The following is a 68703-nucleotide window of genomic DNA, read 5'->3' on the forward strand; positions in this document are numbered from 1 at the left end:
CCCTGTAGAGTCCAGGACAGTCCCTATTTTTTTTTTTTTTACAATTGCTAATAGATACAGGGCTCCCAAATGGTCCGCTTTTCCCGCCTAGGTTCGTTTTTTAGGGTAAAGTTCGCTTTACTTTGCTTTTTAGCATTTTGGCCCGATTAGTCCACTTTTATACTGATTTTACTTAAACCAGATTTTTAAAAGTTTTCATTACGTTAAAAGATATTATGAACTCTGTTTTGCCCAAACACGTGGCCGCGGCACCTTTTTTCTATTGAATCTGACTTTCCTGTATTATTTCGCTTCAGATTGACATCGTTACTCTTCCTTCAACCTATGGAATCTATCAAACGGAGAGGTTTAAAGGAGGAGTCATGACGTCAAATCCAAGCAGGGTGATATCGATATTTCTCCAGGGTTCGTACGCCCTTGAAAAACCTTGAAAAGTGCTTGAAATTTTTTTTTCCTTTTCTAGTGCTTGACAACCTTGAAAAAGTTTTAAAACCTTGAAAAAAGCGTCAAAGTTTTTTTAGTGCTTGAAATTGGTAGAAAATCATTGGATTGTGCTTAAATATTTTTCAAGAATATTTCATCAGTGCAAGTTTCTTAACTTTTTTTCGATATACAGCATCGCGAAAAATTGCTTTCTGTGCTTCCGAGTTCAATCTTTTTGCATCTTGCTAATATTTTGATATTTTTGGCAATCGGAAGTTATTTTGACATACCCCACCATAGATACACACACGCCTACACACACATACATACCCAGACAAACACACACACATACCAAAACTCATGCCTGCACACACACACACACACACATACATACCCAGACAAACACACACACATACCAAAACAGTCATGCCTGCACACAGACACAAACACACATGCCTACACACACATACATACACAAACACGCCTACACACAGACACATACCTACACACACACATACATGCACACACACGCCTGCACACACATATACACACACACACTCGTGATTGCGAAAAACATAATTGGAATTCAAGATGTCAAAATTTAAATTATTATTTTTTTTTGTCACAATTTTGTATGCATGAGTATTTTATCTCAGAAAGAAGGTTTCACACTTAAAAACAACATGCACCATTTTCTTTTGACGCTTTATTTGTACTTGGGCACTCACTACATATAGTGCAATAGTCTTAAAAGTTGCTTTGGCTATTTTCATTTCATGAGTGCATATTAAAAAAATCGAATCATCAGTCTGTAAAAGAACATAAAAGCAGGGATGTCCTCGGGAGGCGCTGCTGCAAGCATCTTTTGGTTTTCTTTGTGCCTTGGAGTTCTTGTAGCTGTAAAAACGAATGGCCAACTATTAATGAATGTTTTAGACGAAAATGCATGACTATAAATTTATAAAATAAACTCATTTTCCGGTTTCACCGAACTGATATTTGCATCTATATATATATAAAGGTGACGGTGTTTCTTTGTTTGTACCCGATGGCCAGAAGATCCCTACAGCCCTACAGCCTAGCACCTACAGCCCTGAAACTTGGCACGAAAATTCGAACGTACCCCCGGGCCCGTGCTCCTATCGAAGCCGAAATTCTAAATTTCGAATTAGTTTTTTTCCACTTAACTAATTAAACTAAATTTTGGCTAGTTGAGGGTAAAAAATCCACCCCCCCCCCAAACATTATCTATCGTTGGAAAGGATTTTCCTTCCCTGAACAAGATGATGTTTGTTCCATTTTTCACACTTAATCAGAACAGGAGTATAAGCGATTCTAATTGAGCCAATTTTCAAGGCTTCTCTTTCGAGAAATGGCTATAACACTAGGACCCCTTTCCAGACAATTTTTCAATGACTTTCTTTTTAAACATTTTGGAGGAAGTTGCCTTTGTTGCTTATGCATATTTTACTGTTATTACTTTATTTTAAATTCATTGTGCGTATGTTAATTGATTTTCTTTTTAATTAGAAAGTCGCTTGGCGAATTTGGCGATGAATGATGGAGTTTTTTACATTTGAGAGCTACTGCAAATGTAATTTTAGTGTAATTTGTTTTTCTTTAATTTATCGGATTTTCTTTAAATTTTTAGCACAGGCATCTCTGTGCGGGTACTGCTAGTAATAAAATAAATTCCAAGCTTCGTAAAGTTTTTCCATTATAAGTACGTCACTTGGCACACTTTTAATCTTGGCGACTATTTTTCATTTATTTATTGCAGCCACGTTTGTGTTAAAGTCGCGTACCTATACTTGGGGCAAACCTACCCTCCGCAAAATCTTTGTGGTACGATTAGGATCTACGTAACCTTCACAATGCTGCTAGGTTAGATTTGCCCTAACTATAGAAACATTGTTTGGCGATAGCGTACGTTAGTTTGTTATTTTTTTTTTAATGGCACCTCGCATTTGCGATAGTGTACTGTCCACCTCTGGCAAGCCGCTGCCCGACTGATTCAACGATTCTATTACTTGAAATAGGGGTGAGAAAAAACGTCTTAAGAACTTGCGGATTTAGTTGGCAGTGTATTGCTCATTTGGCGAATAATATTACTATACCTAACTAACTATTAGCAAGCGGTACAGAATTTTCTCGCTAATAAAAGGGTTGCAATAGTAGCCTAACTACGCCTAACAATGCCTCTTCTCACAGATTGCTCTCCCTTAAAAGAAATGGATTTGCTCTAGGTCAAAGCTCAACTTGTCGGAGCTGAACAGTAAGTCGATCACTTCCCCGTCTTCGGATCCTTACGCATTCTACGTAGGCAATGAAGCGAGTTAGTAAAAAAGGATCAATAAAAAAGGATAATAGGGGAGATCAAACTGCTTTGGCTCGCCTGAGCACAGGTCATCTAAAAACCCTCAGATTTTCCCATGGTAATAGGACTTTCCCAATTTGCACCAATTGTCATACTGGCCGAAGTATGCGGATGTTGTGCAGTGGCCGAAGAGGCCACTGCACAACATCTGATTTTTTGTGTTGGTTTGGTACGCGAGGATCTACTGAAGAGACCTGCTTCTGTCTTGAAGTTGATTAAAGCGAACAACCTCAAGGATCTGATCTGATTCAGAACAGAGAGATAAGCAAGAAGAAGAAGGAGTGAAAAAGAAGCTTTTGTCTTACCTTTGTCCACAGAGAAGTTTCGAAGTCTGTCTGTGAACGACAGCACCTAGCCCCACATCCAGGGTGGCCGTGTGTGGACGTTACCCGGAAACTGATAGCCTTCCGAATAATCGCCATAGCCCCCGTTGCCTGCAGCACCACCAGCGTATTCACCATAACCGCCGGCACCACCAGGGCTTCCGCAATAAGCAGCACCATAGCCGCAAGCGCCGTAACCACCAGGATCATTCCAGTCACGGCGGACCCTGGAGTGCGAAGATGCACCAGCACTTTCACCACCAGCAGCTCCATAATCGCCAGCATCGCCATAGTTACGACGGACTCTGGAGTTTGAAGATGCAAGGTATGCACCATCGCCTCCAGCATAGTTACCATAGTCTCTATAATCGCCAGCGTGTCCACCGCCATAGTCACGACGAACTCTGGAGTTTGAAGATGCAAGGTATGCATCAGCATAGTTACCATAGTCCCTATAATCACCAGCTTGTTCACCGCCATAGTCACGACGAACTCTAAGGTTTGGAGGGGCGAGGTATGCACTATCGTCAATAGCATAGCCGCCATAGTCTCCATAATCGCCAGCATCGCCATAGTTACGACGGACTCTGGAGTTTGATGATGAGAGGTATGCACCATCACCACCATCATAGCCGCCATAGTCTCTATAATCGCCAGCGTCTCCACCGCCATAGGCACGACGAACTCTAGAGTTTGAAGATGCAAAGTATGCACCATCGCCACCAGCATAGTTACCATAGTCCCTATAATCGCCAGCGTGTCCACCGCCATAGTCACGACGGATTCCGGAGTTTAGAGGTGCGAGGTATGCACCATCGTCAATAGCATAGCCGCCATAGTCTCTATAATCGCCAGCGTCTCTACTGCCATAGTTACGACGGACTCTGGAGTTTGGAGGTGCAAGGTATGCCCCATCGGAATTAGCATAGCCGCCATAGTCTCTAAAATTGCCAGCGCCTCTACCTCCATAGTCACGACGGACTCTGGAGTTTGGAGGTGTGAGGGCTGCATCATCTCCACCAGCATAGCCGCCATAGTCTCTATAATCGCCAGCGCCTCCATAGTCACGACGGGCTCTGGAGTTAGGAGATGTGAGGTATGAAACAGTACCACCAGCATAGCCGCCATAGTTTTTATAATCGCCAGCACCTCCATAGTCACGACGGATTCTGGGGTGTGAAGATGTGAGGTGTAATAGAGCAGTACCGCCAGTTTTTCCGCCGCCTTCATCTGCATCTAGTCCTCTTGATGCTACCATCGGTGGGAACCTGGAAAACAAAGAAATTCATTGTCATCCGGAGTGGTGCACCTTAGCTTCACAAAATTTAGTATCCTTCATTTTTTCAACCCACTACTTTTTGGAATTGCAGTTGAATCCTGAGCTCAACAGCTCCTTTACCTTGTATCAATAAAATTTAACGTAGCAGATTTTTGGAAAACAAAACCTCGATATATAGCTATTATTTAATGGGCTCTTCTGGGCAGGAATTTCAATAATATTTCCAAATCCCTAGCTTTATAAAGATTCAGCCTCATGCGTTGAAATAGGTTCAACAGCCAAATTTCTGTGCTAAGTAGGATTGCGAATAGGGTCTCCAATCCCAAAATCCGGGATCCGAATCTTGCGGGATCCGACATGATATTTAGCGGGACTGAGGGCAAAATCCCGCAAAGATTTTTCATGCAAACGTTTGGCAACTTTTGTCCCTCATTAAACAAATATTTTTTCAAGCATCATCTGAAGTTGGAATCACCTTTCTCGTATATCTGCAAAAAGGGCAAAAAAAAAAAAAAAAAAAAAAAATCGCATGTAATGAACGGTGGATTTACCATTTAAGAACACAATAAAAAAAGAGTATACTTTTCTGAGAATGAATTGTGGTATTTTCATCCGCGGTTTCAGTTTTTATACGTTCAACAACTGAGAAAATTCGCACAAATTATAAACACTTTCGAACACCACCACTGACAATTCGAACACACAAAATTGCGCTCAAGAAAAAAATTGAAAAAAAAAAAATATATTAATTTGATTTTTTGGCGTCTTGTATTCAAATTATGTTTTTCGCAATCACGAGTGTGTGTGTATGTAGGCGTGTGTGTTTGTGTGTGTGGAAGAGTATGTGTGTTTGTGTACAGGGGGTATGTGTATGTCTGTAGGCATGTGTGTTTATGTCTGTGTGCAAGCATGAGTATGTGGGTAGTTGTGTGTATGAGTGTTTGTGTGTGTGTGGGGGGGGGGGTATGTGTATGTTTGTGCAGGCATATGTGTTTGTGTCTGTGTGCAGGCATGAGTGTGTGGGTAGTTGTGTGTATGTGTAGATCTCTGTATGTGTGTATGTGTTTGTGTGTGTAGGTGTATGTATGTGTATGTGTAGGTGCGTGTGAGTGTGTGTAAGTGCGCGTGTGTGTGTACGTGCGTGTATGTATGCGTGTAAGTGTAGGATATGGACGTAACCTGGAGACGGCTTTCGCTCTAGGAGCAGCATCGTGAGACCGGTCGACGCGACAGTGGTGCTATCAGACGGAGGTGGTGGGAAAATAAAATCGTAGGAATTCAAAATAGTCAAATAAAAGCAATAAGCAATCGTGATTGCTCAAAAAAAAAAATGGATTGGGAAAACCCGCTAAAGTAGCCTGAATACAATGTTAAAACTCTTCTATAAGCTTGAGGAATGCACTCACAACCTTTAGCATACTTAAAGTGCACAACAATTTTCTCCGAAAAAGAAAGCAATGAAAAACCTGACATTATTTTACGCTGTCTAACGTGAAGAAAGTACCTGCCGATTTTACCCAGAAGTAACATTATAAATGTGGGTGGTACGTTGAAAAAATTACGTTGGATAAACTAGCTGAGCGATATTTGGCGCGACTCTAAAACAGGCGGAAGAAGCTTGGGTGAAACACAGGATGAGTCGTATGACAGTGCAGTAAGTTAAGCTGCTCAACTTTTTGAATGTCTCTGGAAAGTGAGAGGTAAAATTAGCAAAGTTTTACAAAAATTTTGCATTAAACGCGACTAGGTGAAACCAATCAGCGTTCAACCCTGCTGTAACGAATCAAATGCATTGATACAATGACCAACGTTTATGCAGCAACAATGGTATTCGCAATGCAAGTTAAATTGAATACAGCAATATACAAATCAAACAGACATCATTTTGTCCGAAGTTTGCAGTTCTTGAGCAAAAATCAAGCATGACCAAACAATAAAGAAAACTGTATTTTAGAAAGTGAGGAAGTTTGAGGGAATCTTATGCTAAAATGCCCACCAATTATTCAATCTCAGTAAAACCAACTGCAGTGGAGCAACAGCACGCACTTTCAGCAAGTACAGTGGTGGTAAAAAAAAAATGCATCACCCGCGCCGCAAAGGAGAGGAATAATCATCCCGACTGCATTCAACACACCGTTGAGCATCCCGTATCCGAGATGATTTGGGGATGTATTTCTGATCAAGGTGGGCTTCCCTTTGTGCAAGGAACAGTAAATGCTCAAGTGTATATTGGCATTTTGGAGGACTTCCTACTGTCCGGGATCACTTTACTTCAGTTCCAAACGTCATTTTCCAGGATGATTCTGCCCGTGCCATAGGGCAAAACTGATAAGTAACAGTTTAAAAACCTTTATCCTGCCATTAGACTTAAATTGACATGGGGTTAAGTATTTTTATTTTTCTCTAAACTCACACGCAGGTTCAGAAATGAAAAATGAGCCTGGGGTCAGCCGTTTGCCTTGGTCCGGAAACAGCTCCGATCGTCGTAAACAATGATCGGATTCCTGCTGTTCAATGTTTATTTCATAAGTTTTGCAGAATTTCGCATACATTCATCGTTAATCGGACGACCAAAACTTCTCACATAATCCCATTGTTGTGAAAATGCGAGGGTGATGCACTTTTTTTTTACCCGCACTGTATATTATTTTTTGCTCAGAAATCTCTCATCCTATATGACCGATGCTTTGTTAAGAGGCATTGGACTTTTTACGAGCACACTTTTTCGTTTTAAATGATAGTTGCTAATTGAGATATGGCTTTGTTGTACGCTACAATTAGTGTACGGAATTCGACAGAACTACTAATTCAAGTAACAAAAGCAATCCTTCCTAACAACTTTTTCTACTTGGCAGTAAAATTTAAATTTTAGAAGAACAAAGTCAATCCCGCGGGATTGGCTCCTTACAATCCCAAAACCCCGTGGGATGGAGATCGGTGCGGAATTGGAAACCCTACTTGCGAAAATATTCAGAAACTCCCAGTTACGAATCTCGCTGATTTGGTAGGCATTTCTAAAATTGTTGAAAGTTAAAACTTCGTTTTTTGAGACAAGGTCATTGTTGCTAATCCAAGGACTGATCCAAAAAGTATTCAAGAAGGGGGCGATTGATTTCAGATTCTTATCCTTTTACAAAATTCTAAATCTCCACCTCCTAACATTTCGGTAGATCGTCTCAAATTAGGTTTATTTATTTTATTTATTTATTTATTTGTTTTTTTTTTTTTTTTTTTTTTTTTGAACTTCTATTTCTACAAAATTCCGGAGTAGTGAATCCTATCCTTTACCTTAGCGTCATCAGTGTCCTATAATTGCTTTTTTTTGAACTTCAATCTTAAAAACTTTCTAGAGAAGAGTCCCCCGAACCCCATCTAATGTCCTCTAAAAACGTCTAAAATTGGATGAATTTAATATTGAAATTAAACGATTATCTACTCTAGAATTTGATCTCTCGGCATCCTCTGCATTCAGAACTGCTGTTTGTTTGAATATTGAAAAAAAAAATAAATTAAAAAAAAAAACATATTGCAAAACTCACGTGATGCTGCAGATGACGAGGAAAATGAGAAAGAATTTCATGTTTGTTTAGTTTGGCTCTACCCTGTGTGTCCGTGTATCATTTCTCTCCCATTATATATACTTAAATTTTTGTGTATAGAAATACCCAAAGTAACTGGAAAAGGAGATCATGGCGCAATTAAGCTGAATTACCTATTTAACTGATGTTGCGAAAGCTGTGAAATCAACAGCAGACGAATCGAAGAAGTGTTGAATAAGCTGTGATTCAATGATTTGAAAAAAATAAATAGGCGAAGAAAAACCTTGAGGTGGATCTAATTTGTTGGAAATGGGATTCAGATGAATAGTTAAATAACACGATAACAAGCAGCATGATAAAAATATGCGCTGTCACGTAAGAAACGATTTTTTGGACCGCCGTTGTGAAAACAATAAGTAAATAAAAATTTGATCAAACTGAGAATTGAATAAATCTTTACTAGTAATAATAAAGCTGAAAGTCTGGATCTCTGTCTGGATATCCGTTACGCGCCTAGCACCTAGACCGTTCGGCCGATTTTCATGGAATTAGGTACAAAATGAATTCGTAGCATAGGGGTCAGCACCTCGAAGTGATTTTTCGAAAATCCAATTGAGTTCCTTTTCTATTTCAATTTTAAGAACAATTTCTCCTCCGAAATACTTCGGTGTTATATTATAAAGGAGAAGTATTAATAACGCGAAACATGCTCCTACCGTACTACAATTTTCTAGGTTACCAAATCTCGGGAAAAATGGGGGTACACAACTTTTTGAGTTCCTCAACTACATAATTGAGGTTTTAAGAACAGTATGCAACTTTTTACTTTCTTTTACAAAAAAAAGGAAGTATTGTATTCGCGAAGAAAATTTCACTCAAAAATCGACCTTAATTTTCATTTTACTCACCGCCGAATGAATATTGAGTTTTTTTTTTTGACTCGGACTTCTCATGACGTCTGTATACACGAATGTATGTGCGTATGTATGTCGTATAACTCAAGAACGGTAAGTCCTAGAAAGTTGAAATTTGGTACGTAGACTCCTAGTGGGGTCTAGTTGTGCGCCTCTCCTTTTGGTTGCATTCGGGTGTTTCTTTTGCCTCTTTTTTGGGGGGAATCATTGTTAATTTCGATGTAAACTCAAGTATTGTTATAATTTGGCGGACACTTGGCGATATATCGCTATTTTGATCGTCAAGTTTTGTCGCCAACTTGGCGACAAATTCGGCGATTTTGTTTTTTTAATCTGATTTCAATGTGGCCACTGTTGGTGATATTTAGAGAGTAAACTCTTGAATCACATTAAAATTGCCAGTAATGGGGAACTGACATTAAATTGGAGTAAAAGGAAGTCATGTGATGCACACATCAACTCGTTTTATTCCAATTCAACTTCAGGGAGCCATGTAGAAACAAAACTTACCGTAAACTAAGATCAGCTGGTTTTTGGCATAGCCCCTTCTGCAACAACTTTTGCTACACTGTCACACAGTTAGTTAAAAATGGCTTGTTGATAACGCTTTATCATCAGTTAGGCTTTCTGATGATGAAGAAAGAGGATCTAGGGAGTTTTGGCTATACTGTGTAAAAAAATGGAGGATTTCCTGCCTGGGCATTATTACGCGCACTCGCCTTGCATATACAAGGTGTTCCGTTTTAACCTGCGTGACCTTTATTTTCGCAACCGTTAGTCCTAGATGTATACTTTCAATTGCAAAAATGTTCAAAATTATATGTGGTGTTAAGATATTGAAAGTTTGAAGTAAAAATTAAAATAAGTCAAAAAATACAAAATTTAACTTTTTATACGGGCCCCAGGTTTTCTAACTTACATTTAGGGAAATAATCTCCATTGTAAAATAATTCCAACACAAAAAGTTCGAACTTAGTTCGACCAATATTCACCGAGATATGAAGCGCAGCGTTTTGTGACTTACACCACTTTTCACTCGACGTTTTGGGGGAAATATAGCGATTAACAAGTGTTTAAAATTATATGTGTGCATAGAGTGTGGTTTTCAATTTGATAGAGGTTTCGTCGTGTGTTTTTGCGTATCACGGCTAGGACTCGACCGATGCATCGGCGCCGATGGTTCAACAATTCAGCCATCGGCATCGGCATCGGCGGCCGATGCTAACTTGCAGGAAACATCGGCCCATCGGCCTTAAAAACATCGAAAAGCCGATGGAATTGGCCGATGTTTTTGAAAAAAAAAAGACCTTTGTTTTACTTTTTAATACAAAGTAAAGGGAGTTGTTGTTTTCAAACAAAATTGTTTACTTAAATTTCAGTATGAATTTATATTTTCGTCACCCCTGAAAGAGTTTTTAATACTGCATTCAGGTACCAAACACGTTAATTATTGCGTTGTTTCTTGCGGCTGGATGCACGTTTGTATCTCTCATAAGTCATAACTAAAAAATGGTAAGCTGTAGAAGGTTAAATTTTCGCCTGTGGGAAGTGCGCACGTTCCAGTTGTGACCTTCCCTTTTTGTTTTCGATGGGATGTTCTAAAAAGCCTATTAACTGATTTTTTATGGCTATTAATTACTTATTTCAATGCAAAACTAATATAGCGTCTCAGACTGACGATCATTTGGTGATATATTACCGAATTGGAGACCGTGGAAACAAATATGAGATGGCGAAACCGGTTTTGTGTCATTTTGTTCGATTCCCGTTGAACCGACGCGACGGTAATTTTTAATTTTTCGATGTTTGTAATATGAATCACAGTAATGCAGTCTTTTCTGTATCGCTTCGGCGGAGCTACAAGATTGGGGCCCGTCGAAATACATTTTGGGGCCGTATTTCTCTGTCACAGAAGTTGTAAAACATTTATCAAAAGCATTGTTGTAACTCCTACGGTGCCCCTATGGTTATGGGGACCTCGCGCAATTGCAACATTTGCTACATTTTAAATCCGCCACTGCACGTCAAAACAAACTCGGGTGCAAGTTTTAAAAGGGTTTTTCTGCTCAATGTTTATTATTATTTTGAACTCTATTTTTTGTATTTCCGAGAACACTTGCGTGCTCTTAATCCCACTCCCTCAATTTCTGAAATTAAACTAAAGTTGTACTTCTGAGTTGTTTAAAACTAACACCATTCATAAAATTAGATTTTTTTTTCAAGTTTTATCTATTGTTTAGGAAGAGTTTAGAGCATTAATTAGAAATTGATTAAAGACGTTTTGAATTGTGACATAATTCGGAAAACAAAGAGATTTTGAATTTTTCTTCAGAAGTACTGAAGTAGATTCAGAAACTCTTCCGAGGCGTTTGTGGTAGCGCTTCTGTACTTAAAAAATTAAGCCGAAGTTGGGGCCGAAGTTTAACATTGTGAGTTACTCCAAAATTAGAGGGTGACCCCCTAATCCGCCCTCGTCATTTCAAGCATTTCTTAAATATTTAGCGATTATTTATTTTGGTCAAGAAATGTCATTTTGCGTATTTTTTATACTTGTTTCACCTATATTTTGTAATGCGTCACCTTTTTTGCATCATTAATAGCGATCAATTTTTTTTTCTGTTGTAACTTTTTTTATGTATTTATATAAAATCAATGAATAAGTTATTTTTGTTTTCATTATATGTTTAATAATATGTTATAGAAAAGTTTCAAGGATTTTCTACTATGCAATTTTTTAAATTTCAGAAAATTATTGTTAAATTGAAAAATTTAATTTGAGCGTGTTTGTAGTGCTCCATAAAAGATTAATCAATCAAATTGTTCAATATTACGTGTGTATCAAGTAGTATGTATATGTATTCAGTTATTAATTTGGGGTAAATATTGAGTTTGTTTATTGGTAGCTGCGTTTTAAGAATCTCACTCATTTCGTGGCTATTTCTTTTTTCCGCAAAATTTACGCCACTGTTATACATTTTATGAAAAATGCTAACTTTCCTATTCATAAATTTTAAATAAGTATAAAAATATTCCTATTATGATTTAATATTGTAATTTATCTGTTACCTTTTTTTTTTTTTGTTTAACTTGATGACTAAAAAATGTCTACGTGCAATCTTTCCACTTTAATAGCGTAATTTGTTGACGGTTTCATAGTTTTTTTTTTTTTGAATGATTAAACAACATAATTTAATGATTTTTAACTATGTTTAGTTTACCTAAATCGAAACATTATTACGATATTACTGAAATCTTAGTTATATGTTCAATTTAAAAAAAAATCAATTGGTTATTAAACAGTCTCTTTGTTTTTCCTCCATTTTTTTTTTTTTTTTTTTTTTGCTGTTGTTCTTCGTCTTCCATTATACAGCAGTCAAAAAAGGAGAACATAACTACACCCTATACAGATTGTACGTAGTACGATCCAAAAGTTCGAGGGATAAGCTTTATAAAACCTTACCCAGAAAAGTTCACATTACCGAAGCACATCCACCTACAAAAGGTCATCTTGAGGGACTATGTACTTCTGCCAGTGTTCATATAACTTTTGGAAAAACTCCCGGAAGCCATTTTTCACTACCTTTTGTGATGCAGTTTTATCTTCTCCTGACGGAAGAAAGCGGCGTCCAAGCAAATGTTTTTTTTGCTGGGAACAAGTAAAAGTCACACGGAGCTAAGTCCGACGAAACGTGATGTTATTAGTTTGTCATATCAGAGTATTGACCAATCGAACCGTGCATCCTCAACATGAAAGTCGCCTTCTTCCCCACGATGAAGTCAAAGCAGCAGCGAAAGAGCCCTTACAGGAGGTTGCAATAAATGTCTTCCAGGAGTCCTTCTAAAAGCTATACGAACGGTGGCAGAAGTGCATAGTCGTTCAAGGTGACCATTTTGTAGATAGATTCACGGTAAATTTTTATACAACTTGTCCTCGAACTTTTAGATTATACTACCTACGTATGAGTTTTCAACTTACTATTTCATAACGTTTTTGAGTGACGTAAGTTTACGCGCATGAAAACATCACAAGAGAATTTGCGATAATTTTAAATAAGGAGGCTTTCAAAATGGATATTTCGGTCATCTATATGTTCTTAGGTACATATGCATGTACATATGCGCAGAAAAAGCTTGCGAAGTTTAAATTGGATGATCGTAAAATAAAAATTTAGGTCGAAATCTGATTTTTTTTTGGGGGGGGGGGGAGTATTACAATTCCTTATCCGTAGAAAGGAAGTAAAGTGAAATGAATCAATGATCCTTTAAATCCCTGACAATTTTATCAATTTATTTCTGTTAGATTTTTTTTTTTTGCCATCGGCCAACAGCATCGGCCATCGGCCATCGGCAATCGGTCATTTGGAGGAAAACAATCGGCCATCTTTGAATAATCGGCCAACAATCGGCATCGGTCCATCGGCCAAAAAATGCCATCGGTCGAGCCCTAATCACGGCATAACATTTAGATATATTTTTGAATAGTAATGAAAAATATAAATAACTTGCTTTTCTTACTTTGACGACCTGTCATTCTTCTGAAAGGGCGATAAGTTCCAATCTCATCTTCTGCATGGTCCCTTAAAACTTTAAACTATAATATCTCCTTGAGTTTGGGTCGCAGAAATGTCAAGTTTTTTGTGTCAGTAATAGTTTTTTCGGTACTTAAGGTACTTCCCTTCTTCAGTACTCGTTTAAAATTGTTCAACTGAACACTGGAAATGTCTGGAAAATGTTTTCTGAACTTTTTTTCAAGGATAGTTTGGGGAGAATGATCGGAGAATCGACCCATCGTATAGGTCTAGCCCCTGCTATGAGTGGTACCGCTTATATAACATGCAGCCAAGATAAGTCTAATTAATGAAGTATCACTGATTTTTTTTTTTAACGAGGAAGACTTTTAGCGTCAATTTTCTGCATCTGGCGACTATTTTGGAGGCTAATTTCCATATTGCAGGCTACTAAAGCAACTTTTTTTAGAAGCGGAACTCAGTAGCAGCCCTGTTTTTGAAATTAGACATTGAGAGTCATTTACATATTCTTTCTGCGTGTAATTGTCATTTCATGAGCTAATAAACAAATACATACTTCAGAAAATCAATTTATTGGTCTATAACAGAACATAATAGTGGGGGCTTCCTCGAGAAAAGCTCTGCTGGAAGAACCTGTTGGTTTTCCTGGCAGCCATGCAGTTCCTGAAAAGCTGTAAAAATGAATTACTAAGGAAAAGAAATAAAAGGTTTTAGTGAGCATAAATTTGACAGATGTGTGTAATGAATTGAAATTTTTGGTAGTTTGCTATTTTAGGAGCATTTTTATTCCTTAGAAATTATTTTTCAATTATTTTTTGCAAATTATGCATTTTGGTCATTTTACACTGGATTTAATTCCAGGTAAAGTGGTCTTATTTCAACTGTGTCGAAAAGTGACTAGTTTAAATCCAGAAGCGAAATCTTATTATTTTTAACCGACTTCAAAAAGGAGGCGGTTATCAATTCATACCGTATGTATGTTTTTTTTTGTTTGTCCACTCATAGCGTCTCACGTAGTGAACCGATTTTGATGATTTTTTCTTTAATGGATAGGGGATGGCTCAACTTAGGTCCCATTACTTTGTTTGACCATATTTGTTCTTTAGAAAAAAAGTTATGGGCAAAAAACAGTACATTTTATGCAATTTCCCTATTAAATGATTTTGTAGCGAAGTTCGCACTTTTCATCCGTGGATAACGGTGGCTCAGTGGTAGAATTCTCGCCTCCCACACGAGCGACCCGGGTTCAAATCCCGACTAGGACAAAGTGAATTTTACTAAAATTTCGTTTCTACTGTTTCCCGTATTTTCTCGAATCTTCTATTAATTTCTGTATCTTTCCAAGTCTGGAAAGTTCCAGCCCTTTCTCAAGTTGTATATAAGGAGATGTAACGTTCATTCGTGGTTCTGAATAAAGATCTCGAGTTGAGACTAACGAGTATTCGCTTCATTTGGCTTTCACATTGTCTTCGCTATCTTCATCTACGCGACAATATGAAACTCATTGTTATAAAACTTTGGTGCCCTATAACAGTAACATTAATAGTAATTGTAATGATAATTTTGAATGAAGGCTTCTCTGAAGCAAGCATCAAATTTCTTCAAGAAATATTTCGATAATGGGGAATCTGGCGCTGTCGTCTCATTTTTGGCGTAAATAATTTTATTTTAGTAACCCTGCTGATTTATTGTAACCTTATGTGAATTATCAAAATCTTCCGTTCTTCAGTGCTATTGCTCCATAGTTTAGGGGTAAACCTAACCTGGAAGCGAGGTGATGCAGTGATTAGGATCTGCTTAGCCTTCACAATGCTACCATTAGGTTTGACTCAACTACTCTGTAGTATTTTTATCGTTATCATCTATGCCGATAACAGATGATCCGGGCTAAGTAAGAAAATACAGGATTGCGTCATGAGCAACTTAGATGCTGTGGAATGTAAATTAGTTAGGAAAAACGTAATACTTAAATGGTTATAATTAAGTTAACTACGCATGATTTCCAGAGAGGAACAAAGATAAGTTTTTAGTGCCAATCGCCCAAAGTTTAATACGTGTCAATAGTTTTTTTTTTAGTATGGAGCATTTTTAAGAAAAAAAATGTGAAGTTTCGTGATGGTAACTTCTTATTATTTCTGAAATACCTACATTTACACTAAAAAGAATGAAATAAAAAAATTTTGAAAAAAAAATAGAACCGACTTCAAAATTGCTCTAAAAAGTGAAAAATAATTTTATTCTTTAAACACCATCGATAATGCTTTTAAACATAATTTTTGAAGTTGGCGCAAAAACGATAGATAAAATCATTCACAGCCATATCTCAACTGCAAGTATAAATTTAACCAGGTCCAGTTTCTTCACTATCACATACATTATGCATTGATGACAGCATATTTGAATAGCAATATAAATGTTTCGTTCGTAACTTAGGATGCTTTTTCTGAAAAAAAATATGAACGAAGCATGGTTACACTGGATTTTACGTTTTGTTTTTGCGCCAACTTCAAAAATTATGTTTAAAAGCATTATCGATGGTGTTTAAAGAATAAAATTATTTTTCACTTTTTAGAGCAATTTTGTTAGAGTTAACCTTTTTTTTTTTTTGTTACTGCATTGCAGCATGAGCCTATTGAATGCATTCCCCTCCTTCTTTACTAATAATTAAGCTGAAAGTCCTTCTGGATCTCTGTCTGTTTGGATCTTTGTGACGCGAACAGCGCCTAGGGCATTCGGTCGAATTTCATGAAATTTGGCACAAAGTTAGTTTGTAGTATGGGGTTGTGCACCTCGAAGCAGTTTTTCGAAAATTCGAATTCGTTCTTCTCCTATTCCAATTTTAAGAACATTATACCCAGCAAATTATCATAACGTGGAATAGTAAGTTACGGAATTATCATGACGTGGAACCGTAACACGGGCGGGCAAATTAACAAAGCCAATTGGCGAGAAATTCATCATCTATTATTTGTAAATACACAGGCGAACCAAATGACCTTTTCATTTTCTACTACGGGCAAAGCCGTGCGGGTACCACTAGTATAAAATAAATCCTTGCTCTCCTATGTTGTACCGAAAAATGACGCCTAATGTGTTGGGAGAGCAAATAATGTGCCCAAACTTTAAATTCCAATAAAGCGTCATAGCGTATTTGGAGTCAAACAAGTTACTTTAGATCCCCATTGCTACCAAACCGGAGACAAAAGTACTTTATCCTGGTCTCGTATCTAGTGTGAATAAACCTAAATTCAGAATTTTCGTCCATATTCTACCAGACCAGCTATACCGATGCTATTTCTCCAGTTATTTTGTAGTAAGTTACCACCCTAAGCCAGGGCTGAAGCAGAAATACTTAAAATACACCACCAGCTCAGTTATTCCATCCGAGGACTGCAGTTTCGTGCTTTTTAGCACTCATCAGCCCGGAATAGGAAATTTTTGCCATCAATCTTTGAGTTGAACCGCACCATTGCTGCGGTCACTCATCTGGTGTGCTAATTCTTACATTAGCTACCAGTTTGTTTGGCTCTCTTGGCTCCCTTAAGAGGTTTTTCGCCTCCAGCTCATGTGATTCCTATTCCGGGCTGATGAGTGCTAAAAAGCACGAAACTGCAGTCCTCGGATGGAATTACTGATCTGGTGGTGTATTTTAAGTATTCCTCCAGTTGTCTGCTATTCCGACTCAATGTGTGGAGTTGATCTAGAAATATTTTCCCATACCACACTCAGCGTGAGAACAACACATTGCGCTGGTGTTTTATACCTATCATCAGAATGGAAGCTTTATAAGTCTAGAGTTACGTGAATCCCGGGCCACAGCCTCTCTTTTCTACGAAAAACCAGCCATGTGGGTTTCACAATAGCCAGGGCCTAATTACCGCACAGGACAACTAGGCCTGGGCCTGGGGCCCCATCTTCCTCAGGGGTCCCGATTTTTTAAAAACTTATACATAGCATTAAAAAATCATGCATTTTTGCGAAAATAATGAAAACTAATGATTTATTAATTAAAAACATACCTCCAAAATATTGTTAAACATTTTTTTGCATTGACCTTATGTGACATAATAGAGAGGGGGAACTCCAAAGCATTGCGGGCCTTGGGCCTCACATTTAGTTAGTCGGGCCTTGGCAATAGCCGAATTCTATCGAAAATTGGATTTTTTGTGTACATAGTCTTTCTCTGTTTGGTGCGAGGTGATGTCGGTGACTCTATAGTGAAGATTTTAAAGGTTATCGCGGTTCCAAATCCCAGACAGCAGGGAAAAGCATAACTTGCGAAGAGTGTCGTCACACCGGAGTCTGGTTTAAGTAAGGCCCCTATATATATACGAGCCGACGCATCAGCGTAAGATCAGCCTTTTTGGATCGGAGCGCGTGTTTGAGGGGTTGTCTTTTCTGGCAAGTTATCGCGTTTGGTGATTGTTCACTGTGATCAATTATTAGCGGCACGTGAATTGTTTATTAAATAAAATTTTATTTTCTGCAAATTTGGCGAAATCCGAAACTTTGCTGTGGTAACCCTAGCAGTGCAACAATGCGAAATCCGATCCAAAATGGCTTAACTTAAGCTGATGCGTCGGTCTGTCTATATAGCGGCTCTAGGTTTAAGCAAAGTCAAGCTCCTCCATCAAAGAAATCCCGATTTTAAAGGAAATTACTGTTTGACCACGGATTTTATGTAATCTGGCAATCTGCCAAGTAAAGACGATTCCATCTGAATGAATCTAGGGGGGGAGAAGGGAAAGTAACGATGGGATTTTTATGCCCGCGTTTTATAATGTCACTAGTGCCTTATTCATTTATTGCATTCTCGAAAATAAAATGAGGGGCAACATAAATAGTTACCATGGAAACAATAGAAAGAAAAGAAAATATTTTCATTTCGTTCCGGAACGTAAAAGCAAAATGGTAAGCTCAAAACTTTGTTGTGAATAAATAAATTAATTACTTTTTGTAGTGAGAATATAATAGATCGAATATACTTTAGATTAAAAAAATGTTGCTGTGAGCAAATTTTCATTTTTACAAAATTAAGGCTAAATAATAGAGAGGCAAAAGTGCACATGTGAAACAAACCAACTGACACCCCTGTGAACTAATAGATACGTCCATTTCCGCCGATAAACCGGATATTAGTCTTTCCATGCAATCGATGGTCAGACAGTAAGTTGGTCAAAGAGGAGAGATATTACTGAGCGAAGAGTTGAGAGCCACAGACGATGCGCTCTCGAAGTTTTAAAAATCTTGTACGATGAATTGTTGTAAATATAGCTGTAAATATTAGATATACTGGTGGTACCCGCAAGGCTTTGCCCGTAGTAGAAAATTGAAAGGTCTTTTGGTTCGCCTGTATATTAACAGATAATGTATGGTGAATTTCTCGCCAATTGCCTTGCCCATGTTACGGTTCCACGTTGCGATAACTTGGTCATTTTCTCGTCCGTCTTATGATAATTTTGTTGGGTAAAATGTTCTTAAAAGTGGAATAGAAAAAGAAAAAGAACAAAATCGAATTTTCGAAACATCGCTTCGAGGTGCTCAACCCCATGCTACAAACTAACTTTATGCCAAATTTCATGAAAATCGGCCGAACGGTCTAGGTGCTATGCGCGTCACAGAGATCCGGACAGAGAGAGATATCCTGACAGAATTTCAGCTTTATTATTAACTAGTGATACCCGCACGGCTTTGCCCGTAATAGAAAAATCGAAAGATCTTTTGGTTCGCCTGTATATTTACAAATAATGTACGGTGAATTTTGTCGCCAGTTGGCTTGTACCCATGTTACGGTTCCACGTTAAGATAATTTCGTATACTCGTCCATCTTATGATATTTTTTTTCTCAAAATTGGAATAGAAAAAAAAAAACACATGGAATTTTCGAAAAATCGCTTCGAGGTGCACACCCCCATGCTACATACTAACTTTGTGCCAAATTTCATGAAAATCGGCCGAACGGTTTAGGCGCTATGCGCGTCACAGACATCCAGACATCCAGACATCCTCCGGACAGAGAGACTTTCAGCTTTATTATTAGTAAAGAAGATTAAACGTCTCTTAAAGACTGCTTTATATTGTTGTCTTTACACGCGAGGTGGAAACTTTACACCTCACGCAATCGATGTAGACAATGAAGCGAGTTTGAGCAGTAATTTACTGCCCTTAAGACAGAGCTAAGGCAGAACTACAAGCAAAAAATCGACAGTCCAGTTATGCAATCCAGAGAATGCAATTTCGCTCTTATTAGAACTCATCAGTCTGTATTAGTGAATAACCGAGCTGATGTCATCTCATTGAAGCTGAGAGTGCCAACAAACTGGTAGCTAAAGTAAATTTAGCACACCGGAGAGTGTCCGCAGCAATGGCACGTTTCAACTTGTCAATTGAAGGCGAAGTTTGGATATTAAGCAGCTAGTTGTCGCATTTAGGCCAGTTGTAAGGCAGCATTCTCTATTCCACACTGATGAGTCTACGGCAACGACGAAACTGCAGTCTCTGGGGAGCATAATAGAGCTCTCGGTATATCGCTTGTGAAACGAGATTGCTCAAGAAAAAAAAAAAATAAAATAAAAAATAAATAAATAAATAAAAATAAAAAATTAATTTGAATTTTGACCTCTTGAATTCATTATGTTTTTCGCAATCAAGAGTGTGTGTGTGTTATGTAGGCATGTGTGTTTATGTGTGTGGGGGGTGTGTGTTTGTGTGTAGGGGGTATGTGTATGTGTGTATAGGGGGTATGTGTATGTGTGTGTAGGCATATGTGTTTGTGTCTGTGTGTAGGCATGAGTGTGATGAGTGTGTGTGTAGTTGTGTGTATGTGTATCTGTCTGTATGTATGCGTGTGTGTGCATGTATGTTTTTAAGTGTGTGTATGTGTTTGTGTATGAGTGTGTAGGTGTATGTATGTATGCGTGTCTGTCTATGTATGTGTTTTAGTGTGTGTGTAGTTGTGTGTATGTGTATCTATCTGTCTGTATGTATGCGTGTGTGTGTATGTATGTGTTTAAGTGTGTGTATGTGTTTGTGTATGTGTATGTAGGTGTATGTATTTGTATGTGAGTGTGTGTGTGTGTGCTTGCGTGTGTGTGTAGTTGTGTGTGTGTATGCGCGTGTGTGTAGGACATTGACGAAACCTGGAGAAGGTTTTCGCTATAGGAGCAGCATCGTGAGGAGCCGGTCGACGGTGATGGTGCGGAGGGCGGCGGTGGGAAAATAAAATCATAGGAACGCCTAAAACAGTCAAGTGAGAACAATAAGCAATCGTGATTGCTCAAGAAATGGAAAGCTTTTGACTTACCTTTGTCTAGCAAAAAAGTTGCTCCGATGTCTGCACGAAAACATTCTCTTAGCCAAACATCCAGACCCGCATTGGGACCTTACCGCGACGAAATCCAGAGGGAATTAGTCCAGGGCCCCAGGCGGCATAACCGCCAGCTCCATGGCCTCCATAACCTCCTGCGCCATAGTCACCATTGCCCCCGTAACTTCCAGGACCAACATAGTGACGTCGGACCCTCAATTGTGAAGATGTGAGATCGCCTCCAACTTCTCCACCTGCGTCGATTCCCTCTGATGGCAGCAAACTGGAAAACAAACAGATTGGAGTAAGTGGAACCTTTATTAGAACAGAAGAAGTACAAAAGTTTTGAAACAAAAAATTTGAACCTTTTCACTTCCTTTTACAAAAAAGGAAGTATTGTAATCGCGAAAACATTTTAACCCAAAAATCGGCTTTAATTTCCATTTTGCTCACACCCGAATGAATGCTGAGTTTTTTTTTCAAACCGACAACACGTGGATATGTGGCTAGGAACCAGGGCTGCGGAGTCGGAAGGAAAATGGCCGACTCCGACCCCGACTCCGACTCCTGGATTTTGAAACGCCCGACTCCGACTCCGACTCCGGATTTATTTTATTTTTTTAATTGTATTTTTTCAACTCCCTCTCTCCCTTCAGGGGAAGGGGAGAAACCTCTAAACAGAGATTGAAATATTAATTCCTTTTTATGAAAATTTCGCATTTTGTTTTTTATTGTAAACCTAAGACGCATACAACGTTCGAAATTCAATTTAAAAATCAAATTTCCCAATAGTTACGAGTTAAAAAGTGAGATGACTTATTAATCTCTTTTAAAAAATTTGAAAAGGATTATCTGTAATTTGGCCCCCTTTAATGTTTAACAAATTGATATTGATCAAATCGTGTGCTTTCAATTTTTGAAAGCTGTAACTTGTGAGAAAAAAAGCTTTTTTTTCTAAATCCAAGTTCTTGAGAGGGGGTGGTTGTCCCGGGTGACACAGATCTGGTAGATGACACCAAAAGTTAATTTCAGAGTTTATAAAAAAATATAAATATTTTAATTCTGAAAATTTTCGCGAATATATTTTAAATTATATTTTATCAATAAAATTTCAACAAAAATAGGGCACATATACGTCAGGAGCTAATTTTACACAAAATGCTGCGGTATACAAATTTGTACGAATATTTTTTACTATACCTATATTTCTACTTCGCTAAATTTTTAATTTAAATTTTATTGGCTGCTTTAGAATTAACCTTAATATGAAGATTTTAAGATGAACTGCAATTATTGAGTGTTGTAATCAATTATTTACACTTATTTTGTTTCATACTTTTTAGTTGAGAACCAAGCTTATAGAAACAGTCTTAATAAAGAAAAAAACATTAGATTATTTCATCGAATCTTTTAGATTCGTGCTTTCGCGCCAGAACTTCTTTGAATTTGCGGATCACCCTTAAACGTTTCAACCTTAGCTACGGGCCTCGACTTACTAATTATATTTCATCAATAAAATTTCAGCGAAAATAGGGCACATATACGTGAGGAGCTAATTTTACACAAAATGCGGAGGTATACAAATTTATACGAATAGCTTTTACTATACCTATATTCAGGGGCGGACTGACTGACTTTGGCTCAGTCGGCAAAAGAGTATTTTGGCCCACCTCTGTAAATTAAAAAAGTTATATTAACCAGTACCAGATCTCGATTCTTCCGAGCCGATCAAAGACATTAAACTACCGCTTTAGTTCCTATTTCCCTTTAAGTTTCTAAATCAAGTTTTAAAGTTCTAAAAAAAGAAAATTGTGAAAGGTAAAATAAAGCTAACATTTTTAATGTGACTTGAAAGAAGGATACTAATGGTTACAAGTCTTAAAAGGCATATTTTTAGACTTCTATACTGATAACATAGGAAGGATACAAGGAAAGAGTAGAATCAGGTAAATTCCTCCGGAAATTTTTCAAAATTGGTTGATCTGTATAGGCATAAGGAGAAAAGAATCGGGAGACGGGGTTCTAGTTCCCTTCCAAACGATATTTTCAAAGTTGATGTCAAAAAGCGCAATTTTACCATTTTCGGTAACGTTGAACAAAGGAAAAAGAAAAGGTTCCCCCACGTTTTTGTTTTCTTAACTTCTTTTTTTTTTCAAAATTTAAGTCTATTTTTGGCTATTTTTGTTTACAATAGAATGTCGAGGGCTCTTCCTAAAAATTCTCCAAAATGAGAAGTTTTAGAAATACAATTTTAGGTTTACCCTTGGTAAAATTAATGGAACAAGGAAGCATCGGGAGCTCTCTACGAAAACGTTTCAATTTTGAACTATTAAAAAACTAAAAACTATCATTGGTCAAGCTTGAGAGAGAAGGAGGCTCAGTGATCTCATTTGGAAACATTTAAAAACTGAAGTATACTCTACCCAATTTTAAACTACATTTAGTTACTATAAGGAAAACGGCGACTCTCTTTCTTAATTTTTTAACATTGGAATTTTAAAAACATAATCTTATAATGTGTTTGAAAACATTAAAAGGACACTGGACCGGTTTCTCGAGTGTTTCCTCCCAGATTTTTTAGGAGGACGCTGTGCCCTTCCGCTTTTAAGCTAACTTTTGAGCCTTAACTTGATCATCCCTCCTTGCCCCTTAAAAGTTTAGACAAAACTGCACAAAAGCTAAATTTTTTTCAAAAGGCAAAGATTCACATAAGCCTGTCCTTTCGTTTCAATCACTTATCCACAAGAATCTGATTAGAATATACATAAAAAGAAGTCGAAAACTTTGTACTGCATAGTGAATAAAATATGACAACGTATATAAAGTACAAATTGAGAATGGAAAAAGGTTAAAAAACCAGCAAACAGCTGTTTCGGCACTCTAAAATACAAGTGCCATCATCAGTGCAATTAAAAACGAAGACAGGTTCACCCGACTAAAACACAGTCGAGGCGAACAATGGAATGAGAGACGAGTTGTAAATGTGATGTCCCTGCTCTCATATCTTTTACAACTCGTCTCTCATTCCATTGTTCGCCTCGACTGTGTTTTAGTCGGGTGAACCTGTCTTCGTTTTTAATTGCACTGATGATGGCACTTGTATTTTAGAGTGCCGAAACAGCTGTTTGCTGGTTTTTTAACCTTTTTCCATTCTCAATTTGTACTTTATATACGTTGTCATATTTTATTCACTGATTAGAATATATCTGATTATTTTTGCATTACCTTTGAAACTAAACATCGAAAAACTTTTCAATATTTTAAAAATGATTACTATGGAAAACACTTGAACATTGTATGTACCTAGAAAACCAAAAAGTAAAAGAAGCACCTTTTGTGTTTTACAAAACTTCTCTAAACAGTACCCTTTTATCTGAAAGCGCACTGCCCTTTTATTGGTCTGGGGGAAACACTGGTTTCCTCAGGGCATTTTTTCTGAAACTGAAATCAATTTTTGGCTATAGTGCTTATAAAAGGGTTACGGAGCTCTCCCACGAAAATTTCAAAATGTTAAATTTTACGCTATCTTTAGTGATTTTAAAGGAACGGCGGAGGTTCGATGACTTTGTCTTGAAATTTTTCGATATTTAAATCTGAAAAATACAATTGAGGGCCTTGATGCAAGAACCAAGAACTAAGTAAGTCCACGCTCACTCATTTTTGGTAAGACCAACAAATAAGATCAGTAAGGCTAATATCTTTTCTCACATTATTTACTAGAAAGCAGAGGTCTGATCTTACATTTGGTTCCCGTTATAGCATCAATAGAAATTTCTATACTATCGGCCACACGCAAAAATGAATTTAAAAAAAAAGTTTGGACAGAACTGGTTCTTGCATCAAAGTCCTTAATTGTAGACTTAAGGCTAGTATCGTTGGTGACTTTTAGACTACAGAGGGACCTCATATCTGAAATACATTAGGTACCCCGTTAAGCATAAATCTTGCCCTGATTACAACCGAAGACTAATTTATCAAAAGGGAACATATCCATTTTCCAATAATGCTCAGGAGGTTAGAAAAACGAATTAAGGTAAGAGCAAAATAGTTTTATCAACTGGGTACAGAATTGAGCACAAAAGCACAGCAAATCAAAGGGCCAGAGTAAGAAATTTTTTTGTAAAAAAAAACAAGGAGATATCACCATCTTAATTTTGGATACATGCCCTTTTGAACGAGAACCTGAATGTTGAAAATTCCAATTTCAACCAAACTCTAATTTCACCTTCTCATATTTCACCCTCTCATACAAAGTACACCAACCTAAAAGTAGTGGATTAAAATTTGAGGATTTTGGATATGTGTTAACCCGCTCTTTTCGTCCCGGGCGCTTTTCCAGGCCGCGTCGGACCCCAATTTCTCTGGCCCCCTCCCGTTTCCTAGATGGTGGGAGTCATGACCCCCAGAGCTCAAAAAACTAGAGCGAAAGTTGATAAAAGAGAGGAAAGTATTCGTACGTGGTGAACTACTACGAGCTATTTACTTTGGTCCTTGCTTACGGTGGAAAAAAAATAAACCTGTTTCCAAACGCTTTTTTTTGCATAGATTAAACGAATTACATGATTTTATTTATTTATTTTTTAATGACATTTTAAAAAATCTTAGGTGTGAATTTAAATGTATTAAGCTCAATAAATAAAATTGCTTGAAGTGGCCCACTGGGCGGTTGGCCCAGTCGGGGATTCCCGACTAGCCGACCTGGCCAGTCCGCCCCTGTCTATATTTCTTCTTCGCTAAATTTTTAATTTAAATTTTATTGGCTGCTTAAAAATTAACCTTAATATGAAGATTTTAAGATTAACTGCAATTATTGAGTGTTGTAATCAAAAAATTATTTACAGTTATTTTGTTCCATACTTTTTAGTGAGAACCAAGCTTATAGAAATAGTTTTAATAAAGAAAAAAAAACCATGAGATTATTTCATCGGATCTTTTGGATTCGTGCTTTCGCGCCATAACTTTTTTGAATTTGCCGATCACCCTTAAACGTTTCAACCTTAGCTACGGGCCTCGACTTACTAATTTGTTACATTTCTTTTACTATTTTATAACTGAGATTGAACAAAACACTATATTTCTATTTTTATTTGAAAGTGATTAATTGAAAATGTTAGGCAACAAAATCGTTTGCTGACAGTTGCTATTAGTTAAGTTCAAAAGAAAGCAAACTAGGGGACGGCTACAGAAAGTTCGGTAAGCACTCAAGCTAGCTGATTGCCATAACGGCTGTTATTTTCTCATTAGTATCTTTTTATACATGTAATCGAACCAATTGGTAGTCAGTTTTTAAAAAATGCAAGGAGAATCAGTGAAAAGGAAAGAAAATAAGAAGCCTGGAGTCGCAGTCGGAGTCGGCATGTTTTTGAACAACTCCGACTCCGACTCATTTACCCCAAAATCTATCCGACTCCGACTCTTCGACTCCGACTCCGGCTCCGACTCCACAGCTCTGCTAGGAACTTACAGATACCCGAAATATCCATTTTGACGATCGCCGAGTTAATTACAAGGAGTTTTCTCGTGACGTCTGTATGTATGTGCGTATGTGTGTATGTATGTCGCATAACTCAAGAACGGAATGTCCTATAAAGTTGAATTTTGGTACGTAGACTCCCAGAACCGTAATATGGTGCAGGCCAATCGGCGAGAAATTCACCATAAATTTTTGTAAATATACAGGCGAACCAAAAGACCTTTTAATTTTTCTATTATGGGCAAAGCCGTGCAGGTGCCACTAGTCTTCTATAAATTAACTTTTCAAATTGGGAAAAAAATGTTGGGGGCATTTGCAAAACACACACAATGCAAAATATTTGCATTGTTTTTACAGGAATTTTTTTTTTTTACAGCAAAGCAAATATTGGGGCGTTCCCCCTCTTTCCCCGCCCCCCATTATAGCATTGAGCATGATGATGTGAAATTTCCCATAATAGGCGAAAAATACTGCAAAATCATACAAAAAAATGAAAATAGAGAACTCACGTGATGCTGCGGATGAAGAGAAAAATAAGAAATAATTTCATCTTGATATGTTCCGAATCTACCCAGTGTGTGCGCGTACCACTACTCTCCGTATTTATATACGTAAACAAATACAAAATTATTCCGAGTTACTGGAAAAGAACATTACGCGTAAATGCCTGAGGATAAGTTACAGTATTTTAATGATGTTGCAAAAGATGTGAAATTACCATAAGATTCATTGTCGAGAGGTTGAATAGGCTATGATTCATGGTTTGAATACTGCAGAATAATTAAGCGGGAAAAGAACTTGAGGCGGAGCTAATGGGAGGGATAGATGGAGAGATTCTTTTAAATAGTAAATAGCATGATCCTAATCAATGAAATTATGAATTCTGAAGAAGAATGCTAGGGGCTTGTGAAAAAGGAAGCCTATTGAATTTCAAAAGGAATGTTGAAAAAAATCCAATATTTTTTATAGTTTGTGCTATAAAAGAGGTTTTTATTCGCGAATCAAACACCAATATGAGAAGTACATAAAATACACCGCAAGCTCAGTCATTTCATCCGAGGACTGCAGTTTCGTGCTTATTAGCGCACTCATCAGCCCGGATTAGGAATTGACCGTGCTGAAAGTGGAAAACATCTTAAGAGAGCGAAGATAGTTTGAGATTGTTTGGCTCCGGAGGTTAGGTTTTCCACCTCCAGCTCGGTCAATTCCTAATCCGGGCTGATGAGTGCTAATACGCACGAAACTGCAGTCCGCGGATGGAATGACTGAGCTGTGTTTTATGTATTTCTGCCTCAGCCCCGGGTATAGGACGGTAACTTACTGAAAAAAAAATAAATAAATAAATTCTTCTTAGTATGCAATTTTCGACTTATCAGTGTCAATCGGGTGATTTGGATAAGGTGCAATATCTTTCCAATCTTCCCCTTATGTATTTATCACAATAGCAAACTCAGGGAACATTGAATGAAAAAGTTCTTGCTAGATTTCCGTGCACATTTTACAGGGTCTGTATAAAAAGTAATGACTCATTTTTTCCTGATGCGACTGTACTGCTCAAATGCGCAGAAACTGGTTAGGTCTATGGTAGGGGTTACTGGTGGGACTCACTCCGGTCCGCAGTCGCGTGGGAGTCTTTGTTCGGACAGCATCGTCGTTATAGTGAACCTCTGTTGCAAACGTCGGTTCCAGCTCCAAAATGCAGAGAGCATTTGAGGAGCGTTACGCGATTGAGTTTTGTGTGTAATTTGGTCAATCGGCCTCAGAGATTTGTAAGCAAGTGTTCGGAGATAATTGTTTGTTGAAGGCGCATGTGTTTCGGTGGCGCAAGTGTTTCAAAGATGGCCGGGAGAGCGTCGAGGATAAATCTCAAACAGGGTCTCCGTCAACGAGCAGAACGTACTCAACTGTGGAACGTGTGCGCGTTGTACTAAATTCGGACCACCGGTTAAGTGTGAGAACGATTGCAGATGAAGTTGGTCTTGATAAAATGACAGTTCGCAGCACCATTGCTGAAAACTTGAGAAATGCTGTTAACGCCAGCTTCATCCTCCAAGACTTCCTGGTCAATAATGGTATCTCTACGCTTCCCCAGCCCGCCTACAGCCACTATTTAGCTCCAGTCGACTTTTTTTTATTCCCGAAGATGAAAACATCACTAAAAAGGCATCACCATGGAACTCTGGTGACCGTGAAAGCTCTGGTACAAGAATTTAAAGGACATTCTGGAAGTAGACTACAAAGCAGTCTTCGAACTTAGAAGATTCAATGAGATAAGTGTGTGCTAGGCCAAGGATCTTACTTTGAAGAATTTTGGGTGTGAGTACTATTATCTGCAATAAATTCGTAGAACACAACTCAGTCTCATTATTTTTTATACAGACTCTGTATGTCGGATTTTGGACGATTTTGATGTTCATAATTATTTAATTAGAGTGACAAATATATAACAAAGTAGTGTTTAACAGTTAACTCACGGGGGCTTACCCCCTTCCCGCCCCAACAACAAGAAGAAAACCAACTAAGAACGAGAGATCTCTCCCACCCCCTCCTACAGAAAAGAAAAAAATACCCCTGAAGACAACCACCATAAAAAATTTTTTGGCATAGTCAGCGCTATCACCCCAACCGTGGACATCTTTTGGTTAATAAGTGGGGGGGGGGGGGGCATTAATAGCATGAACTCTGAGAATGATGACTATTATCATATTATAAAACTCTGAGTTCACAACTGGGGGGGGGGGCATGGGGGGGGGGTCGCAAACAGGGCAGTCATGAGATTTAAATGTGGCAGTGCTGGAATCTGTCTACTGGAGGCGGAAAAAAGTTCTCTTTACCAAACGGCACGACATTTAGGGTCACGGATCTGGACAAAATTCTGGATTCAGGTCAATTCCCACTGGATATGAGCCCAGGTAAAGGGTTTGACTGCATAGGCCCCTAGTTCGGCTGCAACGGGGGTTCAAAGTTGTTATTTGAGTTCAGAAAAACAATGTTTTTTCCCATGAAATCAAACCTTTTACCCTTTCCTTGCATTTGCAATGCTGAATGAGACAATTAAATGCACTCACAACTTAGAATAAAGGTGTGTTGTGAATCCCCCCCCTCCCCTTCGTTGTACTGACAAGATACGCCGAATGTTTTAGGACTGTAGATATTGTTCTAAAGTTTCGAATTCCAGCAAAAACGCCATTGCCATTCTGGAGTCCTTCAAATCAGTGTAGTTCAGACGGCAAAAATCTTGTGGGTCAAGGAGCTGGATAACCTTTTGGATTTAGGTCAATTCGTACTAGATATGAGCTCAGATAAAATTGTTTGAGTGCATCTGTTTCAGCTCGGTTGCAAGGAGCTCTATTTGCTCTCTTAACATACTATGTCGCGTCTCTTGTGAGTACAACGTAGGAGTGGTGGAATTTATTCTATTCTGTGAATGCATTCAGTTGGGTGATACTGCAATGCAATATCAAGAAAAGAATGAAAAAAGGTTAGTTTCAAAGGAAAAACCATTGCTTTTCTGTAACTAAACAAGAAATTTTGTGCCCCCATTACGACCGAACTGGGACCTATGCAGTCCAAACCGGTTTAGCTGGTTTCATATTCAGTGGGAATTGACCTAAATCAAGAATTTTGTCCAGATCCTTAACCCTCAAGGTCGTGCCGTTTGGTAGTTAGATAAGCTGAGCTTAATTTTTACTTTTCTTTTGTAAAATATATTCCAATTCAAATCCGCGCCATTACACGTTCCTTTTTCACTGAATTCCCCCAAAACAGGTAAACACTGTCAGGATCAACTAACCAGAGTTGCAGAATATGTGATATACATATAACTTGCCCTGCTCAAAATCAAAATGCTTCACCGCTTTAGATAATTTCTTTAAGCGTCGCATGGTGGCGCAGTCAAGTTCTGGAGCTGTCAAAGTATGAAAAATGCATTTAGACAAAATCAAGCGGAATATAGGAACCAAAATTCGTATTTTATATCAGTTGTAAAACAGCCATCTTGGATCTGAGGAAGAAGCCTCGCTTTGTATGCCGGAGGTCTTGCGTTCGATTCGCACCGGTGCCCTGGTTGTTATTTTCTTTTTGTGTTGATAATCTTTCATGTGCTTGTTCGGAGGCGAATGCGCTGTGTTCGTGCTCCTCTGCGCATGTGAGGCCGATTAGCTTCCGGTATGAATAAAAAAGATAAAATCAGTTGTAGTTTTATTTTGTGGTAACCCTCGGGTTTGTTGATAATCCTGCGGAGATTAGTAGCTAGGCTGTGCGTTAGCCTCATGTTTCTGAGATGGAGGGTTTGATTCCGTTCCTTAACCTGGATATAATTTCCTTCTCTGTGCTGCAAAACTCTGCCCTACACTGCGTTCGAAAACAGCTCACCAATTAACCACGTAGTAGGTCAGTTTGCGGTTATGACGTCACTGTTAATTCCCGGAGAGCCGGGTGGAAGAGCTGTGTTTTCGAACACTTGCGGTTTCAGCATGGTTAGTTCTAGTTCAGTAGTAGACGACGCTCCAATTAGAATTCAGTATAAAACTTGAAACACGACCGGAATGGCCAAAAAATACCATGTGATCTCTCTGATACGTCAAGACTGTGGCAAGTACGGTGGCAACCGGGTCGACCGAAAGAGAATGACCGCAAGTATTTTCGAGGGGCCATGGTAGCCCGATCGGTAGAGTGTCGGATTCGGGACCGGAGGGTCCTGAGTTCGAACCTCGATGGTCGAAGACCCACCGTCGTCATTAAAGGGGACTGGGCGACGTTAAATAGGCTCGTGGTCTCAATGTCCTCCAAGTGAAACGATACCTCTGGGAGTGCTAGCACCATGGAGCTATTAGCTCCTGGACTAGTTCTGAATTCTCATCAACTGTTCGATCCGGTGATGGTGCTGCCATCCATCGATATATAAAATAATGGAGGCAAGGCACTTAGTATGCAGTCCTCGACATAAATACAGTTGTAGTCAGTTGTGACTCGGAATCGTAAAGATAAACAAGATGTGCCTCGGTAGCGCAGTTGGCAGCGCGTCAGTCTCATAATCCAGTCTCATATAAACAAGATTCTCAGGCCAAGTTCAATGAAACGTATTACTTCATATGTGTTTCTGTTGATTCTTTATTGAAATGCTCGAGTTTGCAGCTATGATTGGTGACCCCTAAGTTATTTGTTTAGTGTTCTACTAAACAAACCCAGCTGAATGTTGGATGAAACCGGCAAAGGTGAGCGTAAAAACTCTTTTTCTGTCGAATAAGTCTGATATATGACACTTTCAAGTTAAAACTCAAATTGTAAAGGAAGAAACTAGATTTCATTACTTGGTAAATCATTTTCATTGAAAATATTTGGGACATTGTTAGTGAAAATAGTGAAACGAAGTACACCGATTAAAACATTCGGTTGCTAAACTTATTCAAGTGAAATAAAAGGTAAGAGTTAAAATTTATCCTCGGTTTTGATATGGGTGATTTAAAAACGAGCCCAACTGCAACAAAAATTTAAATCTTTTTCAACAGCAGATATATCGGATGCGTTTTTGTTGTTTCCTAGTTGAAATGCTCAAGTATGCGCTGTAATAAGCTTCATCTTCGTTCAAAACTATCTCTTGCAGTTGAACAATCTTTCTCCGCTGCAATTTCCATCAACTACAATTTTGAAAATTTCTCATTCTTGAAGTTATGTATTGATTATGGACTAGCAAGCATTGGGTGTTTTGCACCTTCTTTTAACTTGATTTATGGTTACGTATCACTTGATCTGTTGTTTTTGCACAGACTTAAAATTTATGTTTAACAGTAACATCGATGATGTTTAAAAAATAAAGTTATTTTTTTACTTTTTAGAGCAATTTATAATGAATGGCAGTTTTATCCTTTTTTTAAATGTTGTTTTGAATTAGGTTTTCTTTTATAATTTTCATTTATTTTGTTAACGTTGTAGATCTAACGAAGAAAATGTACCCAGCTTATCACTTAAAAATGATTCTCTTTACGTGTGTGTATTTTCCTTTATACTTATCTACAAACTACGCCTTATTTTTCCCAAATTTGATCCAAAAATCATTTGATGCTAAGGAGTCCGCGTAAGGAAGGTTTTCGGAAGTAAAAAAACTCCAAAAGAGGTCTATGTTCAAACTTTTGAGTAATAAAATTGCGTTTTTTTCTATTTGTTGACGGAAATTTTTCGCTGTATTTTTTCTCCTTTTATTTGAGCATGAATTTTGAACATGCGTCAATGCAACTTTTATTTCCAAGGTAGGTCGCGCAACGCTGCTAGTTTCTGAAAAAGAAAAAGAAAAATGATTAAAAAAAAAGTGTTTCATGACTTTACATTTTTATATGAGGCAGCAAGAAGCAAGGGGATTTAAGTGGATTTTTTAAAGTTTCGGGTAAATCAATTTTGAGTTCAGATGCTAGGTAGGCTTTCACTAATTTTTTTTTCCTAAACCATACTCTATAGCAGCATCTACCAGAGCTACTCTTGCCCTAAAACAAAGGAGAGATTCGCATAAAAATTGTGCTGATTATCTTCAAATTTTTAATTTTGGTGCTTACATCGCTTAGCTTCTCACTGCCTAATTTATAAAACGCTAGCATATTGTAGCCTCAGAGCAACAATAAGGTATCTAATGCCAGAAACAACACTAAGATATCTTACTATTGCTCTTAGGCGACGATATGTGGCACAGGGCTTTTCTCTTGCTAAATGTAGAAAATTTTTGAGTGCTTTTTGAGCTAAATCTCTAAATTTAGACTGGATTAAAGACCAAAAATAGCACATACTATTTTCTTCTATGTAGGTACCTTCCCCTGCTCCATGTTGTGACTGACTCGATTTCATTTAATTACACTTAGTTTTCAGTTTTTAGCAGGCTTAGGTATCTGTAGCCCCGCTATGAGAAACTTGAGACTAAACGGTGTGTCAGTCGGCTAATTTCCTCTCAGCCCCCCCCCCCCCCCCTCCGGTAACAGAAGCTCATAATGCACACACTAAGAAGGTCTTTCAATTAGAAAGCATTTTTCTGACCTTCCTTGACTTCTGGCTATATGCATAGCCTCAAGTTTTAGATTAAATTTAGGACGAATTTAATTTCATCTTTATTTAATTGGGCTGAAAAAGTAATGTAATTGAATAGCTTTCAGAAGTTAAATGAACATAAACTAGTATGTTGTGGCCATCACGAAACTTTCTTCTATATCTTTCTAATAATTCTGATCCCTCCCCATGCTTGACGAGGAAGCAATATTCCCAACAAAAACAAAATTAAACACGCCAAAACTTGACGACCATCCCAATTCCCAATTTATCTCAAAAGCAAAGCAAAGAATGAAAATTGAAAATTATTTTAAAAGCCTTGCTTAAAATAAATACAAACATTTATTTGTTAACAAACGCAAGATGGCAACAGTTAAAAAGTTTAAATCATCGCACTTTTCTGATCATTTTACAACAATTAAAATCACACGAAATACGCAGACGACAGTCTTTCTTATTGTTGCAATTATAAAGCTATTTTTGTTCACACAAAAAACATCAGCCCCCCATGGAGCGATTGGCGCCAAAATTGAACCAACGCCTGTTTACATATGGATTCACATTTATTCCAAATTTCATCCAGAACGTAGCATTACTTCTTGAGATATGTCACTCACAATGGGAAAAAAGAACGTTCGATTGCGCCCCCCCCCCCCTCTTTTCAGCTGTTGACTCCAAAATAGAATCAGTTCTTATACCCTCTAAGGGCTAATTGTTGCCAAATTTTTGTTTGATTCCGTTCATTATTTCTTGAGATACAGCAGTCACAATTGACGACAAAAAAACGTTCTATAGCTCAACCCCCGTTTGAGCTATTGACACCAAAATTAAATCATCACTTGTACCTGTTAGAGGCAACATATGGACCAAATTTCGTTTGATTCCCCCAGTTTCTTCCTGGGAAATAGCTGGTACGCATAACTCTAAAACGTCCCATCGTTCACCCCCCCCCCCCTTGGAGGAATTCGCGCCGAAAACCAATGGGCACATGTTCACATACGGGCACGTATGTGTACCAAATTTCGTTCGATTTCATGCGGTAGTTTTTGCCGCAGAGCGGCCGCAAAAAACTGGTTTGACACAGACAGACATTTTCCATAAATGGGTCGAAATGGACTCAGCACACCTCAAAACGTTCGAATGCGGTCAAAATTCGAAAATTTGTACGAATCTAATACTTTCTTCTATATATTAGATATAGAAGAAAGTAAAAAAGCAATCAACTCCTGCGCTGATTTAACTCCGGTTTAGGAGGGATCAGTATTAAAATATGAGCTTGAAAATCGGATGGGGGAAGGAGTGGGGAGGCCATAAGTGGTTTGTTTTGTGACTAATAGACGTTCCAAATAGTGGCCTAGAGGGTCTCTCATGGCAATTTCCAAAAATTTTAGTCCCCAGAACACTGATCTTGGTAACTTTAAGGAGGGTCGTGCTGAAGTTGCAAAGTTTTTGCGATTAGTCATTTAAATATTTTGTCTGCGTGCTATTGTCATTTCATCAGTTAACACACACATGCTTCAGAAAATTGATTTATTAGTGTGTCAAAGTACATAAGAGGGGGTGTCCTTCGCAAGCGCTTCTGGAAGCACCAGTTGATTTTTTTTGGAGGCCATAGAGTTCCTGAAAAATTGCGAAAATTAATTAATGTATGTTTATGAGAAAAAGAAGTAAAAAGTTTTATTGAACATACATTTAACTAATACAGTTGGTTCTCTCTTTAACGACTTTAACTTAACTACTGAACTACTTAAAGGGACCACAAAAAATCGTCCTTACTGTTTGACCATCGATTACATGGAAAGGCTAATATCCGGTTTATTGGCGGAAATGGACCTATCTATTAGTTTATAGGGGTGTTAGTTGGTTTGTTACAGATGTGCTCTTTTGCCTCTCTATTATTTAGCCTTAGTTTTGTAAAAATAAAAATTTGCTCTCATCAACATTTTTTTTAATCTTAAGTATATTTGATCTATATTCTCTCGGCAAAAAGTAATTGATTTATTTATTCACAACAAAGTTTTAGAGCTTACCATTTCGCTTTTACGTTCCGGAACGAAATGAAAATACTTTCTTTTCTTTTTGTTGTTTCCATGGTAACTATTTTTGTTTTTCCTCATTTTATTTTAGAGAATGCAATAAATGAATAAGGCACTAGTGGCATTATAAAACGCGTGCATCAAAATCCCATCGTTATTTTCCCTTCTCCCCCGCTAGATTCAGTCAGATGGAATAGTCTTTACTTGGCAGATAGCCAAATTACATACAATCCGAGGTCAAACAGTAAGTAGAATGCGTCCTTAAATATAAGGATTTTTCGTCGTCGGACCAAAGTCGTCTTTAAATACAGAAAATTGGTAGCGTCTTTAAAACAAAGAAGCTATTGTATAATGAATTAGATTTTTCGATAATTTTCTGTTACAGGTATGGCGCCTTTTCAATCTTAGCAGTCAGTTGTCATTAACATATATGTGAATCTGCGAGAATTCGACGAACGATTTCATTGTTGACATAAATGGATTATTGACGCGTGAAACTTTGATCGACAATTTAATAACTTTACAATTACTATGATTTATTGTCTTTTTTCGCTCAACCGACCACTTGACTTGTAGTTGGTTCGTTCAATTATCCTTTTATTTATTTATTTAGTTTGTGCAGAAATTGATTGAATTGTTTGGATTTTCGTTCTTTTATGCTTTTGAGCTTTTCTCAATAAATGAAACAAACAACACTTCTCAACATTAAAAAAAAGTTGCCTCTTAAGCCTCAAGTTGCCTCAAGCTACGTCTAAGTTTCATCAACTATATTTTAAAAAGTAGCCTCGAGATAGCACTCTTAAAGGCGCTCTCAAGCGTTTTTAAAAAGGCAAGTCAAAGGAACACATTTCGTACTACTTTTACGAATCGAAGTTTTAAGAGTCTTTGTTTGGAACAATGGGGGTGTTTCCTTCAATCAAAAGTAGTACTTTTTGTCACTGAAATTGATAGAATAAGCAAACATAATAACATGAACCCAGAAAATACTTTCATTTTCCCAACAGTTATTTTTTAATTAATTTTTTAAAATGTCCGATTTTTCAAACAAGGCGTGGTCTTGATGACGTCACAAATGATGCTCTTTGGCGCATCTTTCCATCGCGTTTCCACATTATGATAGCAAGAAGCGAATTAAAATTGCGCTCTACGTTTGCTATTAACCCTATCTTCGGTAAATTACCGCCCATTAGCCAGGGCTAAAGCAGAAATACGTGAAATACACCGCCAGCTCAGTCATTTCCAGCCGAGGACTGCAGTTTCGTGCTTATTAGCACTCATCAGCCCGGCATAGGAAAGTGACTGAGCTGGAGATGGAAAACCTCATATGAAAGCCAAGAGGGCCAAACAAACTGGTAGCTAATACAGAATTAGCACTGACCAGACGAGTGACCGAAGCAATGGTTCGGTTCAACTCGAAAATTGATGGCCAGGCATGGTATATCCATCCATGGATATACCATGGAGGTTTTCCATCTCCAGCTCAGTCAGTTTCCTATGCCGGGCTGATGAGTGCTAATAAGCACGAAACGGCAGTCCTCGGCTGGAAAGGACTGAGCTGGCGGTGTATTTCATGTATCAACCCTATCGTTGCCAATACACGTGAGTAAAGATGCGAGTTAAATATTTTGCTCTGTGAATGGCAACACAGAATGGCATTTCATCATTTGTAATGTCATCGGCAGAAGCATAAAGAATAAAAGCGCACCGAATTAAGTAATTTTTTAAAAATACTAAACTTAAACAAATTATTTAAAAAATGGTCAGATCCTATGTTTTAAGCGAGCTCTTTCAGAAAAAAATACTTTAAAAATTTTGGAAACGACCCCATTGTAGTTCGCATTTTTTAAATTCCAAATTGCTGATCTACAGCATGGTTGGCGGGCAAAAACTTATGTACAATGTGATGTTACGAATAACAAAAGAACTGAACTTAGTAAAACAATTTATTTCACGTGCTTTTTTTTTTCGGTCCCTTCGGGACCCATATTTCAACCCTCGCGGTTGCAATATTGTATGCTTCCCTTTCCCCCTCCTTCAGATAGTTACGTAAAGTCTCCAGCTTTCTAGACGCAATAAGGCGAGTTTTCTCAAAAACAATCTGTTGCCTAACCTTTAGAAGTATCGATGCTTGTCAGTGGACAACCGCAATTAGCCCCAGTTGGTGTTCCAGGGCGGATGCTTTGGGAAATTGTCACCCACACCCTGGTAGCCTTGAGCAGAATCTTGATTGTAACCGCCAGCGCCACCAGGGCCTCCACAACCAGGACCATTCCAGCCACGGCGGACTCTGGACTGTGAAGATTTGAAGTAAGCGCCGGCACCTCTAGTTTCTATGCCTCCATTTATTCCCTCTAATGCCATTATTAGCGGGAACCTGGAAAAAAACAAACAAATGGTCGTTAAGGAGGATACTCCTGGCTTCAGGGACGTAAAACAGGGGCAATTCCACCGCACCTGTCCTTATAGCTTAGCAGTAAATCTCCCCTCCCTCTCATTCACACACAATCTGTCGAGTTTATGGGTTAAAGAAGGGGCCGTGGTAGTCCGATCGGTAGAGTGTCGGATTCGGGGGCCGGAGGGTCCTGATTTCGAACCTCGATGGTCGAAGACCCACCGTCGTCATTAAGGGGGACTGAGCGACGTTAAATAGGCTCGTGGTCTCAATGTCCTCCGAGTGAACCGATACCTCTGTGGGTGCTAGCACCAGGTAGCTATTAGCTCCTGGACTAGTTCTAAATTCTCATTAACTGTCCGATCCGGTGATGGTGCTGCCATCTATCGGCATAAAAAATAATGGCGGCAAGGCACTTAGTATGCAGTCCTCGACATGAATACAGTTGTAGTCAGTTGTGACTTGGAATCGAATCGAATTATGGGTTAAAGAAAAAGGAAGGAAAGAAAAGGAATATAACGAATGCAGGGCCGCCGCGAGGTTAAAAACTTAGGTCAGTGTAATGCCGTGGGAAGTTAAAGGGCAGTATCTGCAATCTTTTTCTTTTATTTCTTTTTCGCTTCTTTGCATTTTTGTAATCTGTTGTACTTCAGCTTTATTGTACAAGCTTGCTTGTTTGGTTTCCGTTGAAAATGAAGAAAAACGTAAACTTCCAACATTTGTCTTTTGTTGTTGTTGTCGTATAACAAATCTTTACTAATAATAAAACTGAAAGTTTCTTTGTCTATATATCTCTCTCTCTGTCTGTCAGGATCTCTGTGACACGCATAGCGCCTAGACCGTTCGGCCGATTTTCATGAAATTTGGCACAGAATTGGTTTGTAGCATGGGGGTGTGCACCTCGAAGCGATTTTTTGAAAATTCGATGTGGTTCTTTTTATATTCTAATTTTAAGAACATTTTCCCAAGCAAAATTATCATAAGATGGACGAGTAAATTACCAAGTTATCATGACGTGGAACCGTAACATGGGCAAGCCAGTCGGCGAGAAATTCATCACACATTATTGGTAAATATACAGGCGAACCAAAAGACCTTTTAATTTTCACCTACGAGCAAAGCCGTGCGGGTGCCACTAGTACAAAATAAAATGCAATTTAATAGATATGTATAAAAAGAGTCTATTTTAGCCGAAAGCTTCAAGAACGGCTTTGGTGACCTCTTCGGCTTTGTCTGTGTAGAACGTTTGCTTTGTGCAGTTCAGGTCTAGCTACCGAGCAGTTCAGGCCTAATTCCGAGCAGGCTATCTCATCGTGGTGAGGGGGTGGCCCTGGGTGGAGTGGGTGAAGTTCGTCGGGGAGTGTGTTCTCGTGGTAGGGTTACCCAAGGCGTGAAGGCTAGTGATGTTCCGGATATCCGTATCCGCGGATATCCGAGGAAAAATAAAAATCTGTATCCGTTACTTTTTTGACGGATCTTAAACGGAACTTTTCTATTCTAAAAACTCTTAAATATTTGAATAAAAGACTTAAATTCCGTTTAAATTATGTTTTATTCCCTATTTAAATTATAAGGTATCATTTCAAAAGCCAACGGTCCTCTGAGATGTTTTTTTTTTTAATTTTTAGTTTAATATTAGTTTTTTTTTATTGATTTGGGGTTCATTTTGGTTTTTCCCGGCATCCTTCAAAAAAAGTGAGACAAAAGTCTCTATTTACTGTTTGCAAAGGTGTTCCCGGCTCTGTTATTCCGTCGGTCGGAGTAATCTGGGTGGAATGGGTCAGCGCTACATTTATGCTGAAATAAAAAGCGAAAAATTATTTCTAGCCTATCCAGTAGCAGCTTTACATTGTTGCTCCCGTATCCTACATCTACCGAGTAAGCTAGAAATAATTTTTCACATTCCATCTAAGCATTGATGCAGCGCTGACCCGTTCCTTCCAACTCTCCCTCCATTTTAACGGAGATTTCTTCAAAGAGTAAATCATAGTCTTTATTATATTTTCGCCGTAGATGACATTTTTTGAAGAAACAGTGCCATTATTATGACGGGAATACCTTCCGTAATAAATTTTAAACTTGGATAGTTGAATTGGGAAAAAACGTTTTGAGATCCGTATCCGTAGATCTACTTTTTTAACGATCCGGCACATCACTAGTGAAGACCACTCCATTATGCTCAGCTAAAGTCTGCAGGCAAAGAAGTCCAACCATCCAGGGACTGGCAAAAATCATGGCAAAATTTGTCTATTCTATATATGGAATCCAAAACGATCTCGGAAACTCAATTCTGCAAATACTGACGTTTACTTTCCTACGGCAGTGTTCAGAGTTTGCAAGTCGGCGAAATTTGAGACGATCATTGATGATAGAAACTTTGCTTTTCTAGAGGTTACGATGAGGTGTTTTCTTGGACATTTTTCGAAATAGAAGTCCTTAATACGGAATTGTACGTTGTTATTGTGAGTTTCGGGAAGTTTCCTGCGGAGTTCTTTCAAAATCGCACTTCAAGGTTTCCTTTGATGACGTAAAATGAAAGGATACCGTTAGACTCTCCTCCTGGTTACGTACCTATCCTCTTTTCTTTTCTTCTGAATATGGATAAAACTTTTGAGAACAATCCTCCCTTAGGTTTTATTTTCCAAAACCGTTTGATTGCTATGGTTTCCCACTGTGAAATCAATTTCTAGCCTGATATTTTTTATTTATTTAAAATACAAAGCGTGTGGTGGCTCCAATAAAAAAAAACATTAACTTTTATACTGATATGGTACTTTACAAAGATACCTTAATTTTATAGCTCCTGAATCTCTTGATATTTTTCTTTTTCCTTACTTTCAATTTTTACATTCGAGCACTTGGAAAATCTAATGTGACTATTCATTACAATTTTTCTCTCTCACTGAATCTCTCTAACTGAATGTTAACTTTTTTCTACTGAATCATATTTTGCTGGCTCATTTATTGTTCGCCATTTAGCTCTGATGTTCGTGATAATATATTTTTTAAAGGGCCCCTTTGAAGCCCACAATACTACACTTTTTTGGGAAGAAACCCCCGAACTCCCTCTTAAACACTGAATGGGCCGGGGCTATTTGGTGGTGTAGTGTCGTGAGGTGTTAAAATGTCGACCATTTCGTTAGAAAACTTTTATTAGGTTCACAATATTAGACAACACATTCTACACACTACACAAACATAAACATTTAGAAACAAGAGCCGAGCCGTGGACATTTTTTAGATCCCCAAACAAACAAAAAGTCTCATCAAGACCTTCTCCGTGGATCATGGCGATCCTTTTTCCTCCCACTCCATTCTCTCATCTCTCCTCTCAGAAAAGTTCTCCTAGCCAAGTTGGCGACAGATCTTGGCGAAGATGCCACAGTGGCCTCCGTTTTTTAGGGCACACCAAATAGCTGCAGAAATCTTTTAACCAGTGGATAAAATTGTAAGATTTGAATAGATGAGACCCCATTTTGATAGGGCCCCTTATTATCATCAGCCTTATATCGGGCCTTATTGCAATGTGTTTGCACAGTGTACTGCTTTTTTTTTTTTTTTTTTGTGTTTAAAACCTACATTTCAGCAGCACTTTATTAGGTAATACTAGTAATACATAATTTCGGATGTTTCTAAATAACATTTTAAGATTGCATATTTCAAAATTTTACAGAAAAAACTTTTTGTTCCTTTTGTTCATTATTATTAATATTTTAATGTGCGAAAGTTTCCTGTCCCTTTTTTTGTGTGCTTGTTGTCGTAAAAATAATGCAAATTTAATGTAAATTGATTTCAAATTACCTCTCCCCCAAACAAAATGCCTGTTTTTGCTTCCTTTTACAAAAAAAGAAGTATTGTATTCGCGAAAAAATTTTCACTCAAAAATCGACCTTAATTTCTATTTTGCTCACCCTCAAATGAACGTTGAGTTTTTTTTTCGACCCGACCACACGTGGATATATGCCTAAGAACGTACAGATACCCGAAATACCCATTTTCACGATCCCCGAGTTATTTACAACGAGTTTTCTCCTGACGTCCGTATGTGCGTATGTATCTCGCATAACTCAAGAACGGTATGTCCTAGAGAGTTGAAATTTGGTACGTAGACTCCTAGTGGGGTCTCGTTGTGCACCTCCCCTTTTTGGTTGCATTCGGGTATTTCTAAAGGGGTCTTTTGCCACTTTTTTTCATCATTGTTAATATCGATGCAAACTCAGGTGTTATTATAATTTGTCGGACACTTGGCGATATATCACCAGTCTTTTGGTTGCCAAGTTTTTGTCGCCAACTTGGCGACAAATTTGGCGATTTTTTTAATTTTAAATTTGGTTTCAAATTGGCCACTGTTGGTGATATTTACTGAGTAAACAATTGAATCACATTAAAACTGCCAATAATGGGGAAATGACATTGAATTGCAGTAAAAGTGATGCACACATCAGCTAGTTTTTTAAAAAAAGTTTATTTAAAATTAGTTTCTAGAAATCGCTACAAACTACTATTTTTTTGTATCGAACTACTCACTACACTACTTTTTTTAAAAAGTAGTGCGCTACACTACAAACTACTAAAAAATGTAGCTGCTACAGTAACGTCGCTACTTGTAACTCGCTACTTCTAACCATTGGTCCAAACCAATTGGGACCGGAGCCCACTCACATAAGCGAAAATCCGGGTAATTGGAGTTTCTCTTAGAAAGGGGTCTACTTTGTTTATTTAGTATATGTTTACAATGGGATATTTTTTATCTTAAAATCTGCAAGCAGTTCGGATAATCAGCAATTCGGATAGTCGGGGTTTGGATAATTGGAGTTCTACTGATCATCCAAATTTGTCATCTGGCGAGTTTGAGCCATATTTTTAATGAGATTCAATGAAAAGAGAAAAAAATATGTAGAATGAAAGACTTCCCAAAAAAGGGATACGTTTTCAATTTTTGAAATTTCCAATTTTCTTCCAAATTTCAAAGAAAAATCACAGTTTTTTCGTATACAAAAAGCCGAAATTTTCATGCAAACCGAGAGAATTGCTAGCAGATTCAGATAAAACTAAAAACAGAAAACTCACGCGACGCAGATGACGAAAAAAGTGAGAAATATTTTCATCTTGATGTGGTCCGAATCCACTCTGTTCTTCTGCCTGTGTATATATACGCAGATAAATATATGCATGTAGTTTTCTTAAGTAACTGAAAAGAAGAACGTGACGCAATCGACTGAAGCTAAATTAATGAGTTTTAATGATGTTGCAAAAGGTGGCGAATACGCATTGTGGAAGGGTTGAGCAATCTATGATTCTTGATTTAAACAATTCAGATTAATTAAATGAAAAATTAGCTGATCAGAGAAAATTGTGAAATTTGGTAAATAGCATGGTATGGTAAAGAACGCGATATTAATTAATGTAATCAGAATATATGCACTGCCACGCAAAATACGTTGTCTTCGGCCGCCGCGCCTTAACGAAATGAATGAATAACGGATCTTTATCTTTATTAAGAACTAGTTGTACCCTCACAGCGCTTCAGTCCGTTGAATAAAAAAAATTGACCCCCCTCCCCCTCTAATTAATCAAATCATTAAATTAGATTTACAGTTGCTTTACTACTTTATTTAGCTATGAAGCGGTTTTTACTGCAATTTAAAATATTTCGCCAAATTAAAAAAAAAAAAAAAAAATCAAATAATATCTTTCTTACGTAAAAAAAATTCCTCGACTCTATTGTTTACCGCAAAACTTGCCCAGCAACCACGTTATCATTATCGATCCGTCTAACGGAAAAAAAAAAGAATCCCGTGGAACATTCAAAAATCGTCGTCAGAAAAAAAAAAAGAGAAAATGTCGTACATTTCACTCGGATAAAAACAAGTCAAAAGTTTCTTTTCTTTCAAAACAAATCGCCAAAACAATGAATTATATTAACGGTTGCCTTAGAACAATAATCCTAGACTGAACTGCTCAGCGCCTAACGCGCCAAGCGACCACGCTACCAGAACCCAGCCCTTTCGCGAGTGAAACGGATGTTTTTTCTTTAGCAATAATAAATGTTTCGCCAAACAAACAAAAAGGTATAATATCACATTAACAGTAGCTTTCGAATCTTTATATATTAAGAGCTGCGTTGCCCGGCTTTGCCCGGTCTACTTTGAGAATAATTGTGTCAAGTGACATATAATCAACAATCAGGCTTAAATAAAAGAAAAAGAAAAAAGAAAAAATTACCCTTCCAAATAATGACGACAGTCTTTTTTTTTTTCAGCAGTATGTATTTGCTGCTCTATATCTGCCCATAACCATCGTCCGAAGAATGGAACATAAATGAATCGCTGCCAAAATTTATACCAAAACGCAAAAACCATGGTCGCGTTTTTTTTTTAATTGGAGATTATTTTGTGACATCTCCAAAATTTCATTTCTTTGGCAAATTTAGAGACTATAATATTTTAAAAAATGACTGATAGTCGCTTCTCGTTAGATGTAGGTATGCGTACCGGGCCGTATTTTATGATTCGGCAAAATTGGGAAAATTACCGCCTCTCAAAAATTAAACTTAGGGCCTCCTTCAGCGCAAGAGATACTTAAAATAATTATTTGTTTGTAATGTTACAGGCCTCAGACATTTTTTAAAAAGTGTACTTTAATTCTTCATATTCGGGTTCTAAAAACAATGAAACAAAATCAGTTCTTGCTACTCAACGTTAAATCCCGGTTATCACAAATTTACCATTTCAACTGCGCTTGCGCGCGGACTTTGCTGATTTCAAAACTCTTGCTCAAACTAATGAAAAACATTTAAATTTGTTAATATGAGATGAGAACAGATAAAAATTAGAAATTACAAAGCTTTCTTTGATTTAGCTTTTACGATTCGGTAAAGATTGAGTTTTGCGTCTTAATTATTAATAGATTCGGAGTCTGATTTTTCTATCAAACAAGGGCCCTTTTTAGGGCCAAATTTTTAACCTCAGGAGAACGTACTCGAATTGTAGCTTCACTTCCAATACAAAGCCGAACCCTCAACCTAAATACAAATGTATAATACTAAGCTGTTTACGCCTAACCTAAAATTTCCGCAAAAGACGGATATTTGTAATATTCCAATCATTTTTGAAGTACATAACGTGTTTTACGTTTACGTTAAATAAATATTTCTAAACTAATGAATATTGAAGTGTCATTTTTCTCTTTTCTTTATAAAGATTATCAGTTATTCATATCCGAAGTTTCATATAATGTACCCCGAAATTGCTGTGAAAATATTCTAATCGCATTCATTAATTTGTTGGGATTCTAGCACAGCTTATATATAAACAAGGAACACGAAATCTTAAAACAAAAAGCCCAAAAAGCGAAGTCCGCGCGCAAGCGCAGTTGAAATGGCAAATTTGTGATAACCGGGATTTAACGTTTAGTGTTCTTGCTAATATACAGTTATAAAAGATAACAAACGAGTTGGCAGACGATAAATAAAAGAGTAACGACAGAACGATTTTGTTCCATTTGTTTTGTCGCAGACGATATTTTTCACAACTTTTAATACTAAGCAGCTGTACTTTGGTTGTTCGATGACAGCCGTTGTTAACCCACGAAGCATTTCTTTTTCCTAATCCTTCATAGAGATTTGTTGCTTTATTGCAAAGTGCGGAACATTAGGCGATATGTCGTAACTTTTAAAAGTGCCTAAAGAATCTTCCAGTTGCCAAGTGAAAACACAGAAACATAAATGACTTTTCGATAATGCTGTTTTAAAGCAATTAAAACATATGCCTTGCCGACTATACGTTGTCAGCAGTTTGTTTTATCAAGGACTTTAAATCAGCAAGTATATCTGTATCTAGGTAGGTAAGTAAATGTTATTGCATCAAATTTATATGAAGTTGGTGTAGGTCATGTAGGTCATTTCGTTTGATACATATTTAAGTTTTTTAAAGTAATTTATATATATATATATATATATATATATATATATATATATATATATATATATATATATATATATATATATATATATGTATATATATATATATATATATATATATATATATATATATATATATATATATATATATATATATATATATATATATATATATTACTAATGTACAATGGCACCTGTCCGCAGGGTGAACGGGGTGTTGTACCCACGGGCAACAAAGATGGTTTTTAACCCCTTCAGACCTGGTGTCCGGTATACCGGACATCCACTTTAAACAGCTGCTAATCATTTAATAATTGATTTAATTAGTTGATTTTTTTTGTAGTTGACTCTTTACATTCTGCTTATTATAATCTGTGAAATAATTTTTCGTTTTGATTGAGAGATAGAGAGTGGCTCATTTTTCCAACCACGGATTTTCATCTGAAAAGCGAGGTGTTTTTCCTGATTTTTTTTAAAAATATAACCTTTAATTAATCGTTTCAAACGCTTATATTGTGTTTTATAATTGTTTGCAGAACATTTTATACTGAAGTTTGTTCGGTATTGTATCGTTTTTGTATATTGATTTCAAAAATATAAGTTTGGAATAATGGACGTGCCATAAATCTTTTAATTTTTCTCGTACAAACTCAAAATTTTGTCTATAAGATACCCTTTACCATCGTACACTGTGTACCAAATATCAACACTTTTGGTCAAATATTTCATAATTCCGACTGAAGGGGTTAAGAAAATTTTTTTGAAGTTGAAAGCTTTGAGATTTTTACCTGACAAAAATTGCAAAATTAGATGATAAGTTGTAGATTCTGCCAAATAATTTTCTGATCGATTATCCAATCCCAGAGAGCAGCAAAAATTGAAAAGTAAATTTTGACCGTGGGTACAACAGATTCCCCTATAGATTCAGATTTCTCTGCTTGACCCTCTCTCATTCGATATGCACGTATGGAAAACCTCCACATTATGTATCACATACTCCATCTTACGTACTTATTTTATATTTACACCACTAAAAAGCATAAAAGAAATAAAAAATTAAATTAATTAGAATTTTGTCATCTGGAATTCAAATTATGTTTTTCGCAATCACGAATGTGTGTGTGTGTATGTTGGCGTGTGTTTTTATGTGTGTGGGGAGTATGTGTGTTTGTGTGTAGGGGGTATGTGTGTGTAGGCATGTGTGTCTGTGTGCAGGCATGAGTGTTGGTAGTTGTGTGTATGAGTGTTTGTGTGCGTGGGGGCGGGGTATGTGTATGTGTGTAGGCATATCTGTTTGTGTCTGTGTGCAGGCATGAATGTGTGGGTAGTTGTGTGTGTATGCGTTTGTGTAGGTGTCTGTATGTATGTGTGTGTATGTGTTTGTGTGTGTGTATGTGTGCGTGTGTGTATGCGTTTGTGTGTGTATGTGTGTGTATGTGTTTGTGTATGTGTGTGTAGTTGTGTATGCATGCGTGTAAGTGTAGGATATTGACGCAACCTGGAGATGGCTTTAGCTAGAGGAGCAGCATCGTGAGGAGCCGGTCGACGGTGATGCTGCAGAGGGTGCTGGCGGGAAAATAAAATCATCGTAACATCAAAAACAGTCAAATGAGAACAATAAGCAATCGTGATTGCTCAATAAATAAATAAATAAAAGGAAAATATTTTTTTTTTAAATAAAAAATAACCGTTTTCAAAAAGCACCAAGAAACTTCATTACACAACACTGATTTATTAGTCAGTCAAAGAACATAAGAGCGGGGATGTCCAAGGGGAGCGATGCTGGAAGCACCAGTTGGTTTTCCAGAAGGATATAAAGTTCCTGAAAAATTGCAAAAATGAATTAATTAATGTTGATGAGGAAAATAAATAGAAAGTTTTATTGAAGAGAAATTTGACTTATATAATGAATTGGAATTTTCCTTAATTTTCTATTGGAGTGACGTGACGAGGCGCATTTTTAATCTGGCAATCATTTTTTATTTATTAGTCATCGCCATATTTGTTCAGAGTGACATTGTTTGGTGACAACATGCATTAGTTTTTACTTCCTTTTACAAACGGGCTGATGTGTGCATCACATGACTTCCTTTTACTCCAATTTAATGTCATTTCCCCGTTACTGGCAATTTTAATGTGATTCAATAGTTCACTCTCTAAATATCACCAACAGTGGTCAAATTGAAACCAGATTTAAAATTTAAAAAATCGCCAAATTTGTCGCCAAGTTGGCGGCAAAACTTGGCGACCAAAAGTCTGGCGATATATTGCCAAGTGTCTGACAAATTATATCGCCACTTGAGTTTACATCGAATTGAACAACGATTTCCCCCCAGAAAGGTGCAAAACATCCCCTAAGGAACATAGGAATGCAACCAAAAACGGAGGTGCACAACTAGATCACACTAGGAGTCTACGTACCAAATTTTAACTTTCTAGGACATACCGTTTTTGAGTTATGCGACATACATACACACATACGCACATACATACGTACATACGGACGTCACGAGAAAACTTGCTGTAATTACCTCGGGAATCATCATTATGGATATTTCGCGTGTCTTTACGTTCTTAGGTACTTATTCACGTGTGGTCGAGTCGAAAAAAAAATCAATATGCATTCGGGGGTGAATAAAATGGAAACTAAGGTCGATTTTTGAGTGAAAATTTTTTCGCGAATACAATACTTCCTTTTTTGTAAAAGGAAGTAAAAAGGAAGTATTGTATTCGCGAAAAAATTTTCACTCAAAAATCGGCCTTCATTTCCATTTTTCTCACCCCCGAATGAATGTTGAGCTCTTTTTTCGATCCGACCACACGACCTAGGAACCTACAGACACCCGAAGTATCCATTTTGACGATCCCCGAGTTAATTACAACGAGTTTTCTCGTGACATCCGTATGTAGGTGTGTATGTGCGTATGTGTGTATGTATGTCGCATAACTCAAAAACAGCATGTCCTAGAAAGTTAAAATTTGGTACGTAGACTCCTAGTGGGGCCTCGTTGTGCACCTTCCCTTTTGGTTGCATTCGGATGTTCGTAAGGGGGTCTTTTGCCCATTTTTTGCGGGAAATTATTGTTAATTTCGATGTAAACTCAAGATGTGTTATAATTTGTCGGACACTTGGCGATATATCGCCGTTCTTTTGGTCGCCAAGTTTTGTCGCGAACTTGGCGACTAATTTGGCTTTTTTTAAATTTTAAATTTGGTTTCAATTTGGCCACTGCTGGTGATATTTAGGGAGTAAACAATTGAATCACATTGAAACTGGCAATAATGGGGAAATGACATTAAATTGGAGTAAAATGAAGTCATGTGATGCACAAATCAGCTCGTTTTTAATTAAATTAATACCTTTTTAACAAAATAAATCTTTAAGCAAAACTGTCATTAAAATAATACAAAATCTACCAATGATTTAAACTGAGTGATTAAAAGTAACACAATTTGATACAAATAAGAAATAATGATGAAAACACATTTAACAACATAGGGAATATGAATTTTCAAAGGAAGAAAATGAATGAGTCTTAAAGCAGTGTGTAGCAAACAATTATAACCTCGGTTTGCTCAAACAAAATGGTAAAGATTAGGTGGCTTTAAAAGGCGAGCTGTAGATGCAATGCTTTAGCTAGGGGAGGGGAGACGTTGCACTTCGAAGAATTTTATTATTACTGTAAGAATAACTCAAATTTAAGGTAAATTGGTTCAAACACCCTTTTGTAAAAAATAATTAAAAAAAGTAGTTATAGTTAAAATAAATAAATAAATAAATGAAATTAATTTGAATTTTGACCTCTTGAATTCAAATTATGTTTTTCGCAATCACGAGTGTGTGTGTGTATGTAGGCGTGTGTGTTTGTGTGTAGGGGGTATGTGTATGTGTGTGTAGGCATGTGTGTTTGTGTCTGTGTGCAGGCATGAGTGTTGGTAGTTGTGTGTAGGGGGTATGTGTATGTGGTGTGTAGGCATGTGTGTTTGTGTCTGTGTGCAGGCATGAGGGTTGGTAGTTGTGTGTATGAGTGTTTGTGTGCGTCGGGGTGGGGTGTGTGTATGTGTGTGTAGGCATATGTGTTTGTGTCTGTGTGCAGGCATGAATGTGTGGGTAGTTGTGTGTATGTGTTTGTGTATGTGTGTGTATGTGTTTGTGTGTGTATGTGTGTGTGCGTGTGTGTAGTTGTGTATGTATGCGCGTGTGTGTAGTTGTATATGTATGCGCGTGTGTGTAGGATATTAATGCAACCTGGATATGGCTTTCGTTAGCGGAGCAGCATCGTGAGGAGCCGGTCGACGGTGATGCTGCGGAGGGTGGCGGCGAGAAAATAAAATGATAGCACAACAAAACAGTCAAGTAAGAACAATAAGCAATCGTGATTGCTCAAAAAAAAAAAAAAAAAAAAAACTAAAGTTGGCCTTATTATCTAAACTGAGCTCTTTCAGCCAAACAAAAATTCAGGAAACACGATGCCTACCCCAGAAACAGGAGTCCCCAAATATTTCTTTCTAACAGGTAATTGCTAAACATTTTTTGGTCCCCTTCGTGTTTTGTTTTTGTGGCTCCTCGCGTTTACAGTCTTGTATATATTCTCCGCTTCCCCTTCCTCGGATAATTATGTGGAATTTCACCCGTTTCTAGTATGCAATAAAGCGACTTAAGTCAAAAACAAGCTGTTGGCCTATTCTCGGAAAAGTGTCCCGTTCGTAACGCTAAGTTTTTTTTTCTCCAGCTAACCAAAACCTTATAAAATATAATGCTGTTGGGGAATAATGCATGCTTTAATATACTATCAAAGCATGACAGCTAATCCCATATTAAAATAGTTACTCTGAATATAAATTACTTCCAAATAAAAAAAGAACCGACTTCAAAAAACAAAGAGGAACTAAAAAGTAAAAAATAACGGGGCATACTTATGTACGCTTTCCTACCCAAACGTATAAATCAAATTTATTTTATAATTCCACTACAAAAATCAACTAAACTGAACACCCAATTATGAAATAAACACTGATTTTGATTACTATACCATGAATTATTTTAATACCTAACTAATTATATGCGATCTCTTAATTTTGAATAACCTTTTGAAGTCGGGGCCTCGTATAAGCTACTACCTAACGTAACTAATAGCCCACCTACCTGAGTTGAACACAAATTTAACTAAACGCGAAATTAGCCTTTAAATCTAAACCTACTCAGTTACGTTAGGAGGCTCCGACTTAAAATTGGGTGTTCAGTTTAGTTGATTTTTGTAGTGGAATTGTAAAATAAATTTAATTTATACGTTTGGGTAGGAAAGCGTACTTAAGTATGACCCGTTATTTTTTACTTTTTAGTTCCTCTTTGTTTTTTGAAGTCGGTTCTTTTTTTATTTGAAAATAATAAGTCGCCGTGAAGATCAAACATCTCGATGCGTGAGAATTAAAAATTGTTCAAGCCAAGATTCCTTCGTCGAAAAAATGCACCGTTCATGCCAAAACCACGTGACCTCCTGCGACGTATCACGCAGCTGACGAAAGCTAGTCTACGTAGCCACAACATATAAAATTTCAAGTTTCTTAGATTTCTCCGAGACCCCTCGTCAGATCCAGACAAAATTAACATGGGACCATCTGGGAAGCATACCCTTCCAAACAAAAAAAGTATTTTTCAAATCGGTCCAGCATTTTTGAAGTAATACGAAATCATAACCTCCTTTTTTGAAGTCGGTTAAAAAGAAAAAACTTAGCGTTACGAACGGGACATTTTTTTCGAGAATCGCCCTGTTGCCTTACCTTTGTTTTCAGAGAAGTTTCGATGTCCGTCAGGGAGCCAGCACAGCACTTAGCCCCAGTGAGGGTTCCAGGGTGGATAGGGTGGTCTAGTTTGATAGCCTCCAGCGTCACCAGGGCCTCCACCACCATCAGCACCATAGCCGGCAGCACAACCAGCAGCACCATAGCCGCAAGCATAACCACCAACGCCACCAGGACCTCCAGCACCACCAGGGCCTCCACAACCAGCACCACCATAGCCGCAAGCATAACCTCCAGGTCCTCCACCACCAGGACCATTCCAGTCACGGCGGACTCTGGACTGTGAAGATTTGATGTATGCACCAGCACCACCAGGTCCTCCACCACCAGGACCACTCCAGTCACGGCGGACTCTGGAATGCGAAGATTTGATGTATGCACCAGCACCTCCAGTTTCTACACCATCTTCACCTCCATCTATTCCCTCTAACGCCATCATTAGCGGGAGCCTGGAAAGCAAATAAGCAGGTTATCAACAAGGAGGATGCTCTAGGTTGCAGGGCCGGACAGGACCTTAAAAAGGGCCCGGGCGCATCCACCGCACCGGCCGTTAGCTTAGCGGTGCCCTCCCTCACACACATCCTTGCGAGTTTAAGGGTTTATGAAAAAGGAATATACTATACCAATGCAGTGCCTTCGCAAGGTCAAAAATTTAAAGCGGCGTATGAATTTGGTGTCCTCCTAATTATTTATGCATAAGTAGAGAGAGAGAAATTGATTTCAAGTTTAGAAGCGTGTCATAACTATAGTTGGGACAAACCCAACCTTGGCATTGTCGTAAAGCTGTGATTAGGATCTGCGTAGCTTTCACAATCCTGTCAGGTTAGGTTTGCCCCAACTATAGATCGAAGTTAGCGCAATGAACCTAATCGGGAGTGCAATGTTCTTTCAGAAATAGCGGATTTGAAGAATTCTCCCCCGGAACTTTTTGGAAATTGTAGTCTTAAAAACGACGTTTAAGATGATTTTTAGTAATGTTAGACGCAGGTGAAGGTCTGAGGCCCTCCGCAGGCAAATTTGTCGAAACTGAAACTCCATGAACACAAACGCAGAAAAAAACTGGACTACGTTCAAACGGAGAGGTTCGGGGGTTCTCCCCCGAAATTATTTTGAAATTGTAGATTTAAAAACGCAATTTCAGACGATCTATGGTGATGTTGGTAAAGGAGAGATTTAACATGTCTATTAAATTGGACTATTCATCCAGTTCTTGTTTAATCCAACTACGAAATTGCCTCGTTACCTTTTAAGTGAATATTTACACATTTCTAAAACTACATATTTATTTTCAGACAACCAATCACAACACATCTACACTTAACAACACAAAGTTCTATTCTACAATCGTAACTACGCACATCAGAGATCGGGAGCAGTCAGCGCCCTCTATACTGTCATTACTTTGATTTACAACAAAGTCCCCTCCGGGAAATATTTCGAAATAGAGTCCCTAAAATTTAGGACGATCTTACGCTATGCTAGGGAGAAGGGTTACAAGCGAGTCTGTGTGTGTGTGGGGGGGGGAGCTCACCCTTGTGGAAATGTTCCAAAAATGTAGTTTTGAAAGAGCAGTTTTAGACAATCATTGATGATGCTAGTGGGAGGAGAGGTTCAGGGGCCCGGCAATTTTCCGAAACTGAAATTTCTAAAACGCAGTTGCAAATGATTTTCGATCACGTTATTGGGGAAGATGGACGGGTGCGCTCCCTCAGAAATTGAAGAGAGCACATGTTTTGCACGGCTTTTCCTAGTTTATTCAAATAATCTGAGGTTAAGTTTGTTTATTTGTTACACGGTTTGTGTATGATACAAGCGTGGCGAACAAAGATTTAGCATTTATTGAAGTCAATCCACGTCACAAATATATGAGAAGGACATTAACATCTTTTTCACTGCCAAACATTCAAAATATTTGCAAACATTAAATCTTTACTAATAATAAAGCTGAAAGTCTCTCTGTCTGGATGTCCGGAGGATGTCTGGATCTTTGTGACGCGCATAGTGCCTAGACCGTTCGGCCGATTTTCATGAAATTTGGCACAAAGTTAGTTTGTAGCATGGGGGTGTGCACCTAGAAGCGATTTTTTGAAAATTCGATGTGGTTCTTTTTCTATTCCAATTTTAAAAACAAAAAAATCATGAGATGGACGAGTAAATTACGAAATTATCATAACGTGGAACTGTAACATGGGTACAAGCCAATTGGCGAGAAAATTCACCATACATTATTTGTAAATATACAGGCGAACCAAAAGACCTATTAATTTTTCTATTACGTGCAAAGCCGTGCGGGTACCACTAGTCAAAAATAAAAACAAAAATATTTTGTCTGAATGAAATTATCTTCGTACTAATACACGAGGAGCCAAACCTGCAGAAAAAATATATTTTTTTTAAAAAGTCAATGATTAGTTCAAAAAAAAAAAAAAAAATAAAAATAAAAATAAAAAAAAAATTTAAATAAAATAAATAAATAAAAATGTATAGGATGAAAAACTTCCTGAAAAAAATGCGTGCTTTCTAAATTTCCGATTTCAATTTAAACTACCGGGAAAAAACTGGCTTTTTTAGGGAAGAAATCCGGAAATTTTCATGCGAAGTGCTGCAGAGTCAGATATAACTAAAAATAGGGAACTCACGTGACGCTGCAGATGGCGAAAAAAAGTGAGAAATAGTTTCATTCTGTTGCGATCCATACGAGTAACACGGTATCTGGCAAATCGTCATAAGACATATTTTGAAAAAAAAAAAAAAAAAAAAAAAAAAATGCAATGAGGGAAAAAACCATACAGGATATTTTTTTCCTTCCGAAAAAAAGGGTACAATACTTCTCCAACTGTCCAAACCAATTGGAACCGGAGCCCACTCACATAATCAAAAATCCGGGTAATTAGAACTTCGCTTAGAAAAGGGTCTATTTTGTTTATTTAGTACAGTGTTTTTCAACCTTTTTCATGACACGACCCCCCTAGTATCAAAAAATATTTCGCGACCCCCCCCCCCCCCCCCCCCCCCGACCTTTTTTATTTTATGTATGTTAAAAATATTTAATCCATACAAAAGTTTTAGGCGTTTGCGTTATTAGGATTCGAATATAAATATATAATGAAGTACGTAAAACAGTACAGGTTCCGAGTGCTACCGACAGATGGCACTGGTAGTCCCCCGCGCGAAAGGTCCACAGGTTTCGAGACGTTTCGTTACGCTTCGAGATGATTCTCGCTAGAATGCGCAGGCCTATAAAAGGGGCGGTCGGCTACGGCAGTTGCAGTTGAGTGCATGAGCGCAAAGCAAGTGAAATCGGAAGCAAGACCGCGATACGTGAAAACGATTCGGAAGTGAAACTACGGTGTTATACGGACTGTGTGTAAGATATCAAACACTTGTTTTACGTATTTATTTGTGTTGTTTGTTTTCATTGAAAATGGATAAATTTCTGAAAAGATCATCAGAACTATCAACGTCTAGCGGGAGTAGTGGAATAAAGAAAAAACGTCTTTATGACGAGAATTATTTGAAATTTGGGTTTACTGTGATTGACAATAAACCGCAGTGCGTAATTTGCTTTGAAATTTTGTCAAGAGAAAGCATGAAGCCATCGAAGTTGGTACGCCACCTAAACACAAAACATCCTAATGAAAAAAATAAACCCGTGGAATTTTTTGAGCGAAAATTAAAAGCTCTTGAACATCAAAAAACTGCTATAGGACAAATGTCCAACCTAAATGAGAAAGCGTTGCTTGCTAGTTATCGAGTAGCTTTTCGTGTGGCTAAAGCAGGAAAACCTCACACTATCGCCGAAAATTTGATTTTACCAGCGGCTTTAGATATAGCAGAGATTATGTTTGGCAAGCAAGAGATCGAAAAGCTCAAAAGTATACCTCTCTCTGACAATACTATTCAACGCCGGATAAGCAATATGGCGACTGATGTTCGTGATCAAGTCATAGAAAAAATAAAGAAAAGTTCTTTTGTGTCCTTGCAATTTGATGAATCAACGGATATTGCGGGTTGTGCGCAGTTTGTAGCTTTTGTGCGTTTTGAATCCAATGAAAAATTAATTGAAGAAATACTATTTTGCAAGACACTTCCCACAAATACTACAGGTCAATGCTTGCATGACATATTCATTGAAGCTACGCAAGATATGAATATCGATTGGGCACAAAAATGCATTGCTATTTGTAGTGACGGAGCAAAAGCCATGACTGGTGCGAAGAGTGGATTTATTGCTAGACTGAAAGAACAGATGCCAAACGCTTGTTGGATGCACTGCTTTCTCCATCGCCAAGCTCTTGCAGCCAAAACCTTGCCACAAGAATACAGTCAAGTTCTACATATTATTATTAGTATTGTAAATTCTATTAAAGGAAAAGCGTTGCAGACTCGATTGTTTCGACTCATTTGTGATGATATGGGGGCTCTCCACCGAAATTTGCTTTACCATACAGAGGTTAGGTGGTTATCGAAAGGCAAAGTACTGACCAGAGTTATGGAACTTCGCGCTGAACTATTAGTATATTTACAGCAAGCCAAGTCACATTACTCTGAATTCATTTCTGACCCGGAATTCCTTTTGAAACTGGCTTTTCTTTCGGACTTATTTGAGCATTTAAATAACTTGAATAAAAGTCTTCAAGGGCGGGATGAAAATGTCATTACAGCAAAAGACAAACTCCATGCCTTTATCAAAAAAATTGAATTCTGGTCATCATCTATAAATCAAAACAACTTTGATTCATTTTCGTCGACACAGTCTTTCATTGAAGAAGTCGGAAGCGAGATAAACATCAATTCATATATATCTGGTATGAAAATGGTGTTAGATAATTTGAAGAAAGAATTATGTCATTACTTCTCAGTGCAAGAGATATCGGATAGCACTGGGCAAAGATGGATCTTAAATCCGTTTTTAAATGCAGCTATAAATGAGGCGAATTTAGCAACTAAGCTCAAAGAGAATCTGCTAGAATTATCTGCCGATGGGATGTTACAATTGGAATTCAAGTCTGAAAATTTGGATACCTTTTGGTTAAAAAGAAAAACAGAATACCCAGAATTAACAAACGAGGCTTTGAAGTGTTTGATTCCATTTGCTACCTCGTACTTGTGCGAGTTGACATTTTCATCAATGGCCCAAATAAAAAGTAAACTAAGGAATCGCTTAAATTTGGAAAACGATTTAATACTTAATGTTGCAAAAACGGATCCACGATGGGAGAAATTGATTGAACAAAATCAAGCGCAACCTTCACATTAAAATGAACGAGTACTCGAAGATTTTATTTTTTGGTAATGTGTGATATGTGTAGTATGTTAATGTGTAATGTGTATAAATAACATAACGAGTATCATTTTGTAAACTTTTTTCTTAATATATCTACCTTTTTAAAATTTATTGATTTTTTACTGAGTTCTCGCGACTTTTTTCTTAATATATCTACCTTTTTAAAATTTATTGATTTTTTACTGAGTTCTCGCGACCCCCCTACAAAGGCTTCGCGACCCCCTGGGGGGTCGCGACCCACAGGTTGAAAAACACTGATTTAGTATATGTTTACAATGGGATATTCCTTACTTAAAATCTGAAAACAGTTCGGTTAATCAGTAATTCGGATAGTCGGGGTTTGAATAATTGGATTTCTACAGATCATTCAAATTTGTCATCTGGCGAATTTGAACCACATTTTTGATAAGGGTAAATGAAAAAACGAGCTAATGTGTATCACATGACTTCCTTTTTTACTCCAATTTAATGTCATTTTCTCATTATTTGCAGTTTTAATATGATTTAATACTTTACTCTCTAAATATCACCAACAGTGGCCAAATTGAAACCAGATTTTAAAAAAAAATATAATTTAAAAAAAACGCCAAATTTGTCGCCAAGATGGCGACAAAACTTGGTGACCAAAAGACTGGCGATATATCGCCAAGTGTCCGCCAAATTATAACGTCACTTGAGTTTACATCGAAATTAACAGTGATTTCCCCCCAAAAAAGAGACAAAAGACCCTCTTTGAAGCTGCCAAATGCAACCAAAAGGGAAGGTGCACAAGTAGACCCCACTAGAAGTCTACGTACCAAATTTCAACTTTCTAGGGCATACCGTTCTTGAGTTATGCGACGTACATAGGCACATACGTACGTACATACAGACGTCAAGAGAAAACTCGTTGTAATTGACTCGGGAATCGTCAAAATGGGTATTTCGGGCGTCTATACATTCTTAGGTATATATGCACGTGTGGTCAGGTTGAAAAAAACCTCAACATTCATTCGGGGGTGAGCAAAATGGAAATTAAGGTCGATTTTTGGGTGAAAATGTTTTCTCGAATACAATACTTCCTTTTTTGTAAAATGAAGTAAAAAAAAATGTAGGATAAGAGTTTCCGGAAAAGGGACACTTTTTCAATTTCTAAAATTTCCTATTTTGTTCTAAATTTCAAAGAAAAATCCCAGCCTTTTCCTGGACAAAAAAGCCGAAATTTTCATGTTTACAATGGGATACTTTTTATCTTAATATCTGAAAGCAGTTCGGATAATTAACAATTCGGATAGTCGGGGATTAGATAATTGGAGTTCTACTGATCATTCAAATTTGTCATCTGGCGAATTTGAACCATTTTTATAATTCAAGTCAATTAAAAAAAAATATGTATGATAAAATATTTCCCAAAAAAGGGATACTTTTTCAATTTTTGAAATTTCCAATTTTGAAAAATCAGTCTTTTCCTGGACAAAAAGCCGAAATTTTCATGCAAAAGGAGAGGAATGCTGGCGGATTCAGATAAAACTAAAAATAGAAAACTCACGTGACGCAGATGACGAAAAAAGTGAGAAATATTTTCATCTTGATGTGGTCTGGATCTACTCTGTTTGTTCTTCTGTCTGTATATATACGTAGATAATTATATACACACAATTTTCTCAAGTAACTAAAAAAAGAACGTGACACAATCGACTGAGGCTAAATTAAAATGTTTTAATGCTGTTGCGAAAGGTAGCATCATGAAACTCATCGTGGAAGGGTTGAGCAATCTATGGTTCGTGATTTGAACAGTGTAGAAATAATAAAGCGAAAAATCACATAGAAGTGAAAAATGTAAGTTTAGTAAATTGCGCGATCCAAATTAGCATTATAAGATTATGCACTGCCACGCTTAATACATTTTTTCCTTTGGTCGCCATGATGAAATTAATGAATTGGGAATTTAAAATAAGTCGTGAGAAGGAATAGGTCGTAAAAAATTAACTTTAAACAGTCTTATGTGTGCATCACATGACTTCCTTTTGCTCCAATTTTTATGTCATTTCCCCATTATTGCCAATTTTAATGTGATTTAATTGTTTACTCCCTAAATATCACCAGCAGTGGCCAAACTGAAACCAAATTTAAAAAAAAAATTTAAAAAAAAATTTGAATTTTGTCATCTTGAATTCAAATTATGTTTTTCGCAATCACGAGTGTGTGTGTATATGTAAGCGTGTGTGTTTGTGTGTGGGGGGTATGTGTAATTGTGTGTAGTCATGTGTGTTTGTGTCTGTGTGCAGGCATGAGTGTGTGGGTAGTTGTGTGTAAGTGTGTGTGGGGGATATGTGTATGTGTATGTAGACATATGTGTTTGTGTCTGTATGCAGGCATGGCATGAGTGTGTGGGTAGTTTTGTGTATGTGAGTGTGTAGGTGTGTGTGTGTTTCTGTGTGTATGAGTTTGTGTATGTGTGTAGGTGTATGTATGTGTGTGTAGGTGTATATATGTATATGTGTGTAGGTGCGTGTATGTATGCGTGTAAGTGTAGGATATTGACGAAACCTGGAGACGGTTTTCGCTAGAGGTGCAGCATCATGAAGAGCCGGTCGACGGTGATGCTGCGGAGGGTGCTGGTGGGAAAAATCAAAGGAACGTCAAAAACAGTCAAATGAAAGCAATAAGCAATCGTGATTGCACAAAAAAAATCTCCAAATTTGTCGACAAAACTTGGCGACCAAAAGACTGGTAATATATCGCCAAGTGTCCAACAAATTATAACACATCTTGAGTTTACATCGAAATTAACAATGATTACCCCCCAAAAAGGGGCAAAAGACCCCCTTAGGAACATCCGAATTCAACCAAAATTGAAGGTACACAACTAGACCCCACTAGGAGTCTAAGTACCAAATTTCAACTTTCTAGGACATCCCGTTTTTAAGTAAAACGAGATATATACGCACATACATACCTACATACGGACGTCACGAGAAAATTCGTTGTAATTAACTCGTGGGTCGTCAAAATGAATATTTTTGGTGTCTGTACGTTCCTAGGCATATATCCACGTGTGGTCGGGTCGGAAAAAAAAACGCAACATACATTCGGGGGTGAGAAAAATGGGAATTAAGGCCGATTTTTGAGTGAAAATTTTTTCGCGAGTACAATACTTCCTTTTTTGTAAAAGGAAGTAAAAAAGAATCATGGTGGCCTAAAAATGGAACTCTTTTGAAACGTTGAAGAAACTTTTTGTTTAACCTGAGTGATTAAAAACTGCAAAAAACTCATTAATTCGGATTCCGACTAATACGATAGCTAGGTCATTCGAACTAATGAGCGTACGAATTTACTAAAATATCTAACACATTGATCCAAGATACATAAACGAGCTACTGCACATAGTAAACATTGTGTTTTGAATTTGATGGAATGCAATATGAAACTGAATTAGAAAACATTACAATGAAGTATAAAAAATGTTTTTTAATTCTATCTCTACAGCGTGGATCACACTAAAAAGTATGAAATAAAATAAGTGCATGATTTTGTGATTACAGCACTCCAAAATTGCAGTTAACCTTAATATCTTGTTATTTAGGTAGATTCTAAAGCAGCCAATAAAATTTAATTGAGATAAAAAGAACTGCATACCACTTACTCTCAAACTTTTAGTTTCCCTTTTATTGGCTGCTTTAGAATTTTCCTGATTGTTAAGATATTAAGATATACTGCAATTTTTACTTACTTTTACAGAAAAGGAAGTATTGTATTCGCGAAAAAATTTTCTATCAAAAATCGACCTTAATTTCAATTTTGCCAATGAATGTTGCGTTTTTTTCGACTCGACCACACGTGGATAAGTGTCTAAGATTGTATAAACACGCGAAATATCCATTTTGACGATCCCCGAGTCAATTACATCGAGTTTTCTCGTGACGTCTGTATGTACGTACGTATGTATGTGCCTATGTGCGTATGTATGTCGCATAACTCAAGAGCGGTTTGTCCTAGAAAGTTGAAATTTGGTACGTAGACTCCTAGTGGGGTCTAGTTGTGCATCTCCCCTTTTGATTGCATTCGGGTTTTTCTAAAGGGGTCTTTTGCCCCTTTTTTAAGGGGGAAATCATTGTTAATTTTGATGTAAACTCAAGTGGTGTTACAATTTGGCGGACACTTGGCGAATTATGACCAGTCTTTTGGTCGCTAACCTGGCGACAAATTCGCCAATTTTTTTTTTGAGCAATCACGATTGCTTATTGTTCTCACTTGACTGTTTTTGAAGTTCCTTTGATTTTTCCCACCGCCACCCTCCGCACCTGCACCGTCGACCGGCTCCTCACGATGCTGCTCCTCTAGCGAAAGCCGCCTCCAGGTTGCATCCATATCCTACACACACGCACATACATACACAACTACACACGCACACACACACACACACATGCACACACATACACAAACACATACACACACGCATACACACACGCATACATACAGACACCCACGCATACACACACAAAAACATACACACAACTACCCACACATTCATGCCAGCACACAGACACAAACACACATGCCTACACACACATACACATACCCCCCACACACACACATTCATACACACAACTACCCACGCACTTATTCCAGCACACAGACACAAACACACATGCCTACACACACATACACATAACCCCTACACACAACTACCCACACATTCATGCCAGCACACAGACACAAACACACATGCCTACACACACATACACATACCCCCCCCACACACACACATTCATACACACAACCACCCACACACTTATTCCAGCACACAGACACAAACACACATGCCTACACACACATACACATAACCCCTACACACAAATACACATACCCCCGCACACAAACACAGACGCCTACATACACTCACTCGTGATTGCGAAAAACATAATTTTAATTCAAGATGTCAAAATTCAAATTAATTTTTTCTTTTTTTTTTCAATTTTTTTTGGCAACAAGGGAAAAAACAAACGATATTTTTTTTGTTGATAGAATGTATTAATTTTAATGAGCTTATTATTTTTAACTAGAAAATCGCCCATCAAGGTATGACGGGTGAAAATGCCTTCAACATTTGAGCGAAGCCATTGCCTGTTTGGTGATATTTTGATAGTTGAAATGGTAACCCTTACTCCAGTGGATTAACCCTAAACTCTAGTAGGTAGCTCCAGTAGGTTACTCGGTCATCGGCCATTATTTATATAATGATTCTTTTTGAAAACGATTAAAGATTTTTTAATGGAAAATAATTCATAAGTGCTTTGTTTAAAAGGTGCTACTACTTTATTTGTTCGTTTATTTATTTTTTACGTATCTGTTTCTTTAGATGAATGAGACATGTTTTATTTCTTGAAATCAGCTTAAAATGTTGATAAGTTCTGCTCGAAATAATTTGCAATTTTAGCTAATTTTGATAATGTTGATCAGATACTAGAAAATCGATATTGATATACGTGAAAGTAGGCTCGTTTAGTTCTGGACGGAACTTCTTATTCATTGATGTATTAATACCAAAAGACGTTTTAGATTCTAAAATCGACGCTTTGAAACATCGGTATTTTGTTACCGGTGTTGCCCCTCTAGTGTACTGAAGATGTAAAAATTTAAGCGTCAGTTTAGATTATTTGCAGTGTAATAATTATCTCCTCATAGAAAACCCCGTTGTAAAAATATCCCCGCCAAGAAAACCTTAAACTCTCCCTTTAAATAGAAGGCCTTGGCCCTAATCCAAAAAATTTTCTTCCTTAAAATGAAATGAAATCCAGTCTGCCCGCGAAGTATCTGCAAAACTACAATCTTCTCTGTTTTCGTCTTTCATCACAGATAGTTTCCTCACCCATAAGGATAGATCTTTTAAACTGTTTTCAATTCTGTTTGGAGGGAAGGTTTCTGAGCAAAAGGCCTCTTACCTGCAAAAAACCTACAACCAGCAAATGCTTCCGAGCAAAAAGCTTCCAAACAGCAAATGCTTCCGAGCAAAAAGCTTCCAAACAGCAAATGCTTCCGAGCAAAAAGCTTCCAACCAGCAAATGCTTCCAACCAAACGATAGATCCTTTAAACTGTTTTCAATTCTGTTTGGAACGAAGGTTTCCGAGCAAAAAGCTTCCAACCAGCAAATGCGTTCGAGCAAAAAGCTTCCAACCAACAAATGCGTTCGAGCAAAAAGCTTCCAACCAACAAATGCTTCCGAACAAAAAGCTTCCAAACAGCAAATGCTTCCAACCAAACGATAGATCCTTTAAACTGTTTTCAATTCTGTTTGGAACGAAGGTTTCCGAGCAAAAAGCTTCCAACCAGCAAATGCGTTCGAGCAAAAAGCTTCCAACCAACAAATGCGTTCGAGCAAAAAGCTTCCAACCAGCAAATGCGTTCGAGCAAAAAGCTTCCAACCAGCAAATGCGTTCGAGCAAAAAGCTTCCAACCAGCAAATGCGTTCGAGCAAAAAGCTTCCAACCAGCAAATGCGTTCGAGCAAAAAGCTTCCAACCAACAAATGCGTTCGAGCAAAAAGCTTCCAACCAGCAAATGCTTCCGAGCAAAAAGCTTCCAACCAGCAAATGCTTCCAACCAAACGATAGATCCTTTAAACTGTTTTCAATTCTGTTTTTAACGAAGGTTTCCGAGCAAAAAGTTTCCAACCAGCAAATGCGTTCGAGCAAAAAGCTTCCAACCAGCAAATGCGTTCGAGCAAAAAGCTTCCAACCAGCAAATGCTTCCGAGCAAAAAGCTTCCGACCAAAGGATAGATCCTTTAAACTGTTTTCAAGCCTGTTTGGACACTTTCCAAGGTACAACATGTGCATGGTTCTTAATAATTAAAACATGTTTAGGAACATGGAACAATGTTCTAATCTTATGTAGTGTTTTAAATACATTTAATGTTGGATAACACTTCATTATTCTTAGTTCATTATTAAATATTCATGATTTAAATACTCTCATGAAAAAAAAATGTTTATTCTGTGGTGCAAAATTGGTTCAGGTATGGCTGTTTCCTGAATCATGAAGACTATCCCATAGTACAACAGGGTGTATCTCAAGGTAGTATCTTGGGACAGCTTGGAACGTTTACTTTAAATAACTGACAACATTTTATTTTCAAACTGTCTGAATTTTATAAAATACGAGCAAAAATACCCGGCGTTGCCTGGGTTAGCAATAATTATGAGAAACAATCGTTACTTACATTTGTTTTCTGTTTCAAGTGAAAGAACTTAAAACACACCTTTTTGACGTGATTTAAAATCTAGCTTCTTCCTTACTCATAAAACTAAAGTAGTAGTAAGTAAAAAGAGCAAAATAGTATTCATTTAGAAACGAAAACACGAAATTTAAGCGTATACAAATTTGAAGATTTTCCGAAATATGAAATTAAACTTCACATGTTTAAAAAGATTTATCAGTTAATGCTTACTTTTTTTTACATGGAGTCTTACCTTTTCTGTATGTCTATTGAAGAACGAACTGCTTAAAAAAACGTAGCGCGCCCGTGATCCCCTTAAACTATCTTTAGTTATTTTGGAAAATTTGAATTATTGTGGGTTCTTGGTGCGATTTAAAATGTTACCGAATTTGCCGGAATCGTTTTGGGATACCTTGGATAATGCTCCCCCTCCTTACTTTGTAAAACGGTATGTTACTAATTTTTGTTAAAGAGATATTGTCGCCAAATGCTAAGATACTTTTGGTCACCATAAAATGGCGCTAAACAATTTCATCCGTAATGTTTCCAAAATAAGTAGTAAAATTTGGCAATGGTTTGAATTTGTGCACAAAGTCACATTAATGGAAGTTTTTGTGCTGTTTATGGATTTGCCTAATTTAGTTGTTGGATTATTTTACAGTAAAAAAAGTTTTTAAAGATTCTTTGATTGACGATATTTTGTTTACATGGTGAAAGCTGTCAAACATTATTACGTAGTCTTTGACTTCAAAAACTGTGACAGTTGAAAAAACTGCCAAATGCATCCGCTACTGAAATCTTTGTGCATAAATTTTGGCGAGGTTTCTACTGTTAGATTGGATAATGATAAAAAAATCCAATCAGCACAAATAATTAAAAAAAAACCCATTAATTACACTAAAGTTCCGTTTAAATGGAAAATAATCTACCAAGTCTAGTTTTTATTAGCCAATCTTGGGGAAAAAACGTTACTATAAGATTTGACTTGAGAAAAGCCTCAAACAGTCAGACGAAACACAAAAACATTCAACAATTCTAACTATGAACTGGGAGTTGAGATGATACACTAAATAATGAATTGGGTTGAGGAAAGCCTTCAAACATGGAACAAAAAAAGCTCATAACTCGTTTTTCATACAACTTAGAACTTTCTAACAGATGCCATTTTCAGCAGAAAAATAAGCACTTTCTATGGACACATAGTTTTAATATGTGCACGCATTTTTTCACCGTCATATTGGGGCATTTATGCGAAAATTTGGACAAATTAGAATAAAAAAGGAACTATCAATCGGATTTTTTTCGAACTGGTCTACAAACCTCCCCAGTACCAAAATGAACAAATGGTGAAAGTTTCAGCCAAATCTGCCGGGTAGTTTCTCAGATCTTAGGGAACAAATTTACCAAACTCCATTTTTATATATATAGATATTGCATAGAAGTATGTTGGGGTATTTTAATGTGACTTTTCGATTTTAAATTTGATTCAAATAATTGACGTTAAAAATTAAAATATGAAAAGTGTCTCAAGGCTCTCTCCCCTATACTCATCAGCTACATAAATGATTAAGTATCAAAAAGTGGGGGGTGGATCCAACCTTCCCTTCGATCTACCCTCCCTAGGATTTTCTACAAAAAGTGCCCATTCATAATGAATCCGGTTTTGCAACAATTGAAATTGCCATTCTTCTTGGGTTTAGAGTTATATTTAGATTCTTATCGCGAGTTATTGTCGTTTCATGAGTCAATGAATAAATACATGATGGAAAAAAAATCAATTTATTAGTCAGTAAAAGAACAGAAAAGCAGGAGTGTCATTGGGAAGCGCTGCTGGGAGCTCCCATTGCTTTTCCTGGAGGTTCCGGCGTTCCTGAAAGATGAATGTCCAACTATTAATGAATGTATGTGAAAGAATAAATCGTAAATTTCCAAAACACAATTTAATCAAGGAGAATCTAAGTTAATCAGGAATTAACCCAGGAATTTTCAGAGAAAGGAGAAAATGAAATTTTTAAATGAATGAGAGAACATACGAGGCAAAGGGATGTAAGTGGACATTTTCAAGTTTTGAGTTAAACGCGTTTAAAGATAACATCCTAGGGAGGCTTTCATTGAAAATTTTTTTTCTAAGTCATGCTGTATAGCAGCACCTACCAGGGCTACTAGTACCGTCTCTTGCCCCAAGACAGAGAAGGAATTCACCTACCATGTGTACTGGTTATCATCAAATACTCCATTTAGGCGCTTATTTCCCTCAGCTTCTCACTGCCTCATACAGGTTTTATTTAAACCAGTGTGCAACTAAGAAGCGTAACCGTGGTTGAACTCAAATGTGCATGGAAACTTCATACATGGTTTCCTTATACATATTTTTTTTTTTGAGCAATCACATTGCTTATTGTTCTCACTTGACTGCAGAGATGGGCAGATTCGTATTCGTAAATCCGAATCCGAATTCGATTCACAGTACCTTAACGTGTCAATCCGAATACGAATACATTCGTATTCACAAGTGTGAATCCGAATACGAAATTCGGATTCATACCTATGAATCCGAATCTATTCAGATTCAGACCTATGAATCCAATCATTTCGGATTTACATCTGTGAATACGAATCCATTTGGATTCACACTTGGATTCACTGAAAAAATCAATTTAAAAGCTCAATATAAATAAATAAATAAATGTCTGTACCTCGCTACAGGTCGAGTTTTGGGTGCTAGTGAATTTCTGAAGAAAAATGACGATATTGTTATGGGTCCAAATATTTTAAAAGTGGAATTCTACCAAAGTAATGTAAATTGAAACTTTGATTTGTTTAGATAATTTTACCACAGATACATATGTAAAAGCTAAAAACGAACAGTAACGCAATCATAGGTTTAAAAAACATTTAATGACCGTTCTAAAAAATAGTGAAAAAACCCGCGGATAGTTCGAACTGCGGATAAAACGACCGCCGATAATCATGAGTTTACTGTATTTGTTATTAAATTGCTAATTAAATGGAATTCATTATATAGCAGCCCAATTATTGATAACTGTTAATTATTATTTGTTATTCTAAAATACCAATACACTCCTATTTGTGATTCTTTTAAAAATAAATGACCTCAGAATTATTGCATGAGTTACACGATTCATTTATTTTCTTATTAGGAAAAGAATAAGTAATGTGTTTTACCAACAATTGTGTCAATAATTCACATAAATTTACACCGAAAACGTTTTTAATTTTTTAGTTAATTATAAATCAGACTTTGTTTTCACTGTGTTGACATTGGAATCACACAGAGCTAGAACATTTAGACGCTCTTGACTAGTACTGCCATGCTAAGCACAAACGTCGTATCTGCAGCAGAGCTCAAAATAAGAAACTGCTTTTCAAAGTTTTACGAACATTTGATTAAAGTTCCACTTTTCCAGGGTTTTTCAAAAAATATTTCTCATCCACAAATAATCCCAAAGCATTGTACGTAGGTAAAATAAGTTGCGAACCACGTCGTGACAATAACTCAGTTTTGATAAAAAGTAAAAATGTACAGATATGACTTTTGTGCTTATCACGACAGAGTACTGCTTCTTAAACTGGTCCTTACTCGAAATACACCGCCAGCTCAGTCATTTCCAGCCGAGGACTGCAGTTTCGTGCTTATTAGTACTCATCAGCCCGGCATAGGAAAGTGACGGAGCTGGGTATGGAAAACCTCTTAAGGAAGCCAAGAGAGCGAAACAAACTGGTAGCAAATATAGAATAAGCAGACCAAACGAGTGACCGAAGCAATGGTTCGGTTCAACTCGAAGATTGAACGCGAGGCAAGGTATATTCAGTAAATTACCGCCCATTAGCCAGGGCTAAAGAAGAAATAGGTGAAATACGTTATTTCACGTATTTCTGCTTTAGCCCTGGCTAATGGGCGGTAATTTACTGAATATGGTCCTTACTCGTTAAATATTGAAATTATCCTTTAAACTGCCGTCATAAATACTGAGAGAGTATAGCTAGCATGAAAAGCAGAAAATTTGAAACTGACGTAAAAATCGTAATTTTAGGCAATATTTTGTAATGTTGTATTGAAGGGAGTTTGGGATGCCCTCTCGAAACTTTTTTAACATTGAAGTCACTATTAAACTGTTCGTTGTGATGTTCGGGAGTCAACAGCTTCATCTGGTATTTTTCTCAAAACTAAAGTTTTTAAAACGCATTTTTAGGTTACTTTTGAAGCCATGAGATAAGAAGTGCTGAGTAATAATGCTCAGATTAGTATACGAAAGGAAAAAGGAATTTATTTTTAAGTTTGAAAAGGCATTATTTTTATCTATTTTTTAAGTTAAAAACTTGAAATGTGTGAAAAGATAACATTCAAGTCTCATGGAACCCCTAAGAGAGCTCCGTGGAATCCTGGTGTTCCACGGAACACAATTTAAGAAATGCTGTGTTACAGAATAAATTAATAGTTTTCTTGTGAGGCCATGTGAGTTCAACTTTGATGTATCAGTTTTATGGGTTATTTTTATAAGTTTGAAAATTTCATAAAAATAAGCAATTTTTAAGTATGGAAACAACTTTGGTTACCTACGCTCACTGAGCAGCATTAGTTTGTATTCGTTTCACAATTCATCTCGACTATGTACCTGTGTCTCTTTTGGGCAAATTCATTTGCACCCAACTAATTCAGTTGAACTTATTTATTCATAAATTTGAGAAATTGCAGATGTGCTCCACACTTGGGACACTGTTCCAAGTTAAGGCATTAAACCATAAAGAGTGTCTATAAAGAATATTGAGGAAAAAACTATAATTGTATTAACAAAAGCGTATGGATAAATTTTATAGATTCAGTGATATTTTGATGACAATAAATATGTCATAC

General features: G+C 37.3%; 1 protein-coding gene across 1 annotated transcript; it reads right to left on the reverse strand.

Moving 5' to 3' along the window:
* Positions 1-3234: 3234 nt before the first annotated feature.
* Positions 3235-51779, reverse strand: LOC129233197 (uncharacterized; the record flags this gene model as incomplete). The annotated part of the gene is made up of 5 exons (XM_054867259.1): positions 51449-51779; positions 47293-47363; positions 20819-21005; positions 5965-6088; positions 3235-4391 (listed from the first exon to the last, which is right to left on the reverse strand). Coding segments are annotated over exons 1-5 (1870 nt in total), but the record flags the coding sequence as incomplete, so codon positions are not given.
* Between the last annotated feature and the right edge of the window lie 16924 nt (positions 51780-68703).

The sequence above is a fragment of the Uloborus diversus genome, unplaced genomic scaffold (genome assembly GCF_026930045.1).
Source record: "Uloborus diversus isolate 005 unplaced genomic scaffold, Udiv.v.3.1 scaffold_241, whole genome shotgun sequence".
NCBI classification, from domain to species: domain Eukaryota; kingdom Metazoa; phylum Arthropoda; class Arachnida; order Araneae; family Uloboridae; genus Uloborus; species Uloborus diversus.